The 57167-nt window shown below is 33.3% G+C and overlaps 4 protein-coding genes across 5 annotated transcripts; 2 read left to right on the top strand and 2 right to left on the bottom strand.

The window, feature by feature from the left end:
* Positions 1–2636: 2636 nt before the first annotated feature.
* On the top strand, positions 2637–16597 carry LOC112522613 (COP9 signalosome complex subunit 7-like). 2 transcript variants are annotated; one of them, XM_025131853.1, is made up of 9 exons: positions 2637–3026; positions 6479–6554; positions 8263–8351; positions 10000–10089; positions 10372–10416; positions 10748–10818; positions 13707–13845; positions 15213–15295; positions 16269–16597. In XM_025131853.1, the coding sequence occupies exons 1-9, from the start codon at positions 2862–2864 to the stop codon at positions 16288–16290; spliced, it is 780 nt and encodes a 259-aa protein (XP_024987621.1). In that variant the 5' UTR covers positions 2637–2861; the 3' UTR covers positions 16291–16597. The 2 variants fall into 2 exon arrangements, with proteins under 2 accessions (XP_024987621.1, XP_024987622.1); XM_025131854.1 differs by having other exon boundaries at positions 15193–15295; positions 16269–16461.
* Positions 16598–18122: 1525 nt separating this feature from the next.
* Positions 18123–18602, top strand: LOC112523674 (ethylene-responsive transcription factor ERF098-like). The gene has a single exon (XM_025133360.1). It carries the CDS (start codon positions 18123–18125, stop codon positions 18600–18602), a length of 480 nt encoding a protein of 159 aa, XP_024989128.1.
* Positions 18603–20251: 1649 nt separating this feature from the next.
* On the bottom strand, positions 20252–22072 carry LOC112523671 (zinc finger BED domain-containing protein RICESLEEPER 2-like). The gene is made up of 4 exons (XM_025133359.1): positions 21218–22072; positions 20979–21132; positions 20460–20927; positions 20252–20355 (listed from the first exon to the last, which is right to left on the bottom strand). The coding sequence occupies exons 1-4, from the start codon at positions 22070–22072 to the stop codon at positions 20252–20254; spliced, it is 1581 nt and encodes a 526-aa protein (XP_024989127.1).
* Positions 22073–53814: 31742 nt separating this feature from the next.
* On the bottom strand, positions 53815–54877 carry LOC112523579 (ethylene-responsive transcription factor 15-like). The gene has a single exon (XM_025133242.1). The coding sequence runs from the start codon at positions 54875–54877 to the stop codon at positions 53888–53890; it is 990 nt and encodes a 329-aa protein (XP_024989010.1). The 3' UTR covers positions 53815–53887.
* Positions 54878–57167: the final 2290 nt, after the last annotated feature.

Below are 57167 nucleotides of genomic sequence, written 5' to 3'. Positions count from 1 at the left end.
CCCCTTCTACAACCTGTTTAGTATTCTTGTAGACCCTTTTGGGACCAACAATCTACAATAGCCTTTTATGCTCCTGTTTTGTAAACGACTTAGTTCGTGGAACAACAACATTACTTTCAGTTGACACTCTACTTATACTAACATCGCCTCTTTCAATAATCTCTCTATTGAGTTGATATCTTCTAAGAATATGTTTGGATCGTTGGGGAGATCTAGGTTCCTTGGCTTCTGCTATAGCTCTAAAAGAGACAAGTATTTTACTAGTACCTTTTCCTTACTGTTATACCTAAGCAATTTTCGGAACAATGATATTCATAACCGGTCCAGGTCTTGGTCATCAAACTCGAGCTCGTTTAACTTGATCCATAACCGGTTACGTGTAACTGGTCTCGGTCCCAACCGGTCCCTACCCAACTGCGGACACGTTTTTCAGTATGTCGCTATAAAGTATAATTTCTTTCCGTCGTATGGAGAGTTTGACACATTTTGCATTGTGTCTTTCTTTTCCCGTTCGTGAGGATCACCAAGTTGTATGAATTCCAAATCTCGGGCTTTCGTCCGTGCTCAGCGAGAAATTGGGCAACTTGTTCGTTTGATGCATCATGTTGTTCACCGACCATTTTGTAAGACAAAGAGAGAAAGAAATGAAAATTGTGAAGTGGGAGTGAGAAATGAATATGAGTCGAAGTCACAAAATATAGCAAGAAACCGAGAATTGTGAACGTTTTTTTTATGTTTTTTGCGTTTTGTAAGTTGGTATCTTACACCATACACCATGACACTTGTATATATTTTTTAGAATGCCAAAAAGACAACACAAACGATCAAAAACCGCAAGTGACCATTGGAGTTATAGATCGACATAGTCATAGACATTATTTCCAAACATGGGTCGGACTTGTTATAATTCTTAAGCCAGTCTATTTACAAGTCCAGTAGGTCTAAATAAAGGTTTAATTTAATCTTGTTAGTCATAATAAAATTATATATGTAAATATATTTACACACATAACTCTGTAATTATCGTAAATACACTTTTAACATATACTTTAATTATTCTGCTAAAATAACGATTTAACAATCAACATGATATTATTCGGGTTTCTGGTTATTCACTAACCATATCAAAACATACGTATTTTCTGTTTGCGACTCTATGTATAGGTTTACGTACTCCTTGACAATATTACAGTGTGACACGTGTCGCGGGTATATAAAAACTTGCAATTTTAATTTAGAACTTGCTATTGCTTTGTCTTTTAATTATGATTTTTTGTCTTTTTGCTTGTGATTTCTTTCTAACAAAATATAATTTATTGGCTTCATGCCCTCTGATTTTTGCTAGTCATTGTTAACTTAGGGGCCGTTTACTAAACGCTTATTCGGGTAAACGTTTACCAAATCACATTAACTTACAAGATAAAAATGGTAGAGAACCAAGAATCTTACCCGGCAAGAGCAAGACAAGGACCACGAATCTTACCCGGTAAGTGAGGACGATGATTCTTACCATGGTTAGCGCTTACAGGGTAAATTGTTGCATACGATGCCATTTTTGTTGACTAAAATCTTACCCGGTCAATAAGTGATAATGTTGAATTTTACTGGTAAGCGCTTACCGGATAAGTGTTTGGCAAACGGCCCTTTATATGTTTATTAACTATTACAAATTATAATTAATCTTTCACAAGGTTTGTTACATATTGGTTTAATGTCAAGTGGCAACATGCTTTACTGGTCTTGATTATTTGTTTATTTAATGAACTAGTCGAATTTTGTATTATCGTGTAATGTGTTCATTTACGTTAAATTTAATAGTAAAAAATTAACTAAAAACCGAACATATAAAGTAATATTTATTTAGCTAACCAAACTGTTAAATCGAAATGAAAACCCAAAACCGTTTTGGTTCGGATGAATTTACTTGGTTTCGAAATTCGTTCGACGCCCCTAAATCTGCCTCCAATTATTAAAAGATTCTGGATCCGCCATTGTCCCCAACATAGGTTAGGTTGATTGGGTTGAATGCTTGTTGTTTGAAAAATCTCAACTCAACTTAACCCAAATAAAATCAGAGTACAAACCAACCCAGCCCAAGCTGTACAAGTTGGCCAGGTTGGTACTTTGGTACATCAAAATATTATTCTAACATTCGATATATTGTTTTCTCTAGTTTACTCATAGTTTGTTTTTTTCATCATCAACTATTTGATACAACTTATCAATACTTCTTAAATCTTAATTATATCACATTCAATTATATATTCATAGTTATTGAATATATATATACAAAAAATGTTTATCAACTCATGTGGTGACAAATCAAAGTTTTATAAAAAACGTTTGTATTAGCTTACGACGGTACCACATTAGATAAGTTGATAAAATAGTTGAGATACCCTTTTTTCCGTTCAAACACTAAAAACTGTTTATTACAGGTACCATACCAAAATAAATTAATAAGTTAGAAGAGAGTAATTTATCAAAACTTCCATATTATACTGTCTAAATATTATTTTTTTCACCGTCCAAACACTAAAAACTGTTTTTTATCGCTACCAAAACAAAATAAGTTAATAAGCTTTGAGCAATCCCAAGCACCCCTTACTTCACAAAGTGCTGCTTTTGCAACCTCTACATACAGTCGCGAACATACAGCGCTAAGATACAGAGGAAAATACGAATATCACTGTAAATAGAAGAGAGTGAAAAGGGCACCAAAAAGATCCTTCAAAAACCCCTAAAACCCCTTCTGATTTCGAACCCTAATTTGTGAAACTCTTTGAATTTTCCTGAATTGCCAACAATCTAATTCTGCTAAGTTTTGATCTCGCACTTTAGAGATCGTCATCGTCGTCGTGATGGATATCGAACAAAAGCAAGCAGAGCACATCGAAAACTTCGTCAAACAAGCGTCCATCATTAAGGGTTCATCATCAGCTCTCGCAAATGTCATCGTGGAGGCCACTTCACATCCTTCCCTGTTCGCTTTCTCCGAGATTCTTGCTGTCCCTAATATCATCGAGGTCTGAATTTTAGCCATCGTTTTATGTGTTTTGCTATTACCAGTATGATTAGTTTCTTGCTACCAAATTATTGTGTTTTTAACGATGCTTACATCGGTTTCTGTTTGCATAGATTTATGAGAGGAGTTTATTTTCAATAGTTGTATCAAATGTATGTCTTTCAAGAATAGGAATCAAGATACATACTACTCTTTATATGACCTTGATGGGTTGGGTTCTTAGTTTGTTGATTAACCTTTATTTAATAGTTAATATTTGAGGTTCCTCTTTTTTTTTTTTCTTAAATTTAGTTGATGCCAGATTTCCACCATTCCTCATGATCACTTCAGTGCGCTTGGTGTTGCTGAGATTTGCTATTTTTTCGTGTTTGCTGACTTCATTGAACCATGTTCTGGATCAGATTATGTTTGTTTCGGCATTGAATATTTTTTTGTTTCTAAGGTCTAGATACCCTTGATATTTCTGCGTTTTTTTAAAATTATTTTGTCACTATTTGAGGCAATTTTGTTGTTCAGTAAATTAACATTGTCTGTGTACTGAATAATACCCTTTTTGTTCAACCAAGATAAATATGTAATTCACACAGGCAACTCTCTTACTGGTTGCAATATCAGATAATAAACCTTTGAATACAAGATAATGAACCTCTATGAAATATGATCTCCTGTTCAAAAAATATTTAATCATAAAAAATATGCAAAGTATAACTCAAGCGAATCAGATTGCCATAATGTGATCACAATGTTACTGACCCAGTAGGCCCACTTGAGTTGCGAATAGCAGCTATCAAACTGTACCACAAATCAGGTAAGAATAATTTGTTCGACTCAACAGACTGTTTAACAAACTTGATAATGCAAACAATCTATGTGACTCAACTATCTCCGATCTTCTTCGCTATCAGTTGTTATAATGCAACAGAGATATATGAAGATAGACATAGAGATAGTAAGATTGAGAGTTGGAGCCAAAATCTTATACCTTATTTAATTCCTTCCCAACAATAAAATAAGCTTTTATTTTACATATATATTATATTGCTATATATTCCTTCAGGCGTTACTCTCTCTGTATGGAAATAGACTATTAATCATTTACCTAATTTAGTGGAATTATGGTAACATCATATCAAGACTCCTCAGATTGTTTAGATTCATAACACTTACAGTGCATAACACATGAATAGATCTACACACCCACATACACACCGTTACCCAGTTGACATATGGACTGTGACACCTTTCTCAAACTGAGTAGTAATAGCTACCGATATCGCGCTTCATATGGCAAATAAACCCATACCAGAACCAGGTAACTTTGCTTGAGAGTTGAGGCAAGGGTTGCCTACTTGCTATATAATAATTTAATGCATGCACAATGTATGAGTTACTTTATGCCTTGATTTGCAAGGGTTATGGATTTTTCTGAAAGAAAATTTCCGTATAGAAGCAGCTGAGCAGGGTTGAATTCAGTTAAAAAGAACCAAATGCAATATATACCCACTTGTCTTCATATGAGAAGTAGTTACCCATGGCTTGAGTGAATAATCCAGGCCCCAGGGAATCAGAAACTGTTGATATGAGTCAATGATCAGGTTCAATGCGACTCTAAGGCACTTGTTGATGCGCTACTACTATCAGTTCGACTTTAGCAGTTACGATTTAAATTGTCCAAGAATAATTCAAGGCATGTAAATAGGTGGTCTGCTACATACATCTAGATTCTAGTATCAAGCACAAAGTTTTGATGATATTTTGTTTTACTTTTAACAAGGTTGATTACAATTAATATAAGCGCTAAGCAGTTATATGCTTCTAATCTGGAAGCGTGGTCATGTGTTTGATTTGCTATGCAGGAAATATCGGTGGTAAAGCGGAAATACATAGCAGTTCTTGTTCTTGTGATACACACACACACACATATATATATATATGCAGTATCTAATATATGTAATATATATTTAATAGTAGTTATCTGCTATGTATGTTTCTGCATATTTGACCAAGATGAAAAACTCCGGGACATATATTTTGCGTTGGTGAATAGTCTAAGCTAATCATCAACTATGTCAGCGAACGGGTTTCTCTTATAAGAAAAATAATCAAGTTTGTGGTTATTGCAAAAAGATTGGGCACACTATAGATAAGTGTTTCATGTTATATAACAAAATCAAAAGGTTTGCTTCCAATATTGATTCGGCTAAAGTTCAAAGTAAGAGTCACCATTCTTCTGCTTCTTCTTCAAGTACACCTATCACTCAAAGACAATATGATAATGAGAGGAGTGGACAGAAATAACGGGAGGGATAGAAAACCAAACACCATATCAAGTCGATGACAACGACATATTGTTCTTCCTTTCACAAATCATATTCTTCTTTCTTCTAGCTCCCAGTATATCCTTCTATCAGTGACACAATTCATCCTTCTACTATTCACGAGATCATCACTTTTTGGGGCCACCAAGTTGATGTCTAATTTCACTTTTATGGGCCTCTGGCGTTCACTGGATATGCTAGGGAAAAAAGTCCAAAGTAATCAGTTTCCATGGTGCTATTTTAATTAAAAATTGTGTCGATAATAGCGGTACCGCAGTTTGTCACCGTGATACTGCAATTGCGTAGCAGTCAAGGATTGCTAACCGCTATAGTACCAACTATTGACTGCCCAGAATAGGCATCTTGTAACTATTTGTTCTGAACTTCTAATACCAATTTACCAACCTTTGATATTTACTCGACCTATCATAAGCTTTTGTAGTTGGATGGGCAGTGAGGTTTGAAAGCTTCTCATGTAATGTAAGATGTGAGATTGTGAGTTTATTTGTATAAGGAGAGCAACCTCTTAGTGGTTGACTGATTGTATAACATGTCTATCATAAATACACTCAAGAATATCATTATCTGGACTATTGACCATTAGCTACTGGCCTACTGCTATATATATTTTGCTCTTTTTGGTGACAGATGCACAATGTATCTCTGTAATGACCATCTCCTCCTATGTTTGTAGAATTAGTAGACAATCATACACTATATGGCTATCTGAATGGCTTTACATTGCTATACAAAGATGTTTTAATTTTCACAGAATTCCTGTATTTTCTGTCTTTGTGATTTGTATATGTTTCATATGGTGTAGCTTGCTGATAATTATTTTGCTGTATTAACATCTAAAGGGAAATTTACCCAGCTTTCTAGCATGGTTTTTTATCCTCACTGTTATATCTACCAAGTTTTTGTATTTATTATTTGAATCAAGGACATCTTATTTCAAATCAATGTCCCTGAAATAGCAGGCCTCGTGCAATATGACTGACAAGCCTAAAAGGGTATTAGGATAACTGTAAATGACTTGGTTTTTCCAATTCTCCCACCAATTCACTTTACTATTGCCGTTGCAAGTTCTTTGATGTTCTTCTTTTCATATTCTAATCAAGCAATTTCTGTGCAGCTTCAAGGAACGGAACATTCTATATACCTTGATTTGCTTCAGATGTTTGCTCATGGAACATGGAGTGAATACAAGAGTAGGTTCCCTACCTCGTCTTGTTACAACATTTTGCAATAGGAGTGCTTGTACATGGTTACTATATACAGTTATAAATTAACTCCAATTATTTATTAGGAATATTTATTTTAAAAAGTAAAATTAGTTTAGTAATAGTAACAGGAATATGGTAAATACATTGATGTACATATTTACGTGCACACACTTTATGTCCTTTATCATTTAAACAACTGCTTTTAATTTTTTATTGTTAGTTAATATGTATATAATACGAGTTTTTAATTTGTGCATATTGATTCCAAGATCAGTGTAACCTTATAAACATTAATAGTCAAGTTTTATACTTCTATCACATCTCATTATGCCTCTATCAAAATAAGAAGGAAGGACTTTGCATAAGAGGACAGTCAAAAGTAAAATTAAAGTATCCATATGAAATGCATTGATTGATGGAAAGGAGAGATTGAACTCTAAATCTTTCAAGGGGCTTCATGCTTTCATATGGAATGCTTTTTTTTTGTTACTCATAATTTTTTTCTATGGTTCATCTTTTGATTGGCATGCCATGTAATACATGTTAATATCAAACCGTCTTTATGCATTAAGCAACATTTTCAAATGAATTCTCATGATGCTCTTGATTTTATCCATTTATATACCCTCGTTATGTAACTGTAATTTACCTAGTACAATGTCAAAGGAGAAAAGGATAAACAGGTCACACTGAAAGGGTGGTACTTCTATGAGTTTAACGACATGACTATGTTTTTTTCAGCATGCGGTTCTTGAGTTTTTTTTTTTTTTTTGACATAACTTGTGTATGGGATTTTGTTTTTCATAGTATTTGTTCACTTTCTCAAGTCAATTTTTATAATTATTTTAGAATATTGCTTTGCTTGTTGCTGCTGAACTCTCTATGTTCTGTATTACGAGGCTTGATTTATCCTAGCATATCACTTTGTCTTGCTCCTTGCTATGGGTATTAAGATTTCAACATTTTTCTTCTTCTTGTTAGTCTCGAACTTATGTATTTGCCAGTAGTTCCATTTCAGCATGATATATGATACGATTGCTGCCGGAGACATTCTAGATATTAAAATTTAGCATAGCATTGTTGCAGTTCACTAGAGTGGAACTTTTCGTGTAGTAGCCATGAAATATCGTGAAACTGTTACAATTCCGATTGGATTGGCCCAAGATGTGCCTAACCCAAGCATATATATGGAAAGTATATTCTAGAAGGCTAAAAGGGGCAATAAGGGAAAATGGGTCTAGTTTGTTATAACAGGAAGGGATTTTGGCTCTAAATAGGAGGAGGGGCAGTTCGTCATGGGTATTGGGAACTATTTTGGTATTTTGGCTCTTAGCTTTCGCTTTGAGAGAGGGAGGTTCTTCCCTGGAACTCTTTTCTGTATGTGCTTTGAATTCTCTTAGTAATCTGATTGGCCATAATTCTTATTCTCTTACTATCAATCTGTTTGCAAGTCTCTTGATCTCATCAGAAACACCTGGATAGATCTCACATGTATCACTGCGTTTTGTTTTTCCTTGTAGCATGCGAGATTAAGGGTCTTAAATATTGAGGCTTCCTTGTTTAAGACCGTTGTGTACTTTTGGATGATTGGAAGCGTGCACATGAATTATATCCAGATTATCTACCACAATTACTTTTATTTTCATGTTATATTGGGAGTCAAAGTTTTTATCCTTTGTGTTATGATATGTAGGTAATGCTAGTAATCTTCCACAGCTGACGCGTGATCAGGTCCTCAAGCTAAAACAACTCACTATGCTCACACTAGCCGAGGCTAACAAGGTATTGTACCTTGCATGTATTGTTGCAGTGAGGGTCAATAGTCTGACGTAGTGTGATCAACCCAGCACATTATAAGCACTGGTAGAATTGATATATGAATGTTTTTGATAATCATGTTCCTTTTCATATATATATGTATATACACACTTCAATTGTGGATGAACTGAAAAAGGAAAGCATAACAAAAAGAAGTGGTACTGAGAGTGAATAAAAATGATTAGAATATGAGAAAGTAGTCAAATAGATTAATATTTAAAAAAGTTACTCAAATGAAGTTTAATTTCACCATTATTCTGACATCTTTAATAATGAATAATGTACAAATATAAGTGCATTAAATACATGTTGACTAATACAAACAAAATCATATGTACAAATAATAAATGCAACTTTTACGTACCCAATCTTACTGTCAAAGTACTAATGTATTTAATTTATTGAGAAAACAATAATTTCACTGAAATCATAAAACTAATATAAACTTTCAAATACCAAAGAAACTAATAAAACAATAAAAATGTAAGAGTGGAGATGAAGGACTAGGATAGAGGTAAGGTTTGGGTACATACTACCCTTCCCACCCTACTCGGTGTGGGATTTATTTGGTTTGGTAAATGAAAATGTAAAAGTAATAAAACACTTGGTTCAATTTAAATCATAAAAAAGGACCAAAAATCTGTTGCTTCTGTCGAATTTATATCAAGTGCCTTGTATTAAATTCCTGTGGTACTTGTATATTTAGATTAGGTTTATGATCATAGTGAAATTGTTTTTATTAATTATATTTAACACATTGGTACTCAATTGAGTTTTGTACAAGTTGCATTATCGTTGTTCGTATGATTTTTCTAGTGGTCAACATGTACTTAATGCACTTATATTTGTACATTAGTTTTTATTTATTCAATGCTTTTTTATTAAAAATTCCAAGTCAGCATGTCATCTTCGCGATTTTTTTTAAAACTGCACTAAAGTGCTACATCATTTTTCCATCCATATTCTTATCAGTTGTAAAAACATTCACCTAACTTTTAACAGTGTTCAAAACATGATCACTTATTTGCAATATTTAGTACTTTAACCACATTGTTAGAATCCTCTAGAACTCAGTTTCTTAAATGTATCTAATGCCTCTCCATTTAGCTCTTTACAGTGATCATTTAACTAACTGAGACCACCTTTACCTACGTCTTCATATGATAACATTGATGTTGGAAACGGGCAGTTATAGAAGTACTAGAAACAAGTGAAAACAATCCCACACATAATTAGTATTTACAACTAACTCTAACAGTACTCTTGGTCTTTGTATTTGTTTTGCATAGTGGTGGGGGACCAATATGTTATATGTATATTATTTTTGTAGTGGTGGAAGTCTTAGATTACTTTCCTCATCTATTACTAAAGGGCAACCTTGGAAGGAGTACTCTTTCGTTGAGGAAAGGAGTGTTGGATGATGTTAGAGAAGTGGAAGGAGGAGGGGGGGTCTTAATGTGGAGGCACATATTTATCATTTCAATGCTATTCTTTTTGCTCAATCGACCTTCGGAAGCTAGATGAAAGAACGAAGTGAACCATATTTATTATGTATTTATGTTACATTGCCTGCTTATGCTGTCCTTGGTTTCTGATGTTGGGGCACTTTCAGGTACTCCCATATGATGTGCTGATGCATGAGTTGGATGTTGTAAATGTCCGTGAGCTTGAAGATTTTCTTATCAACGAGTGCATGTATGTGGTAGGTGTTATCCTATGACTATAATTCATGCTTTAAATTATATGCTTTTGCGGACTTGAAGGAATCACTTACAAATAGTAAAATTAAAACCTTCCCGATTTTTAGGACTGATTTCTCTATTGTTAGTTCTAAGAATTGTACTCTAAAACATTTCTTTGCGGCTTTGTAACTTCTGTTTTCATTTAATTGATTTGATCATATACTCTTACTGTCTTGGATTTTGGATTTCTCCTATATGTATGCAATTACTAACTTTGTATTTCATTTGTTCCCTCTGTGTAGGGTATAGTAAGGGGCAAGCTAGATCAGTTGCGAAGATGTTTTGAGGTGTGACCTCGTATCTATCTTACATGGTTCACTCTTTAGTTTTATCTCTTTAAGTTAGTGTATGCACATTTACCTTTTCCATATAATGGCGAATGATCGTGTGAGGAGAGTTGAGGTGAGAAGCGTAAGATGGGATTTGGACCCTTGATCACTTTTAATCTCAAACCCACCCATGAATCGTGCTTGATACAGGGATTGATCCGGTGCATCTCATCCTAATGTGCATCCAAAGGGTGGAGATACCGTCTTATGCTTCTCACCTTAACTATCCTTCTCACCGGAACCCAACCCTCCATATAATTTGTTATTACTTAATATTCTGTCATTGTAGGTGCAATTTGCGGCAGGCAGGGATCTCAGGCCTGGACAATTAGGGAATATGATACATACACTATCGGATTGGTAACCTTAAATTAGATATGGCTGTTTCTTGCAATTTGGTATTGAATTTACCATATTGTTTCTTTGAGATAGTTATTGGTTTGCGAAATATTCATTTACGGTTTCAGCAGTGAAGCATCTAGATCCTTTGTTAACTGAGTGTGGAAACTAAAAGACACTCATTTCACCTGAATATCTAATGTTTCTTTACCCATAAAGCCACATTGGGGCTCAACGAGTGATGTAGGAGGTTGACAGAGATCTGGTGAGGTGAGGGGTGGCAAACAGTCATTTTAGGCTCTGAGAGGGAGAAAATTTGGTGGTGATGTGAGATAATATGTATGCAATTCTTCATCTGTAGAAAGGAAGAGAAACTATTTGTGCTTTGTTTTTCTTAAAAGCTCTCACTTTCTGGTTTCTAATGCATAGGCATGTAGTTTGAATGATATGCAAATGAATGCACAGATCAAAATAAAAGTACTAGCTCAAAAGACCTTGAAAAAGAAATTGATAAATAGGTAAGAAGTGCGAATTTACACTTGAGGACAACCTTTTTAATGTGACAGTGGGTAAGAACTAGAAGAATCAAGGGCTCCATTGCAACTTGTCTTCTTTTGAGCTTTTCCACAAAGAGACATTCTCCATGGCATTACACCACCATAACATGATGGGAAGAAAACTAGGCTTATCTACTTGTACTTGCTCCTCTTTTCATTTTCATTTCCAAAATGGTTGATTACGAAGTTTGTCTTCAATTGGTACAGTCTAGACATATATGAAGTGGATAACGCGTAATTGTATTTAACATCCTGGCATGTATGAGTGCTTATATTGTATTGAATTTACATATTTCAGGTATCACATCAAAATTGCACACCATATGACGTTACCCCATAAAACCACATACATAAAGACACGTCGACACGTACCATCACCATTCACTCTTTACCATTTCATGAACCAACTTGTACCACAAATTAAGCAACACTGATTTCAACTGCAAATTAGGTTAACACTAATGCCATACAGATAAGTAGGTAAACACACCCGTATGTCACATGTTGCAAATTTTATGTCGACCTTCCAAATCATGTGTTCGTACTCAAAACTAAGATATATCAATCACTTCTCTCCATATTTGCCCTTAGTCCCTTGCTGTATCAACTTTCTTGTTTTGAAGTTTCATGCTTGAGTTTAGAGTGGATAAAGCAAACAATCTAGCATGGTGCTTTTGACAATTTTTTGCTCATCCAGTAAACATTTGACTGCTTGCTGTCCGTCGATATTTCACTTCTTTTTTTTGTCATAATTTTGGCTTCCATTTTCCCATTACCCTAGTCTTTTTCATATAGGTTTATGTCTATCCTGAAATTTATTTGAACTAGCAAGGTAATTCGGTCAACCCACATGTAATTTTGCATTTCTGTAGCAAGTTTTTATCTTAATGTTTAAATTCTTGTCTCTGTTTGAGGTGATCAAGTAAATTAATAGAATGTGTCTTTTAGGATGTATACACTTTGTTTGGATGATTAAAGAAAATACATGGCGAAGTTCACATTAGTAAGTATAGGGGGTTAGATGGGAGATTGCTGGCATCAATAGGATGGAGTGAGAGTCGATGATTGCCATATAAAGAGTTAAAAGGGAGCAGAGTCATGCTCTGATGATTTTTCTTAAAATAATATATATAGTTCTAAGGCCCTAAAAAATGTCCACATCATTGTTTTACGAAATAGTATTATGTTATTACTTATTAGGATTTTGCCACTAGATCATGCAATTATGTATCCGATTGCGGAAATAGACGCTAATACTTCTCAAGTTCTTGAAGGTTGACAATTCACCATTTTGTAGTGTTAATTTAGAAAATTGAGGTTGCAATGATCCTCTCTCAAGAAGAATGGGATCTATATAGCTGTATACTCTCTTCCAATGAATATTGCAACATTTGACTTCACCTATACTCTGTGTTCTCTAATCTGGAGAGAAAAGAAAAGAAATGGATGGAAAAGAAAGGGAGGGAAAAGAAAGGGAGGGAAAAGAAAGGAAAGGAAAATAATTTTTTTATTTGTATTGTCGAAAGGGAAGGAAAAGGAAAGAAAGGAAAAGTAAGAAAACAATTTTCATGTTCTTGAACAGTCGAGAAAGGAAAGGAAAGATGTCATTTTTACAAATATACCTCTTAAAAATATTTTCTTTATAATGAAAGGTTGGGTAGTTTTGTAAATTTTTTAAATGTTTTAATTTCTTTTCTTTCCTTTCCTTCCCTTTCCTCCCACATTCAGAAGGAAAGTTTTGGGAGGAAACTCATCATTATTTTCCTTCCGTTTCCTTTCCTTTCTCTCCTAAAAAGGTTTCGAGAACACGAGTTTTTTACTTCCTCCCCTTTCCATCCATTTCCTTTCCTTTTCTTCGTAAAAATGGTTTCGAGGACACAATGATAGTCTTAGGAAAAAAATGTTTGAATATTTGTGGACCCATATCTACAACATCAGTCTATTTGTAATGATAGTAATAGGTAAATAGGTAATTTACCTTGGTAACTTTCCAGGATAGGGAACTTATGCAAGTTTCATGGGACATCCCAAATTGGACCCAAATGGGAAGTTGATCATGGGAGGGAGAGGGTGGTCCAAAAGTGCATACCACCTATGAAACTAAAGGTGACTTGTATACACTCCTTGCAAAGACAACCAATTAATAAAGACTTTGTTCTTGAAAATAACCTCATAAGTTTGCCTAACTTCTTCCTTATCTGTTCCATTTCTAGATTTTCATGTTTGTGATGGAGTTGAACATGCAAAAAGATTAAAAAAAATCATCTTTTGCAAATTTTCTCAATTATCCATTATAGAGCACTTATTTAGTCATTTGTGGTTCTCATCCGTAACATTTGTGGCATTCTGTAGGTTGGGTACGTCAGATAATTTACTTATTTCAATTCAAGAGAAGATAAAATGGGCAGACACCATGAGTGAACTGGACAAGAAACATAAAAAGGAAAATGAAGAAAGGCTTGAAGAAGTGAAGAATGCACTCTCCCTCAAGGTCAGCACCATTCCTTTTTTATGTTAACTTTTGTTTGTAAATGATGTGTTTCTTCTTATAAGATCATATTGACCTGCTGATACTGAGCATGTATTCCTGCAAACAGTTTTGGTAAATTTATGGGTGTTTGAGATTGGGCAAGTCTACTCGATCACCTGGTTTTGTAAGGCTTGATTATATGTTCTGTTTAGGATTGCCAAGGACCATTATTCTTATGCATATTTTAAAATAAAGTTATTGAATGTTGAGCATCAAAAGGACAAATGTACTGTCAACCAATCATGAGTTTTACAAACAACAATGACTGTTATCTATTTTGCCAAATATTCGTTTTTTAAATTGACTGGCATTCTGGTACCAGATTGCTTCTCTGTCATTCCACAATGCTTATATATACATAATACATAATGCATGATACATGATACATGATACATAATACGTAATACATAATCCATAATACGTAATACATAATCCATAATACATAATACGAAATACATAATACATACATATATACATATACCGGGACCGGGGGCGGGGGCGGGGGCAATCAAATTAGGACCTCAAAAAATGTTGCAAACCAAGTAACAATCGTCTGAAGAGTTTGATCAAGGGATATTATGCATGGTGGCAATTTTGTAATAAATAGGAAAACTCTAACCAATTGTAATTCTCAAAGGAAGTTGAGTGAAGAGGGGGGGGGGGGGGGGGATTTGACACATCCATTCTATATACATGGCACCTTCCCAAAATACATATATAAAAAATCTTTATGTTGTAAACTAAAATACAAAACCATCTTCTTTAATCTAAAATATCTCAAATACAATACAAATTTGATTTTTGCAAGTTATCCTCCAAATTTTTGAGGTTTCCATTCGATTGTGCCCCTACATATACATATATATTGTAATGATACATTAGACCGCTGTACATTTTTTTGACCTGATATTGATTGGAGAAGAGAGACAAAAACGTTTGTCAAATTAGCTAAAGATATACTACACTATTAAATCGGCAAATGGTCCATTAAGATAAATGGGTTTTTGGTAACCAACCCCCCTTTTCAGATTTCAGATGATACCCCATCTTAAAACTTGAGAGATGTATTTGTTTTTTTAGAAGAGAACTTTGGCAACATTATAACTTTGCTATTTATCCAGTCTAGTTAGTTGTAGATGCATAAATAGTTCGGTGGATGATCTTAATCTCTTCTGCCTTAAGCTGTGTGGTAGTGGATAATTCAGTGCAATTCCAAGTTGCTAACATTCATTATCTCGGAGAGAAAGTGAAGTAGGAATATTCCATACTGGATATGTTTGTCGATATGTCTTACTTACGTTGTGGCAGAAGTTACAAACTATGAGCAGGCTGACATGGACTTCCGAGGGCACGGGATTTTCTCTGAACCTGGTGGAGTAATGGATTATGATGAAGACCGCCGATCCAAGAGGTAATCTTCCACCATCTTTTTTGTCCATGCACCATGGTGCATTCCAACTTTCATGATTGCCAACTGCTACTTGTTTACACCATCTACTTGCATCTTTTATTATTCATCTTTTTGGGTCTCATCTCGGTTCTCATAGCAAATGGGATCCATTCTATGGTGTCAATGATGCCTACCTCCATTTCCTTTTGAAATTATATCTTCTTTTTTAAAATGGTCAACAAAAATGATATTATATGATGTCTCGAGGGACTTCAACTCACAACCAAAGGGTTGTAGAGACCATTGATACCACTGGGCTAGAGGTCACTTGGTCTTTTTTTAGGTGTATACTAATTAATATTATGTTCTCTTTTTATCATTCAAATACACACGTCCCATTATATTTGCAACAATTGACTTTATATATAATGTATTTGACTATTAGTCAACGTCTAAATACACACAAACAATGGCCTTTTTTGGAAGTAGCTTCTAGTAAGTAGTAACTATAGGCATAAAGGAAAGCTAGTCATTATCTTGACCAAATGGAAGATAACTTAGCGAGTTGTCAGTATTGTTGCCACCAGCACCATTTGTTTCTTCATGTAGAAAGTTGACAAAAAAATAAAAGATGGGTGTTTCCTAGAAATAAATGTCAATTTTATGGACCTAAATTAGTTCTACAAAATGATATGGGAGCAATTGGGTATATTTAGCATAGAAATTTGGCAAAAAGAACATGGTCATGATACAAGGGGCTTGTAACTCAGTTTGCCAAGGGACGGAGCAACTTTGCTCAAATACGCAACAGGTTCAAGTTTCAATCCTGTAGGGACTGGCTTGAACCCCTCCGTTAGCCTCAGCCGCTGAGTCAACTCTCAAATGCTCCTAGGGGGCGGGTTCCATGTGAGGCTGGTCAGGGTTGCTCGTAATCAACCTTTTGCTTAGATACCATTTCAGGATAAAATGGTCGATTTAACTTTTTATATTGCAGGAGACGACATCCAATGGGCTGAAGAGGGTTAGCAAAATCTTTAAAGAATGAGTATTGCCAGGCAGGCAGGCAGGCTAGCCAGTTCTCTTTTTCTTCTCTTGATGGTATTACAACCACCAATGATAGAGGTGCTGGTTTCTGAGAGGGATGAACATGTTTGTTTGCAGTAGTGAAAACTTTGGAGCTAGGCTTATGAAATTCTAATTCTAATCCTGATCCAGATTCCTCAGAATATTTGACATTGTTTTTGGCTATGTAATTAGATCAAACTCTTTGTAGCTTTTTGAGCTGCTACATTTGATGATGATCATAGCTTCGACTTGGTGTTAGTTGTCGTTTTTTTCCGCTTGTTATTTCAAGATCTAATATGCAACATGCTCGTTGGAGTTGTTTCTATGCCGATACGAATGGCACCCTTGTTTCTTAACGGTGTTGTTTGGTATGAGGATAGTATAGGATATGACTGAACAAAAACCTCGTGTATTGACCTTACGACAACTTTGAACTCTCACTTTTCTTCAGCCGATTCAGACATCGAATCATATCTCTTGGAGAAAGGCGCAAAAGCTCTCCCTCTGATCCAATTTTAGACCATCTTATAACAATTCATACTTGAAAGCTTAAAAAAGAACTAGAAAACAATGATGGTTTTGTGAATTGATTTTCACTTGTTAGAAATTTAAGGGGCTGTTTACCAAACCCTTACTCGGGTAAGTGAACATCAAGTTACATTACCTTACCGAATTAATATGGTAAGGACCAAAAATCTTACTTGGTAAGAGCGAGACAAAGATCAAGAGTCTTATCCGGTAAGCGAGGACATGATAAGCGCTTACCAGGTAAATTGTTGTATACGATACTGTTTTGGTGGACTAAAATCTTAGTCAGTAAGTAAATGATAGTGTTAAATTTACCGATAAACACTTGCCGGATAAGTGTTTGGTAAACGATCCCTTGTTTTAATTTTGAAATATAAAAAAGAATCATTTTTAATTATTATTTTACTTCAAAGGACAAAAATGGACCACGAAATGTCACTCGGAGCAACAACTATTTGACTATTTGAGCAAGATTAACATATTAAATTCAACATTTATTTAAGTAAATTTTTTAAAATATTTTAATCATTAAATGTGTAACATTTGTAAAGAATTAACAATAAATTAAACCTTATTCTTAAATTCACAATCCCTATATGTGTGAGGGGCGAATGCAATAGCGAGAAAAAAAAAAAATTAATAATAATAATAATAATAATAATAATAATAATAATAATAATAATAATAATAATAATAATAAAAAAAAAGGGAAAAGACCCCTGTCAAAAACTTAAAAAAAATAAAATAAGATAAAAATTCTTAGGTTTTACATGATTTACTTTTTAGTTCCCCCCATAACATTTTTCCACAGACCCCAACCCCAATCGAAACCGTTACTCTAACCAAAAAAATCTATAGAAATCAATCAAAAAAAAAAAAAAAAAACAAAACAAAAAAAGTTATTCGAAATCGACAAAAACACTAAAAAATCTCTCGAAATCAACCAAAAAACCTTTAAAAATTCCTCGAAACGTTGTAATTAGGTTAAAAACACATCGAACGATTTAGAGGTTTTTAGTCTACTTTAAAGATGACCTCGCTAAACAAAAATCTTGGATATGCCACTATATGTGTGTATGTGTGCGTGTGTGTAGTTAGTAGAATAAATAATCTCAATGAAGCACCCACAAATTGAATATGTTGTTGGTTAAAATAATATATCTTCTATAAACATGGATGATTAAAAACCCGAATTATTTAAGCATATGCTCGTTTTGGAAAACCCTTTATAATCCGCTAATGTATTTGAATATCAATGCAAATCGAGATGAGCCAGAGTAAGGACTTGAACGTAAGTCAAGATGGTCTCTTCTCACTTGAGAAAAAAGAACTAGGCGGTATCTGTTTGAATTTTATTGGCAAGTGTGAAACAGAATCACAGTGTTCAAAGAAAACGAAAAGGCAGGTGGCAGATAAAGACCACGGGTCAGAGGAATGGATGCAATATCGAGGAGTGAGGAGGCGGTCGTGGGGGAAGTTTTATGCAGAGATAAGGATACCCAAAAAGAAAAATACGAGATTGTGGCTTGGTACATTTGATGCACCCGAGAAAGCTGCATTAGCTTATGATAAAGCAGCTTTTAAGTTTCATGGTAGACGAGCAAAGGTTAATTTCCCCCACTTGATCGTGTCACATGACGATCAGGTAACGGTTCATGAGCCACATTCTCTGATATCCTCGTCCTTATCTGCAGAACGTAGTGTGGTGGAGCCATCATCAGGTTATACACTGTGAATAACTGATGTTGCACTATAAACCAGTTAATATTTTAAATAAAAAGTTTTATATGTAATGTTTAAGGTGTAATAAAAACTAAGTTAGAACAAGATACATCGTTTGTAAGAAACTTGATTTATATACGATCTAATTCGCAGATTCCATTTTGCAAGCGATTAACCCTTTCAGATGCAACAACATATACAAATTGATGTGGATGATAGAAACATTGATGATCAAAGTAATACAACAATAAAGGTTTCAAAAACCAACGTTTAAATATTGTTAACGATTGAAGTAGCTCGTTACCAGTAAAAAAAACGTTAACTAAGGGGGTGTTTGGGATTTCTTATTTGAAACAACTTATGCTTTTCTACGAAAACACTTGTCAACTTATTATAAGTCAGAAGAGTTTAACTTCAAGCACTTGTCCCCTCCTCCATCCTCACTGCCGTTGCCATGACCACCACGTTGTCGCCACCACCGTTGTTCCCAATAAGTATTATTATATAGTATTTATAATTTAAGTAGAAAGTATGAAAATATTATTAAGGAGGTATTTTAGTCATTTTATTATTATTATTATTATTATTATTATTATTATTATTATTATTATTATTATTATTATTATTATTATTATTATTATTATTATTATTATTATTATTATTATTATTATTATTATTATTATTATTATTATTATTATTATTTCACTCCAATTAATAAATACTTCTGTCAACCAAACATTCACATTATAACTCCTCTTTCAAATCCTGCCAACCAAATGCATGGTCAAACTTCATTGAAGTCCATTGCAATTCCTATAACGGATTCTGATTCTACCAAATTCCTTATACGCCCCTTTAATTTACGACATACTACGATATGTATTATAAGCTCATAAGTACTAAAAAACGACTAAGATTGTAGCCCTTGCACATGGTTCTGGGCCTTAGACGGTCAATAACATTATATATCTTTAACATGTTACAGATAAACTTACTATTATCAACATGAAATCACCTGTTCAGTCTTGGCCTTAGTTGATGCCTTCTTCCACTTGTTAACAAGCGTATTCTCACTTTTACGACTATGTTTAGATTTCAAAAGCATCTCCAACAGATTCTTCAAAATAGAGATTTTAATTGAATTTTTGCTTCAACAGATTCTCCAAAACTTTCTCCAAGATAGAGAAAGTATGAGAGATGATGAAATTCTCCGAGTTTGGAGTCGAATATAACTTTTTTCCGCTCATTAGGAGTGTGCAACGGTCGGGTCGGGTCGGTTCGGACCCGATATTGACAAACCCGATCGGGTTTCGGGGTGGAGACCATAAACCCGTAATACACTGTTCGGATTGCGGGCCTAATCGGATTCGGGCCTAATCGGGTTCGGGCCTAATCGGGTCGGGTTCGGGTTGAATATGGAATAACTCCTTACCATTTTTCCCCCCTTTTCATCATGATTGCTAGGTGCTACCTGCTGTTTTTTGGCAGTTTCTAAAAATGTTTATAACTAAGAAAACCAAAATGACCTCATAATCTGTGCATGTACCAACAATATGTAAAATCAAACACATTCATAGCCAAACTATATTGTATAAAGAATTAAAATACCTTTCAAAATTCAAACTTCAAAGTGACCACTTGTACAATATATCATCTAGCTAACTAGCTGTCTAGCTCTAGATCATCCACATCAACAGCTGGAACCGGAAGAGAATCCTCTTGATCATTGACAGAACTTGAACTTCCTAGTCTCATATTCATCATTTCTGTGTTTAAAGAAACAAATTAAAAGAAGTATATAATTATATAAATATACAAATTAAAGTTGAAAAGGAATATGAAAATACTGAATACACAACTAATGTCGTACCTTTCTCAAACTTTTCAATATCAGCTATGTTTTCTTCAACTGCAATTGGCTGACTAGGGCCTCTTAGCCAGTCTTGTGTACATATCAGGGCTTCTACCATTTTAGGCGATAAAGAACTCCTAAAATTATCTAAGACCCGGCCACTAGTACTAAAAGTAGACTCAGATGCCACAGTTGAAATTGGAACAGCAAGCACATCTCTAGCCAATTTTGAAAGAACAGGAAACCTTTCACTATTAACCTTCCACCATCTTAAAATATCAAAATCATTTGTCTCATCTATGGTCGACTCACTTAGATAAAGTTCAAGTTCACTCTTTTTGTTGAGTGAAGCCCCACTTTCCATCTTTTGTTTCTTAAGTTGGCTCTTTAATCTAGACTGTACCCTTCCAACGGGAACATTCTCACACTTAGTGGGTGGAGGAGGCATCATAGTGGTAGACGGTTCGGAATATGTTGATACATACTCTTGAAACAACATATCCAATTTAGACTTTACCTTTTCAAGGCATGACTTACCTTGATCCTCACCATACATTTGATTGAGCTGGACTTGCATGTACTCAACCTTGTCTCTGGGGTCCAATATATTGCCAAAAAATATGATGAAGTTCATCTTATCTGGATCACCCCAATATTTACTGAACTTTTCTTTCATTTTAACACCCATTTCCTGTTCATAAATCAAAAACAGAAAGTTAGTAAGCAACCAAATATAAGTAAATAGTAAAGGAAATATTAAAGGAAGATAAACATACCTCTTCAACTTTTGACGTAGATTGTAACATATCGGCAATAATGCAACTCAAATCTGAAATCTCGGTTAAGAAAGAATTTGAGGTGACATAAAGTGAGCCAGAAATTCTAATTGTCATCTCATAAAATGTCTTCAAAAATACGACCAAGCTGTCAACAGATAACCAATCAAGATATGAAGGCAGCGAATCTCCCAAATCCATATGTAACGCGCTGTCACTACTCTCATACGTTTCAAAAACTTGTATGTAACCAATTGCGGTTCGAAGCATCATATACGTGGAGTTCCATCTAGTTGGAACGTCAAGACATAAGGAACTTTTCTCTTTCACTTCAAGCAATTCTGCAAGTTCTCTAAACTTCTTCAACCTAGATGGAGAACCCCTCACCCACCTAATGYAATCCCTAATYTTCTTRACTRATGAATCTGCTAATTTCAATCCATCTTGTACAACCAAATTAAGAATATGAGCAATGCATCTCATATGTATGTACTCTGCCCTAATAGAAGAACCACCCCAATTCACCACCTTGTTTTTCATGAACCCAACGGCAATGTCATTGCTTGATGCATGTGGATTCTTTAAACAAGCTTTCATGTGGCTATTTAAAGAGGAAGTACCATGCTTTTTAGCCTCAGCTGCATATATTTTTGAACAATATAAGCACTTACCTTTAATGACTACCCCATCCTCGTTTAAAATCTTCTCAAAATGGTCCCATACTTGAGATCTGGATTCTAACGTTTTCCTTTTCCTTGTACTTTCCGGAACAGATTGACTTACGGTAGGATTAGATTGTGTCGGAGGAGCTTGATGACTGTTACTTCCGGATTGAGACGTGCTAATTTTTTCCATCTACAATACAATTCTAAACAATATAACAATATATCACCACCTCGAAGAAAACAAAACAAGGGTTAAAATTTAACAGTTAATAAGAACTAAAAAGGAAAAGAACTATTCTAGTTGTACTTTAAACAACAAGAAGTCTAGCTTGAAAAGGAAAAGAACCATTTATGGTAAATGACTGTTTACTTTGAGGAAATTTGAGCACATTGATTGTCAATGACTGTTTACTTTGAGGAAATTTGTCATTACTCTCAATTACTACTATATAGGCAACAACTTGATGCAAATACCATAAGAATCAGATTTACTCATAAGAAACAGATCTACAAACTGTTTAAATGGATACCTAGTCACCACCAAGTTTTGTGTTAAGCTAAACATAAGGTAATTCATGTTCTTCATTGTTCAAGGTTTAGATATTTAAGCCACTAATTGCAAAGTTACCATTTTTTACAACAAAAACTATAAAAGATCGTATATAAAGAAGAAAACAAAGAGCAAATTCTTGAGTATACAAATTAAGTTGTAAGTCCATTAAACACGTAAATAGACAACCTTTAAGACTAAGCTGAAATACACATACATATATAGTGAAATACACAGAGTCATACATACTGTTATAATACTGTTTTGCACAGAGATTTAATACACTGTTTTGCAGAGTTTTAGAGCAATATTAATACACTGTTTTGCACAGCCCTAGGTATAATACACTGTTTTGCAAAGATTTAGAGCAATATTACCAATAACCCGTATTACCAATACACAGAGTCATACATACTGTTATAATACTGTTTTACACAGAGATTTAATATACAAAACAGTATATTACCTAATCGATTTAGAGCAATTACCAATTCGATACGATGTCGATGTCGATGTTCCTTACTGTTGTCTGTTAATGGCCAACAGTCAATACGCTCTTCTCTTCAATGGCCAAGCCGATGTCGGACAGTCGGAGTCGGACGGTTAATGGCCAAGCCGATGTCGATGCTCCTTACTGTTAATGGCCAAGCCGATGTCGGAGTCGGACGGTTGTGTAGCCTAGTCGGAGTCGTACGCTCTACTCTCCAATTTTGACATAAGACGCTTTCGAATTTTGACCTAACATACAAGTCGAATTTTGACCTAACTTGAAGTCGCGTCCTTAGGTATAAGCCTAATCGGGTTTCGGGCGGGTTCGGGGCGTGGGTCGTGAGACCCTACCCGATCCGCTATACCCGATTTAAAACTCGGATTCGGGTGTCGGGTTGGTTCGGGGCAGTTTTTAGAGGTTCGGGTCGGATTGCATCGGGCGGGTAATTCGGGTAATTCGGGTTGGTTCGGGTTTTGCACAGCCCTACCGCTCATCGTGTCGTGGATAAACCAATTTGAATGAAAACGTTTTTGTAAATAAAATTGTAACAAAATAAAAAACCCCATTTCATTGTTTCATTGTGTGAACTTTCCCTGGGCCTTGGGCTACAAAAGATTATTTGTATTCTATTGGAATTTGGTATTTTGGGCCTCTTGTTAGTTTAAGTGGTATTGGGTTGACCTTTTTGTGTTAAGGTTAGTGATGGCCAAACCGGTCCGGTTCGGTCCGGAACCGCCGAAGGATCGGGACTGATTATAAGACTGAAATCTAGGATCGGTTATGTATTTGGGGTGTTTCGTGGGACCGGCACCGGTTATGGCCCGGCCCGGACCGACCCAGACCGATTTTTAAAAAATGTAGCCGTTATTTTTTTAAAAAACTAGCCCTTTTTTTGGGCTTTTTTTGTATCTTTTGCTTTATAAACACTATATATAAGTGTATTGGTTGAGAGATTTACATATCAAGTTCTCGATTCGCAAAAAATGCAAAAAAAACGTTCATAATTATCGGTTTCTCGCTATATTTTGTAAGACAATGTAATTTTAATTATAATAAAACGCATTTTTAAAATATATTTGAGTGACCTAATTACAAATTTTATTATGTATTAAAAATATATATCATTAAAAAAAAATAAAAAAATTAATTTTTAAATGACCGGGACCGGCGGCCCATTACCAGTTATAGTAAAGTTTGACTGGGCTCTACTTTTTCGAACGGGAGCCAAGCCACTGGCTATGAGTCGCCGACTCTCGCAATGGGCGAAAGCCTGACGGAGCAATGCCGCATGGTGTTTCTCTGAAGCAGTTGAGAGATAGTATATTATACTCTTGAGGATTCAACCCATAAGGAATCATTATAAATCGAATGTATCGTCAAATATTCAATAACCGGGACCGGTTACGGCCGGTTATGAGAAATTTTGGGACCGGTTTTTGTCCAGTTATGGTGGGTATCTATTTCTTTAATTTTGTAATTCTTTAGTTTTTTAATGTAATTTTTTCCCTAAAGTACAATTTATTTGAGGAAAAAGTTACGAGAATATGTGAAACCTTAAAATTTCTTTCTGAAAAACCGTTGATAAGAGAAGGGAGGTTTCAAAATACTGCAGAGGAGAAATATTCAAAGTCTAGTCAATGTAGGATTATAACATGCCCCCTCCAACATAAGGTAACGGATTGTTCCAAAATGTTGAGAGAGGGCTAGACGACGAGTTCAGACTGCCTCAGAGTGTCGAGTCTTTAGAATGGTGAATCTTAACTTTGATACCATTCTGATACCATGTGAGAATATGTGGAACCTCTAGAATATTACTCTTTAAAAGAGTTTTTGAGCAGAAAAGATACGGAGAAAAAAATATCGAAAACTTAAATGCTATTATTTTCAAAGTTGCTTTCATTTTTTATGTCTTAATCTGTTACTATCATGTGGAATCTTTTTTGTAATGGTGTAGGGGCACCCATATACTCATGGTCATTCTTTTTCGGGGCCAATATTCATGGGTGATAGATACCAAACATCATCTTATATGCACATGTGAATATAAACTATTCATTATGATTATATAGGTGTATGCCACACCTAAAAAGCCTATGAGAATATGCTAAAATAAAACTATTTTTTGTTGTTTTAAAAAAGGTAAATTGTACTTGTATAATATTAAAACTTACTTTATCTTAATTTTCTTAAAATATATTTTAGAAAGGGAAATTGATTAAAATAATTATTTTATAAATTTATTTTTAACCTGATAGCTATGTTCTCTCAAATTACGAAGCTGTAGATCTTTTTCCTTTCTCTATGTATAATAATACGTTGTGGGGACCAAAATCTTTACCCAAATATCTGTCTTCGCAAAAAAAAAAAAAAAAATGCACGTGCACGTGACTATTCCTGCAAACCTACTTTCCACGTCAGTAATTTTGCAACCCTTGCTAATGGCTCGTGAAGTAAGTTTTTCGTAACCATTTGTGAACATAAAACATTTTTGTACTTTTTGTTGTCGTTTGATTTTGTAGTTTGAAGTTTTCTTGTTTTCTAGCGTATGATTTTGTAGTTTGAATGCATGTGTTAGTTTACTGATTTCTTTATAAGACGAGATCTAACAAAGAAAAAAGTCGAAAAAAATTTCCGGGGTGACCAAGAACAGGTCCACAATTGTGTAACCCAGTTCTTGGTCCACCTTGGAAAAACATTTCGACTTTTTTTTCCGTATTTTGATAAATGCGTATCTAGACCTATAACTCAATATTTGATCCCTTATTCATGCAATGCCTTTATAGTATTTTTAATATTTACAGATTAGGTCCCTGTATTTTTCATATTTACACATTTGATCCCTCTACTTTCTATAATTACAAATTAGGTCCCTAGACTTAGATTAGTTACAAATTTGGTCTCTACATTAAATTACTTACAAATTAGGTCTCTGTACTTAGAATAGTTACAGATTTGGTCTCTACACCTAGAGTATTTACAAATTTTGTCTCTATACATAGAATAATTATAAATTTTGGTCCTTGTATGTACCATATATACTAATTAGGTCCTTGCACTTACAATACTTTCATATTAGGTCCCTATATATCATAATTATAAATTAAGTTCCTTTACTTACCATAATTACAAAGTAGGTTCATTTACTCACCATAAGTACAAATGCGGTCCCTATACTTACCATATTTACAAATTATGTCCCTATACTAAGAATAGTTATAGATTTTGTCCCTACAATTAGATTACTTACAAATTAGGTCTCTACACCTATAGTATTTATAGATTGTGTCTCTATACATAAAATAGTTACAGATTTGGTTCTTGTATTTACCATATATACTAATTAGGTCCTTACACTTACAATATTTACATACTAGGTCCTTGTACTTATCGTAATTTGAAATTAAGTCTCTTTACTTACCATAATTACAAATTAGGTCCTTTTACTTACCATAATTACAAATTAGGTCCTTATACTTTGAATAGTTACATATTTGGTTCTTTTAATTATATTAGTTACACATTAGGACCCTATACTTACCATGATACATATTATGTCTATATATTTACCATAATTATAGATTAGGTGCATGTATATACAATAATTATAGATTTGGTTCTTATAATTATATTAGTTACACATTAGGACCCTGTACTTACCATGATACATAGTATGTCTATATATTTACCATAATTATAGATTAGGTGCATGTATATACAATAATTATAGATTTGATCCTTGTAATTAGATTAGTTACATATTAGGTCCCTGTATTTAAATTAGTTATATATTAGGTCCGTATAATTAGAGTACTTACATTAGATCCCTGTACTTATGTACTAATTTATTTGGTTGCTAAAATCATAACAACTGGTTGAATTACTATGTAGGAGGATTTCACTAGGTGTCTTTGACATTCAAGTGCCAGGTAGCTCTCTCATCATCTATTAGGGAGGCATTGACTCCTGCCTGAGAGGCCCTTTATAGGGAGACTTATTTCAGTCCATGGTTGGACGTGATGATGCATGGTGGAGACCCCATGCTGATTCACAGGTTCCTGCAGAGTCGGCTAGACCTCGCTTGGGAGGGGAAAAGGAGTTGTGGTATGATATTTCTGGGCACGTGGTCCACTTCGGGAGATAGGACTTTTGTCTTATCACATGACTAGGAGAGTAACCCACCATCTGTCCCCTACGATGAAACTGTTTCCTTCTTAGGGTGTTTCCAGATGCAACGAGACCTAGTGTGAAGGATCCCACACATCTGAAGATCCCAGACACGCTCGAGTGGTTTGGGGACATGAGCAAAATTATTGACGAGGATGTTGTTCGAGTTTGTTCCATGTTGATGATGGAGTTGGTTTTTCTAGGCCGTCAGCCATAACAGTTTGTTACTAACGTGCTGATCAGGGTTGTTGAGGATTTTCGAGTATGGAACCAGTTTCCATGGGGATCCTTCATCTGGACACCCACCTTCAAGCAAATGGATGATGCCATCAGAAAAAGCATAGACAAAAAAAGGAAGTTGACGATGGCGGGTTTCTTATCCGCCTTCAATGTTATATAACTACTATAAATTTAATATTTATTCATTTGAATTTGGTTTCCTTTTTTAATTCCACATACTTGTTTGTGTTTTGTAGATATGGATCTTGGAGATGTTTCCCATCGCTCACCAGTACTTTACCGTCACAAACATGTGGCACAAGGGAGTTCGTTGGAACGGAGTGTGGTCCTGATTAAGCCTATGTGCCTTGAGTTCTTTGATTTTCTGGATGTATGTTTTTTCACTATGTTTCAAATTTGATTTCTTACAAATTATTTACTAAGTTAATCGTGCAACTTTAATGTGATATGTTTTCAATACACTAGGAGGGGAGGCACCCATACGACAACCTTGTAGCGAAAGCTTTTGAGAAGCAACAACTTTGGTATAAGGAGAGACAACTATACTTAGAGAGCGAGGAGGGTAGACGACCGTTGAAGAGGCCTCGATGGCAGGGCCTTTCTTGGGGTAGGACGGGCCGGGCATATGCCCAGGGCCCACAAGAAAATAGAGGCCTATATATATATATATATATATATATATTATATTGTATATAGTAGTAGTTCAAAAAATTAATAAATAAAAGAGACAATTTTTTTTAGTATCTAATATGATCCAAAAAGAATTTTCCATTATAATAAGGGCCCAAACATGTATTAATTCAATCACATTGGAAAAGAAACTATGTAAAAAAAATTAATTGGATGTTCATTTTATAGTATTGTTTATTGTTTCTCTAAGTTATTTTATCTACTACTAAAATCTAAAACTACTTTGTTTAGAAAAAAATGATGTATCCTCCATCATTCATCTCCAGTGACTTTTGATTATTCCATACACATGAATATTATTTTGCATTACAATAAGGTAGATTTCTTATTATTAAATAAGAAAACTCCAACCTTTTGAAAAAAAAATCCAACTTATATCTATATTTATGTTTTCAAAACTACTATGCTTTTTCATATATTCACTACAACAAAATTGGGTTTATAGGACACCCCAATCTCTAAGCGTCCCAATAGACCATTTTGTAGAACTTAATTTATAGGACCAAAATATAAAACCAAAATATAAAGCGTCATATCTAAAGGTGCTGTAATAAGTGTATATGACGCTTTTGGACGTCTTAACAAGTTTTTTAGGACATTTTTAATATAAAGTGTCGCATTAGCATCTTTATAGGACACTTTTGGGAAAGTGTCCTATAAACTCAATTTTTTTATAGGACATTTTTTCAAATAGTGTCGTATAAAGTTGATAATGAGACGCTTTATATTAAAAGTGTCGTAAAAAACTTATTACAACGTCAAAAAATGTCATATAAACTTATTACAACACCTTTAGATAGGACACTTTATTTTTTTGGTCCTATAAACTAAGTCCTATAAAGAGGTATATTAGGACACTTAGAATTTGGGAGTGTCCTATAAACCTGATTTTGTTTTAGTGATTATTGACTCATTGTTACCTAATATTAAGTGCATGGATTTTATGTACCCTCCTATTGCTAAAACAAGAATAAGATCTCAAATTATAACCAAGATAGACTTTTGATTCTAAGATTGATGTTTTTAATAAGTTTGTTTGAACCCTAAAACTTTAAAATGGTGATGAAAACATTAACATAATTTGACATGGAAACCCAAATGATTTATACTGATTTACATAAACTGTTACTCTGAACAGTCAACATTGTAGCCGGTTGGCCCCAAATGATGTCAATCTATATACTAAAGGTACATCATAGAATGTAGTTGGGTGTGGAATGGATTTATGATTCTATGTAAAAATGATATGATATATAATATTAATTTAAAGTAATTATTGATTGATTTTGTTTACGAATACTCGAAAAAACGGTTTAATATGAATTATTATTACATTTTTTCTGGCTTGGCTAGGCGGAATAGCCGAGCTGTCTCACGACGTTCTAAACCCAACACACGTACCACTTGAATCAACACAAAGTATTCGCCACCGCACTGGCTAGCTGGTGCATTACCGAGGGCTTTCGTGGATCATTCCCCGGTGGAATTGTTTTTTTTTTTAAATTCAATGTTATTCTGATGATGAAAACAATATATTGAACTTTCTTTCATACTTATCAAGGGCCCTTTTTTTTAGCTAGCCCATGACCTATAAAATGTCAGAACGGGTCCGCCTGATGGCCTCAGGTCCAGTCAAATTTCTATGGCTACAAAGAGAACCACAGACCTGAGCATGAGGACTTAAAGTGACAAATACATAAAGTGTAGTACTCTTTGTACCAAATACAAAGAGAACCACAGGCTGTAAGTTATTAGTACTCTTTGTTGTTTTCAATGTTCAAAACACCACCGACATCACCTCCATCGCACATCGAAAAATCGACAAATACATGAAGTGTAGGCGGTTTATTTGACTCGGCTGCGAGTTCCATGAAACCACCAAGATCTTTATCGTCAGCTAACTCAAAAATTGAAGCATCATACTTGTACATTAACCTGGTTACACCAACAAAACTATCGATTCCACATTTCCTTTGAACATAAGCGACGAAGCTTTGATGTGTAATGTTTGCGCAAAATTGTAGATCATGGTGCATCGTATAACAAGAACAAACATAATCCCACCCGTCGTTTGCTTGCACCCATTGACCACCGACACGAATATGTAACTTAATTTTTTCGACACCGGAACTCATTTTCAAATGAAGCGAAGAAACAAAAGTATATGATGAACAAAGAAAAAAATTAAGCTGTTATCGTTTTTCTGTATATATTCATCTTCTATCGTTGCTATTTCATAGACCAGATGAATTACATTCATCCAACTAACCATCAACCAGCTACTGGAAAATAGTATAGTTATTGAACAATTTTACATCAATTTTCATGCTTCGTTAAAAGAAATAATGCAGGTCTGCAATTAAACATCTATAAAACACATGAAAATTGACTATTTTTTGAAAAATTGAGGAGGTCAAAGGTCAAAATTGCGGATTTGGATATGGTCAACATATAGGGTTGGATTAGAGTTTCACTTGGGCGCGACACTTGTAGGTCCGCGAAAAAGCAGGTTCACAATTAGAAAGTATAAATTTTCAAACTTTTCCAACCAGGTGTCACCCCAGATCGACACGTGGTAGATCCACAATATCCTAGTTTCGCAATTACGAACCTGGGTAGAAATTGTAATTTTCAAACTTCACGGGCCAGGTTCATAATTTCAAGCTTAGGATATTGTGGACAGGGGCCAAAAGTGAATTTTTTTTTTGTCATTTAACTTGGTCCGCAATTGCGAACCTAATATATTGCGGACCTATGGCCATTTTTGTAAAATTTGAGAAAACAAGAATAAGAGGTTATACCATACTTTAAAAAAATGCTATTTTAATTAAGTTTCCTTTCAAAAATTTGTTTTAAAGATACTAAAAAAAGTCTAATAAATTCCTTTCCAAATTCTTTTTATTTACAAGGTTATAATATATTATTTTTAATTATTGTCCATAGAATTATAATATGTCTCTTTTAATACACACACCAATACATAGTATGTTATTTTGATTTATCAAAGATCACTACAACAAAATTGGATTTATAAGACACTCCTAAATTCTAAGTGTTCTAATAGACCTCGTTATAGGACCAAAAAAATAAAATGTCCTATCTACAGGTGTTGTAATAAGTTTATGTGACGTTTTTTGATGTCGTAATAAGTTTTTTAGGACATTTTTAATATAAAGCGTCCCATTATCAACTTTATAGGACACTATGTGAAAAAACTGTCATATAAAAACAAATGTCCTATAAAAAATTGAGTTTGTAGGACACTTTCTCAAAAGTGTCATATAAAGTTGCTAATGCAACACTTTGTATTAATAATGTTCTAAAAAACTTGTTAAGATGCCCAAAAGCATCATATAAACTTATTACAACACCTTTAGGACGCTTAATATTTTGATCCTATAAATTAAGTCTTATAAAACGATCTATTGAGACACTTAGAGATTGTAGGAGTCCTATAAACCCAATTTTATTGTAGTGGATATAATATCTACTCCAAAACAAAGCTTCTAAAGTAGATTCTACTGAATAGAAAAATATGTTTTATTTTCATTCAATTTACAAATTAATGGTTATTAATAGTATACATGAATATCAATATCTATAATAGTAGTGAAATAAATGAGAGCTCCATAATGATCCCATTGGAAAATGTCAAAGATAGTTGCTATGGAGGGTTCTTTATTATTTAATATAGTGACGGAACTGGAATTTTTTTTCAAACGGTAGCATCGTTTGAATATAAAAAACAAATATCGGGATATTTTTCACAACATGATAGTTGATCTGTTGGTTAGTTAATTACTTTTTATATGTCAGGTCTTGTGTTCAAGTATTTTATTATAATTTTCTTTCAGATACATATTAAATTTGAAATTAAAAACTAAGAAAATGACACCAACGGATTTGAACTCAGGTCTGGGGTGGAATAAAAGGTTTGCAAACCAACTCTAGCAAGAAAAAAATTGTTCTTATTGTAGTTTCAAAATATATATGATGACACACAACAAATTGATACGGTTGCATCTTTGAGAAACCTAATATTTTTTACACTATAACGAAGGAATGAAATGGTGGCACGTGCCATCATAACCATTGAAGTAGGTCCGTCCTTGATCTAATGTTTGATAAATTTCACTTCTTTTAATGAATATGACCTGCAAAATTTCCATCAACCATCTTATATTTAGATTAGAGCTGTTTATTGGCAATATCTTTGGTTCATTAGAAAGCGGGTTTAAATAGTCATCTTTGTAAAAATGAGCAGACATGGGTTGGACCGTTAAAACCGATGGGTGGATTTGGACGAAGAAAAAAGCTATCGGAGAGGCCTGACCAACTCATTATACTATTATAATTGATTAAATGTTACATATGATTAAATTCCGATCTGGGTTCAACCAAAACCTGTAAACAATCACCTCTACTTTTATTTAACAAGTATCACTCTAATTTGTTATACATACAAAAAATAATATCTTACTTCTTAAATCAACACAGTTTCAATAAACACTATCTCGTGATACTCTACTTTATCTCGAGAAAGTAAAGTTTAGAGTAAATTACGTTTTTTTGTCCCTATAGTTTTCTTTAAATTGTGATTTTCGTGCATATGATTTGTAATTCTGTTTTTTTTTTCATCTTTATGAGTTACAATTTATTTCTATTTTGGTCCCTATGATTTACAATTCTTTACTTTTTGGTCCCTTGTACTTAAGGATAGAAATTAGCCCAAAAACGAAAAATAACAATAAATTACAAACAATATGAACGAATATCAGAATTATTAACAAACAACAAGGATAAAGTATCAGCTTTTAACTTGTGTGACTGTATCTCGACCTCCAGTGAGTGTGTGTGTGTGTGTCTGTTTGCTTCAATGAAGACTTACAAATTGTGAGCTTTTAACTTGCAAAACGATACTGATGCTCTAACTATGTTCTCAGATTGAAGAGGGAGGAAAGGGAGAAGCAACGACACGACAAAGGGAATCGAGAGATAAAAAGGAAGAAGAAATGGGTTGGGGTTAGGAGTCAAGATTCTTTAAGGAAAATTGAAGGGGATATGCAAAATCAAAGCTCAATCCATCTTATTCATGGCATTAATGGGGTCAAATAAGGTTTCAATTCTTTTGGGTTTGTGTTTGTTTTGTTGGAGAAGATGATCAAATGGAGGGGTGAGGTGTGGGGTGGATGCAACTGTTTGACAGTTGTTGAAATGATTTGGTGTAGAATAATTAAGTGATCAGATAGATTGTCTAAGCATCCTAATAGAATAGTTATAAAACTAACGAAAACTGGTTTTGTAAGACACCTAGAGTTTTATGCAATCACTACAACAAAAGAAAACTGGTTTTGTAAGACACATAGATTGTCTAAGCATCATAATAGAATAGTTATAGAACTAAACTATAAAGTTTCATATTTAAAAGTGTTACAATAGGTTATAGGTCGCTTTTAAGCGTTTTAACAAGTTCATGTGCCGCATTTAAAATGAAGTGTTTTATTAACTATTTTATAGGACATTTTTGAGAAGTGTTTTACAACTCCATCTTTTTATAGGACATTTTTTTTTCAAATAGTGTCGTATAAAAGAGTTAATACGAGACTTCATTTTAAAAGTTCTCTAAAAAAACTTGTTAAAATGCCTAAAACCGTCCGATAATCCATTGTAACACTTTTAGATAAGACGCATTTTGTTTTGATCCTATAAACTTAAAGTCCTATAAAGTATTTTTTTAGGACGATTTTAAGTTTTAAGCATCCTGTAAAATCAATTTTAGTGAGAAAACCAATTTTTTTTCCCAAACATGTGTCTCTCCGAATTAAACAATTTGTTTATTTCATCTATGAAAAAACTTTCCAAACATAACTAATACATGAGTGGTGTCTGATTGGTTTGAGTTTGTCTCCAAAGGTAAAAAATGCCTGGAGGTCCCAAGTTCAAATCCAAAAGGGTGTGTTGGGTACACTGGACAGGGACAAAACATAACAGGACAAGGATCCCTGTCCCATGTTTGGCATGAATTTTATGTGGAACAGACAAAAACAGAGTGAAACAAAGTGGAACAGACTTATATTTACCAATATAACCTCAAAATAAAACTTAATTCTCTTCTAAAACATCAAATAGGTCTCTTTTTCACATTTTATTCATTCTTTAAATTTTATTTATTGTATTATATGTTTCTTAAATTTTCATTTTACTGTCATCAAAATATTACTTTTATACGGTTTCTATATTTTTTATTAACTTATATAATTTATTATATATTAATAATAATAAATAATGTAGAAAAGAGATAAAAATAAAAATAGAAATCTACATAAACTTTTTATTTTGTGTCATTTTAATTGTTTTGACAAAAACTTCAAATGATATATTTTGTTATAAAGAATAGTTATTCTATTATAATTACATAAATTAATTAAAATAAACAACTCATCAGGGGTAAATTGGTCATTTTACTTGTTCTGTTCTGTCCAGTTCTATCTTACCAAACGTTGAACAATTATTCTACCATGTCCTGTCCAGTACTGTCCTGTCCTGACACCAAACACACCCAAAAGGAACAAAAATCCTCTTGTGGCCACGGAGGTTCAAATGCGGTGACTCCGGACTACCTGTAAAACACGTGATCGCTCTGATATTAGTCGGCTCACATAGCGGGTTGGATATCCAGGTTAATAAAAAAAAATAGAGACAGATTATTCAGGGGCTAAACTATTCCATGGGCGGTGGTCCATTTGAAACTCAATAAATACATTGTTATAACACTAATCTATGGGTGGTCCATTTAAACTCAATTAATAGTTGAGCGACCCCCAAAGACTAGGTTGCTTTCAGGGTTGCTATCTCTTAATGTCTATTTTTGCTACAGAAATAGAATGATGGTTATAAATCTCAACCACATATATCGTTTTTTCATTTGATTTGTTGGATTTTTTTATCTGAGTTTAAAGGAAAAGGTTATAAATGCATATACTGTAATAAAACTGGGTTTCTAGGACGTTTAAAATGTCAAAGTGTCATAACATCATAGTTTATAAGACCAAACTATAAGATGTCATATATAAAAGTGTTACAATATGTTTAAAAGACGTTTTTCTGTGTTTTAATAAGTTTATTTTAAGAGACTTCTAAAATAAAATGTCATATTAGTTATTTTGTATAACAATTTGAGATGTGTGATATAAACCCATTTTTCGGATAGCGTTGTATGAATAACTAATATGGTATTTTATTTTTAGAACGTCCTAAAAAGAATGTTTTATAGGACCAAACTGAAAAACGTCATATCTAAAAGCGTTAGCATAAGTTTATAGGATGTTTTTAGGCGTTTTTACAAGTTTTTATGACACTTTTAAATAAAGTCTTATATTAACAATTTTATAGATTACTTTTGAGAAGTGTCTTATAAACCCATCTTTTCATATGACACTTTTGCTTATAGGACACTTTTTCAAATAGTGTCGTATAAAATAGTTAATACGATATTTTTTTAATTTAAAAGCGTCTTAATAAATATGTTAAAAATGCGTCTTATAAACTTATCGTAACACTTTTAGATGGTATGCCTTTTGGTTTAGTCATATAAACTTGTGTCCTATAAAGTATTTTCTTAGGACGCTTTTTCATTTTATTCGTCTTATAAAATCAAATTTGTTGTAGTATCGGCACAAATGTAATTAGATTTTATTTAATATGATACAACAAAATTGAGTTTATAGGACGACTTAAGTCCTTAAGTGTCCTAATAAAATGTTTTATAGGACCAAAAATAAAGTGTCGTATCTAAAAGTGTTACGATAAGTTTATAAGACGCTTTTAAACGTCAAATTTTTTAGATTTTCTTAAATAAATTATCATATTAACTATTTTATATGACACTATTTGAAAAATTGTTCTATACACGTAAATGTTTTATAAAACGATTAATTTATAGAACACTTTTTAAAAGTGTCATACAAAATAGCTAATACTACACTTTATTTTTTAAAAGTTTATAAAACTTATTACGACGTTAAAAAACGTCATATAAACTTATTGTAAAACTTTTCAATAGAACAATTATTCTTTGATCCAATAAACTTTTTTTTATTAACCTAGATATCCAACCCGCTATGCGAGCCGACTAATCCCAGGATGACCACCTGCTTTGCAGATAGCCCGAAGTCACCACATTTGAACCTCCGTGGCCACAAAGGGATTTTTATTCCTCATTGGATTTGAACCTAAGACCTCCTGGTATCTTTGACCTTTGGAGCCAAGCTCAAACCAATCAGACACCACCCTTGTGGTTTGATCCAATAAACTTAAGCTCTATAAATCACTCTATTAAGACACTTAAACATTTTAGGTGTCGTATAAACTCAATTTATAAACTATTTGCTAATACGGTACAACAGGGGCAACTGTTAATATGACGTCACAGATTTAAACACTGTAATAAAATTTTACGATATCGATTAATTGCTTAACAAATAAAATTTGTTAGAAAACCAAAAATTGAAAGATGAAACAATAATTGCAAAGAACAAACTTTACGTTTCTGGTTTTCCATAAGGGTGTCCCCTACCACCCCAATCATCATTACAACATATAACTTTCAATTCATTATTTGTTTTGGTTCAAAAGTTGTACCGAAAGCGTAAAAATAAATTTATATCGAAATTTAATAAATTTTATGTTTGTTTTTATTTTGAAAAACTAATTGAATTTCAAACGTTCATCTTAAGGACTAGGTATAAATTTTACAGGTCTGAATTACAAAAAAAAGCTGCAAATATGACGTGTTGTCGATCATCATTTCCTCTGAAACCCTCCATTTTTTCAAGGTCTCTCGACCAAATCATTGAATACCTACCTTAAATTAGACTCCAGAAAGAAAGAAATGAAAAGGGTTGCGAAGGTTTCGTTCAATAACATGATCTTGAACCATTGATACAGGTATTGGTACAAACAGTAGCAACTCATATCGAGTGAAAATGAGGAGCTTTGTGAAAAATAATTTTAAAGCATTTTCGACATATAAGCTATAATTTTTCGAAAATACAATATTAAAAGTTGAAATATTAAAAAATTATATCGAACTCCAACAGTTACTCTTTATATTAACATGTAGGGAACATGATTGTGGATGCTTTTAAAGAATCTGCAATAGTTATGCTAAAATGTAGAAAAATATGATTTTAGCATTTTTTTTTTGCTCCAACAGCTACGCTATGCGCTTACTGCTAAAATAGAGAATAGAAATGATAGATTGTAAAAAAAAAATCTAAATTTAGAGAAATCTCTAAAACTATATAAAAGAGAGAGAAATAATATTTAATTACATCAAACCAATTAAACTTATTGAAGTTAAATGCGTAAGAGGGAGAAATAATATTTTATTAAAATGCATTGAATATTTTATTAATATAGTTAGGGGTGGGCTAAATGCACCCCTAATGCATTGCTTAATGCACACCTATCCATGAATTTCTTCCTCACACACATCAACATCAATACATGCTTTTTACATTCACAATGCTTGAATGACCTGATTCTGACATGAAAGGGGGTGCCATTAGCACTCCCCTATAGTTAATGCTAGAATTGCTAAAATAGAGTAGTTGTTAGAGTTGCATATAGTTTTTTTAGAGATTTTGATTTTTCATACTCTATTATAGAAAAATTATAACATAACTATTGAAGATGGTCTTAAGATTTTATGCTATAATAGAAATTTTGAAAATTTAACCATTTTTTTCTCCAACAACTATCTAAAATGTATGCTAAAATAGAGAAAAAAAAGGAGAGAAGTTGAAAATATCCAAATTTGGAGAAATCTCTAAGGTCTCGTTTGGTTTGCAAGAATGAAATGAATTCGGAGGATTTAGATTCTAATCCATTCGAATCCCATGTTTAGTTTGTTGAATTGTTTGTATTTGAAATCATAGGATTTAATTGAAATCCTTTAAACATAGGATTTTAAAATCCTTACGGAGTGCTCGGGATTTCACGGGATTTCTTAGCATTGTATAAAATAAGTTTTTAAAAAATGTTAAAAATATTTGTTTTGTAATAATCGATTAATAAAAATATAATTTCATTATTTTTAATATTATTTATAATTTGTTTGACAAATTATTTATAAATAATGGAATCCAATTTCATTCCAAATCCTACAAATCAAACACATCAATGATTTCCAATCCACTTCGATCCAAATCCCTCTATGAAATCCAAATCACTCAAAACAATCCTGTAAACCAAACGGATCCTTGGGGTTGTTTGGTTTGTAGGAATAGGTAGAATTGGAGGAATTTGGATTTGAAATGCATTCAAATCCCGTGTTTGGTTTACAAGTTTGTTAGAATTTGAAATCCAAAGATTCCTTTGAAATCCCATGACTGATGGATTTGGAAATCCTATGGAAGGGCTGGTAATTCAAATCCAATTCATGTCAGATTTCATATACAACGTTCAAAAATTGAATATAATTTAAACCGATACCTTCTTGTACACAAGGCTGGTGCTCGGAATTTGTATATGTGCATGGTAGTTAAGGATGACTAAAATTTAAATATCAATGCAAATCCTACAAACCCCACATGGTTTATAAAGAAATTGAATTCAAATTCATTCCGAATCCTACAAACCTAACACATAAAAGGATTTTAAATCAATTTTTGATCCAAATTCCTCTGAATCCAAATCCAAATCTCTCAAAAACAATCATGCAAACCAAATGCACCTTAAGGGTCCGTTTGGTTTATAGGAATGAAAAGGATTTGGAATTAAAATACATTTTAATCCCGTGTTGGCTTTGAAGGATTGCTCAAATTTGAAATTTTAAGATTTCTTTCAAATCCCTTAAAAAAATAAGATTTTAGAATTCCATGGAATTGGTTGGGATTTCATGGGATTTATATATAATAATGTTTAAAATATGTTAAAACCCGTTGTTATCTAATAATCAGTTAATAAAACCTAATAATTTAATTATTGAGTAAAGTTAACTTTTGGTCCCTAAGGTTTGTCATTTGCAACAATTTTCGTCCCTCAACTTTGTTTTAACAAATTTGTATCCCATGTTGGACACCTCACAACGGTTTACGTCCCTTCTCTTAACGGTCGTTAACATTTTCAGTTAAGTCCAATTAAATGAGGGGTTAGGACTTAACGCAAAAAGTTAATGGTCGCTAGGGGACGAAAATAGTTGCTAGGTGTCAATTTTTTCCCCGAAATTCAAATCTCTTAAAACCATTCAACCAAACCAAACGTCCCGTTAAAACTTTATTATATAGAAGAGAGTCAGAGAGAAACAATATTTTAATCTTTTTTAATCAATAAGAGGTATTAAAAATCAATGTTATTAAGAGAGAAATAATATTTTATAAGATGTATTGAATATTTTAATTATACAGTTAATCCTAAAACTGATAAAGATAAAGCATTTATTGAAGTTAAATGTATTTTTTTTAGAGATTTTGACTTTTAATACTCTATTTTAGAAAAAAAATGTATAACATAGCTGTAGAGTTGCTTTTAGAAATTTCTCTAAATTTAGGGATTTTCACATCTCTATTATTTTCTTTATTTTAGCATACATTATAACATAGTTATTGGAGCATAAAATATCTTCTAAATCTCTAAAATCACTATTTTAGCATAAAACAACAATGTTAAAATACATATTTTAGAGATTTAAAAATATTTTTACTTCGATAGCTATGTTAAAATGTATATTAAAATAAAGAAAATAATAAGAGGAGTGAAAATCTTCAAATTTAAAGAATTACTTACAATTGTATATAAAAATATATTTTGATTAACTATTTCTCATCAATAAAAAGTACTAAAATTAAATATTTAGAAAAATAAATAAATATCCGTTAAACATATTAAGTATTTTAATAATATTATTAATGATAAAATCTCTAAAAATAAAGTCATGAGATCATAAATCTCCATTTTAAAACAACTAGAAGGGCGTTCGAGCAATGCAGCGAGATAATCTCGATTTTAATTTTAGTTTTTATTATTTTCTATCAACATTTTACGATTTTATGTGGTTTTGAGAAAATGATAATATTTTTATTTTTGGATGAAATCTAAATATGAAGACAACATAAAATTTTGAAAAAATTAAATAAATCGATATTAATATGAAATTAACTATTTAAAAGCTCTTTTTTTGGTGTAACTTTTTTAATTAAATTTTTATTATAATTTAATTTAGATTTAATAACAAAGTAATTTATTTTTTGTTTAATAATTTTTTATAAAGATAATAATTTAAAACTCAACAATTATCTTAATTATATTTTAGATTTTCTATATTTAACATAGATGTTTCTCTTGTATTTGATTATGTTTATCTGTAGTTAGTAACACAAATTTATAAATGAATCTTTAATAAGTTGTATTCATGTACAATTTACTTGTAATCTTGAATTTTAAGTAATATGCATCAACAAACAATACTTTATGTATAAAAAATAGTTTTTAAGAGTTTTTGTCAAATGCTTTATAATATAGTATAGATTATAACATTAAGTTAGAGATCCTCTTAAATGTAGTAACTACAACGCACTAAAAAGGATTTACCAAATTACCATCATTCGTACAAATATATTAATTAAGTATTTTTTTTGGATAAACACCATTTATTTTGTCTTAAAAATGGGTTCTCCAAATTAAAACGAACTCAAAATTAATTCCATTTCTTCATGGTAATAAGTACCTTGAAATTAATTCGAAGAATTTTGTGTTAGTTTTTAGGTAAATTAAAGAATGATCTCGCAATTATATCTAGTTTACTTTTTAAATCTCAAAATTTGAAAATCATCATTTACCAAAGTTTTAGGATTAAACGTTGTAGGAATGACCCGTTTACCAAACGCTTACTTGGATAAGCTCTTATCAAGTCATACTACCTCACTGGATGAGTATGGTAAAGACCAAGAATTTTATTCGGTAAGAGCGAGACAAAGACCAAGAATCCTATCCGGTAAGTGAGGGCGACGACTCTTACCACGGTAAGCGTTTACAGGGTAAATTGTTGTATACGATGTCGTTTTGGTGGACTAAAATCTTACCCAATAGTGTTAGATTTACCGGTAAACATTTACCGGGTAAGTGTTTGGTAAACGACCTATAAATAATCATGGATTCTTTTATAAATTTTATCATCAAAGTATAATGATTGTAAAATATTTGTTTTTTTGCTAAATGGAATATATACCAACAAAAATAACAAGTTGTTAAAAAATAATTAAAAAATAGTGATATTTGCTAGCAACAGCATAATGGAGGCAGTCAATCAATACCGCCTCGTCCTGGGCCATCGCACGAAAAATTATAACCGAGATCCTTCAAAAATTTCCCCCAATTGAGCGCGTCAGCATATTTTTTCACAGTAACAGGATCACTATAACTGACTCCGTAGTGGAGTCCTGAGCTAAACCTTGGAAATCTTATTGACATAAAAAAGTAGCTATCATCCCCTTTTCTGACGGACCCACATTGAATGCCAGGTCATTCGTTGATCATAACTGCAGCATTGTCATCATATCGTATTATTACACATTTTCAAAGTATCAAGTAGATGAATAAGAATCAACTCACTAGAGGCCCAGAAAACAAAGAGAAGACGTGTTCTAGCTTTTCCTAGGACTATGGCATGGGTTACTTCAACGGATGATTTGATCGACCCCGCCCCTACTACGACATTTGCACATTTAGATGGGCACTGTCTCGGAGAGAGGCTCGGTGAAATGGACATGTCTGTGAAGATGCGGGAACTGATGAGATTGGCTTTGTCTAGAAAAAGGAAGTGAGTTAGACAAAAAAAGAAGATGAAATGCAAATTGGATTCATGGAATCAAAATCTGCCGTATAGAACTTTTCAATGAGATAGTGCTTATTCAATTCTCTTAAAATGGAAGAGAAGTTAATGGGAAATTCACCCTCAAAAGGCTTAGCAGTTCTAGAACCATTAATGATTGGTGAACCAATAGACTATTTGAATATTCATTTGAAATTCTTTTATAGGACTCTAGGGCTATAATTGATTTCTCGGCTCATTTCTTAATATACTTCAATTGGTACATGTAAGAAATAGGCCAATTCAATAGCTTTTTGTTTTTTCTAAATATAGCATATAGTAAATGTAATATGTTACCAACGAAATTTCTCTTGCTAGATACCTTTGATTCCATAAATGTCGGTTTGGCTACTGATATGGTTAGAGGGTTGGTCAATGGCTGCTGATTCGGTCATAGATATATAAAAAGGGTTTGGTAGATGTTAATAATTACCCAATAGGAGACAAGAAGTGGTATATATCTACGACAATGATCAGTAGTCATATTAGATAAAGCAAGAACATCTAAGAAGACAAAGATCAATATTATCATTAAACTCAAGGGGAGGTTGAATACAAACACACAAGTTTTTCACTTTTAAATTCGTTTATTGATATTGAGAAAACAATACAGAATTTACAGATTGTTACAGAATAAGCAAATGTTAAAAACCTAATCTAAACAATTTAAGAAGCACTAAGTAGATACACAAGAATATAGAAGTAATAAGTAAAGAGGTTTAGAGGAGGAAGAAGTCTTCTAAGGATAGAAGTATGAGAGATGGTATTCTAAGATGAAGGCTCTTTTTAGCTATTTATACCAATGCACTTAATGCAAGTCAGAAGGTACAATCCACATGACAAACATCTATTGGAGAGTTTGTCCTTTGTCTTCAAGTATGTAGGCTTTTGGCTGCATATGAATAGTTGATTTTACAAAGTTGGTGAGCACGTTTGAAGACAATAAAGTAACTCCGTATGTACCTTTCTGAGTAAGGCATGAGGTTATCTTTTTGCGCAAGATAAAGACTAATCTTGTAGAGTGAAATTCATTTGATCACTGATGATCCTTCAGTTATCACTAAGGGGCCGTTTACTAAACGCTTACTTGGTAAGTGCTTACCGAATAAATTTCCTTATCAGATGAACATGACAAGGGCCAAGAATCTTACCGGGTAAGAATGATGAGAAAGATGGAGAGTATTACCCGGTAAGTGAAAATTACAACTCTTACCCAAGTAAGCGCTTACCCGGTAAATTTTTGCATTCAATATGTTTTGATGTACTAAAATCTTACTCATCAAAATAAATTATAGTGTTAACTCCTATAAATAAGCACTTACCGAGTAAGCATTTGTGTAAACGGCCCCTAAGTCTTGGTCAGATTTCACACTTTGATGTACACAATCTTCTTTTATCATTGAATCCACTTCAGATCATGAACTGACTTGTCTTTGTCTTCAACTACTTCTTTGACATTGCTTAAGCTTTATTTGGTTTGAGTTTTGTCTTTGGGAAATTGAACAAAATTAAACCTAAGTAAATTAAACCTAAGTAAATTTTCACCAAGTATAGAGGGTTATCATTAAATCATTGAGAGGGTTGTGATAAACACAATGCCATGCCATAGATGACACATTGCAGTTAAAGCCATTCTGGCAAAAAAAAAAAACAGTGAGATTTACATATGATTGTTTGCTTATAAAACATGCATGTCAAATTGTCAATTGAAACCTAGATGAAACTCTAAACTTTCTAAAATTCTTACACCAACCTTTTGATTCAACTATTTCAAAATTTTGTAGGTTAAACTTTGTATGGGTTCAATTATATTTTAGAAGTAACCGTAACATAACAATCAACATACTGTAAAATGAAATAGCGAAATAAAGCATGGTTGAATGCATATACAAGTTTACCCGAACACAAATATGTCTTCTATAAGATAAATCACATAATACCTAGATAAATTCAAGTACCAAAAAACCCAACTTAACCGTAACAAAAAGATGGTTGGTTCAGTCAACTCTAAACCCGAACTGCATGTAACTAAAAAACATAAATTGACCATGAACCTATGTGATAACCGGGTCTTGGTTATCACTTGAGGTAATCAATATGTGATTATTTGATTACGCGAATGTATGATAAATTGTTATATTTGATCATGTGAGTATGTGTATTTTATTCATAGAAAATATATGCATAATATGATTATATGCATGCATGAAAAGGTGAATGTATTTTATGTATGCATGCATATGTCTTTAATGCATGCATAAAGTTATAAAGTATGCATGGAATGAGGGTATGCATGTGTATGCTTGTGCCGCCTTTCCATAAATGGAAAGGGGTATATATACGGGGTAAGGATTGTAAGGAAAGGTTTTTCTGGTCTCTTTGAAACTTGAGAGAGAGTTGAGAGAAAGTATTCTACGGATTGCTTGTTTTGACTTGGAACCAAAGCTGATTCATATTTTGCTAATTAAGGTGAGTGGTTTTAACATTTTAAAGCATATGAATTCTCATTTTCAGTATGTTGAATTCTGTTTTTGCTCTTAAAAACATGTTGATCGAATTAGATGAATGACCGGTCATAGTGTTGACCGGATGGAATGTTAGAATGATTTTTGAAGTTTTGAATCCGGTCACAGTGTTGACCGGAGAAGTGTGTGTCCGGCTAACATGCCTTCCGGATACGGTCTAGTCCGGTTAACATGCCATCCGGATACGGTCCCTGTCCGGCTAACGTGCCATCCAGACTTGTTCTAATCCGGCTACAAGGCCGTCCGGGTTCCTTGACCGGACTTACGTTATAAAGTATTTTTAATTCAAGTGTTGACCGGATTTGATCAATGATTTTGGAAAAGTATTGTCCGGATAAGTAATCCGGCTAAGGCATGACCGGATATGAAGTCAAGCTAAGTTTATTGTGTTGACCGGATTGTTGGGGGTTGACCGGATATGTAATCCGGCTAAAACTATTTTGATGGCCAGATAAACTAATGAATATTTTATTCAAAGGTGGATTATATTAATGGCATTTTGATCTTTCTAAAATGATAAAGAAAGAGTATTCAATGTTTGTTTTTGAAGCTGATTCTGGTTAAAACTATAGATGATGTTCCATCAGGACGTTTATGACTTCAGTCTGTCCTGATTGGGAATAATCTGTAGATTTTGATGAGGAAATAAGGGTGACATATCAAGGAGAGGTGTACCTTTGGATATAAGAGTGACATTTGTGTATGTATTATTAATATAACTCTTACTATTATATCCTTTAAGATTATGATGGCTCTGAGTCCTTATTTCTTTGTGATTTAAAGATTCAGGAACATGGTTCTTATTGGAAATGGTAGTAAATATGTTATTGAGGAGAAGATAACTGACTTTTGGCCAGAGGCTTTGAATAACCGTGTTTCTGATAAAAATGTTTAGAGATGAGTTATGTGGAACCTGAAAGGTTCTAGCCTGTGTTGCTTAATATGTTATTTATAAAGTCAGAAATTGGCTTTGGGAATCAGCGGGGTACTGGTAGATATGAATTACATGATTATGTATCTGTTTACATGAAAAGTTGATTTTAAATACAAATTTTGATGCTCTTCACCCCGCAATTACATGGAAAAAGGGATCTCACTAGACCTTCTGGTCTAACCCTCATTTTGTATTTCTAGATATGTATTGCTGGAACTGCCGGGTTACACGATGGTAAGGGAAAAAAGAAAATGTGATATTTTCCTATATGCATATCTGTGTGAAGATCAATTATGATGAATCTAGTTTTGGTAGATAATGTTGATCAGTACAAGAATTTGTATTTTGGAATTTCTGGATTATGTATTTTGTACGATAATTTCTTGTACTTTGGTACCTAAGTGGTGTAATACATGTATTTCTGTTGAATGAAGTATGTGTTACATGCAATGTATGATGTGGGGTGTTACAACCTAAATCCACAATTATCTCAAGATGATTATGAAATCTTGGTGTTCAGTTGCATTGTATGACAATGGTAGAGATATGTGAAAGTTTCAAAAACAAGGTTGTAAATGTAAACATCAAGTTAATTTAAATTGAGAAGTGACGAGGTCTTCATTTAAGCTAGCTAGCTAGGCCCCCAACAACAAACATATCTACCATGATAGTGAAGACTTCAGACGATTCCATGACTTCGAGAGAAGATAAACCATTGGAAGAAGATTTGTCAAATTTGTATTACATCATGCCTTCTATACCGATTTGTGTGATTTTAAGGAAACTCCAACTAAAAGAGGAAAGGACTACTATATATATATATATATATATATCATTTATAGATGATTACATAAAATTATGTTATGTTTACTTGATACATACCAAGGACAAGACTCTCAATATGTTCAAAACATACAAAGTCGAAGTTGAGAACCAACTCAATAAGATGATCAAAATTCTAAGGTTTAATAGAGGAGGGGAGTATGAATCCCATGCCTTTGCTGGATTTTGCTCTTCTCATGATATAGTACATCAACACTTTATACTCCTCAACAAAACGTGGTAGCCACGAAAAAAAAAAACATAACTTTGAAAAATATGTTTAACTCAATGTTGATCACTTTTGGGCTCTACACAACTTATTGGGCAATCCTGTCTTGCTGCAAATATGATACTAAACAGAATTCCTCACAAAAAGAGTAACCAATCTCCACATGAATTATGGAAAGGTAGGTTACTTACTTTCAAAAGGATGAAAATGTATGGGGTTGAAAAGGATGAAAATGTATGGGGTTGACTAGCCAAAGTCCAAGTCCCTTTATCAGAAAGGACTAAATTTAGACCAAAAACCATAGACTGCATATATCTTGGTCCAACCAAAGATAGTGTTTCCTATAGGTTCTTGTAATAGAATATGTGGAAACAGAGTTCTTTGAAAATTCATTTTCTTATAAAGATAAAAAGAAAGCAATATTCCAAAGAAAAGAGGAATTGAGCATGACACATCACAATTTGAAATAGACCTAAGTACAAAGCCGAGTGGGGAAGGGACTTCTCAGGTTTAAAAAGACATAGAACCTAGAAAAAGTGAATATGAGAAAGTAGCCACATGAATTTTAATGTCGAAGAAGAATTTCTAACATATAAGGCAACTATAGACTCCTCTAAAACTCCTTATTCTAAAGAATCCAAACAAAGTGTGATATATTCCATTATACAAAATAATACTTGGAAATTGGTTGATGTACCTCCAGGACACAAAGTAATAGACCATAAATGGATCTTCAAAAAGAAACTTAGACCTGACGGTACAATAAAGAAGTATAAGGCTTGCTTAGTAGCCAAGGGATATCATCAAAAACAAGGTCAAGATTTCTTTGACACGTATTCTCTGGTTACTAGAATAACCTCCACAAGAACTTTGATGGCTATTGTAGCAATTCCCAATTAGGTGATGTACCAGATGGATGTGAAAACTACATTTTTAAACGGTGAATTGGATATATGTGCAACAATCCAAGAGGTTTGTTGTTAAAGGTCCAGATAATAAGGTTTGTAAATTGGTTAAGTCCCTATATGGACTGAAAAAAGCTCCAAAGCGATGGCACAAGAAGTTTGACTACAGACTCTTGTCTCAAGGATTTCATATAAATAAATGTGATAAATGTGTGTATGTTAAACAATATAAGAATGCTATGTAATCATATGCCTATATATGGATAACATTCTCATCATGGGGACTAATTATATGGACGTAATTAACCGGACCAAGAAGATGTTGCACTCCTCATTTGATATGAAAGATAGGGAGTGGTTGATGTGATTCTTGGTATCAAGATCCATATAAACTCTATAGCATAAATCCTCCTTGAGAAGGTCCTTAGAAAGTTCGGACACTACAATGTTAAACCTGTTGTTACTCCGTTGACCCTTCAACCCATCTCAAGAAGAATCAAGGAGATAATGTATCACAATTAGAATATACCCAAGTTGTTGGAAGCTTGATATATATCATGAACTACACAAGGCTGGATCTAGCATATAATATGAGTAGACTAAGTCGTTAGTTACACAATCTTGGTAAAGATAATTGGTATGCACTAGTACGAATGCTTTGATATCTTAACATACAATATACTATGGATTAGACTATACAAAATATCCTCCCGTATTAGAAGGATATTGTGATGCAAATTGAATTTCCAACAATTTGGAAAGAAAATCGACCAGTAAAAATGTGTTTACACTAGGTGGAACATCAATATCATGGAAGTCATCTAAACAAATAGTGAATACCCATTCAACTATGGAAGCTGGGTTCATCGTTCTAGATAAAGCTACTGAAGGAGTCGAATGCCTCAAAAGCTTTCTTGAAGGTATCCCGTCATGGCCAAAGCCTGTCACCTCCATTTGTATACATTATGATAGCATGACTGCTCTTAGCCGAGCAAAGAACCATATTTAGAATGGCAAATCAAGATAAATAAGGCGTTGCCACAACTCGATAACTGACTTGTTGAAGAATAGAATAATTTCCATAGATTACATAAAGTCAAAGGAAAATATTGCAGATCATTTGACAAAAGGCCTAACTAGAGAATAAGTAATATCTACATCGAGAGAAGTGAGCTTAAAGCCAAAACAAGAGTCATTATGTGGTGGAAACCTAACCAATCAACATTAGAGATCCCATGGTGTAGGTTCAATAGGCAAACTAGTTCCAAAGACTCAAGCGATTTAAACACCAGGTATGCTTATTCCTATGATAACCTCAATTGCATTTTCCATTGACAATTAAGGGCTGAATACTTATTCTTAATAATGTCAATAGCTCTTACATTATAATAGTACTGAATGTTCCTGATTGACATTACCTATATGAGATTGATGTGGGGTCGCATCTCTGAGAACCCAGATTACTACGTTCTCTAAAAGTCTCATGAAGAAGGATCTTGTTTACATCCGAAATGAAAACAACGTAATAACAGATATATGTATATATATGATGTATGTGATACTTATTGTCTAGATTTACCATACAAAGTGGTTAGTTCAAGACTAATGTTCACTACCACAAAGTAGATCCGATTTGTATTTACTTTGGATGGTTCAAGTCTAAAAGACATCTTTCCCGATGTTTATCATATTTAGCTTCATGAAATAGAAAAAATAAGTTCCTATGCTTATTATCTTATTTTCTATTTGAATCTAGGGTATTATTGGAATTTGAATAGAAAATATGGGGTATTGTTGGGTATTAGACTAACAATTAGTTTGAGATAGGAAAGACTTGGAAACTATTATGGGTTTATAAAGCTAAATCCACATTAGCAATTATCAAAAGAGAAGAAAGCCCAAATAATGAGTAAGTATTATCACACTTCTATGATGACAAATCAATACTGTTATAATTACGTACTATCATACTTGTAATTGTGAATTAACACTATAGAACTTTCACTTGCTATGCAAGAGCACCATTTTTCTCCCACTGTCACTCTGCCAATGATCAGAAAATACATATGATGCAAAACGGAATCACAAATCACACACATTGAATACACATAATAGAGAAACCTCGAGTATATTATTCGATGATCAAACAAATTCACAATGGGACCTTTTTATAGACAAATCTATATTTGGGAGGTAGGCCAATTAGTTCTCTTCGGGACCGACTCTCGATTAAACATATATTTACTACAATGATGCAACTTTTATCAACATAACCTTCATGATCAATTGGTATAGAATGAAGATATGGGTTTTATGTTAGTCAAACATTAATCCATATATTTATCGGTTTTTGAATAATACATTACTATATCTAGTTAAGTGGAGTTCCCAAGTAGATGTCCTTGGAATCTTGGTGATCAAATAATGGAAGTATAAAACTTGATACGATAGAAAAAGACAATTGAAGAATGTAGATTCAACTACAACTACTACAAAACGAATTTTCAGTATATATATATATATATATATATATATATATATATATATATATATATATATATATATATATATAACTTCATGTGGGTTATGCAAAGATTCTTTTTGTCGGATTTTTTTAAATTCATGATGTTTTCACATACTTTAAGCAATTCTTGTGTTAGGAAGATGTATCCCCAAATATGTTGGAAGGTAATGTCCTAAAAAATCTATCTTATTAATTGCTAATTAGAGAGTGATTTGAACTTCGTTAAGTCTAGTTGGCAACTGAACCGTAAAGGAAACCATCCTGTAAAGAGCCTCACTTCGTTTTAGATAGCTTAAAGACTCTTTCTCTTAACCCTAAACCTTAAAACCATGTAGCTAATTAAGTATCCAAAATCACTAGAAATTTTTTTACTTTATTTTTATTGTTATTTTCATGTACATATTATTAAAAATTATTTTTTTTAATAAGCTATATGTACAACGAAAGTTCCATTCCGTTCATTACGGGTTTTTTAAAACTAATTTTCATTCCGTTCATTACGGGTTTTTTTAAAGGGAAAACTGCATCAAAATGGAACCAACTTTCACATGATTCTATTTTGGGGAACCAACTTTCAAAATCGTCATTTACGGGTCTCTATCAAACTTTTTGTTTATTTAAGGGTCTGGTTGATCAGTTGAACAATGTAATAGGTAATTTAAGGGTCTCTATCAAACTTTTGGTTTGATTTGCCAAATTTGATTTAAACTTTAATATTGATACGGATTGGTTAGATACAAAAATCTTGAATGTGATATTTAATATTTATTTTTTATTGCATCAATTAATTTTTTTCTATTAAATTGATTTTTTATTACATTAGTAAAAAACATTTTCATTGTGGCAATTAGGATTTCTTTTGAAAAAATCTTCAATATGATATCTGAATTAAAAAAAAGCGAGATTTAAAATGAAAAATATATTTTATTGCATTAACTTTTGAAAAAAACGAATTTTAGTTATTTTTCTATAATTTTTTTGCAAGTTGGTTCCCCAAAATAGGAATCAGGTGCAAGTTTGTTCCCCAAAATGACGATTTTTAAAGTTGATTCCCCAAAATAAGAATAAGGTGAAAGTTGGTTCCATTTTGATGCAATTTTCCCTTTTTTAAACTAATTTCATTAACATATTTCATAGTGATCAAATATCAATTAATATACTTAGGTGCCGTTCATCAAACGCTTACCCGGGTAAGCGCTTACCCGGGTAAGCGCTTACCATTTCACTTTACTTTACCGCATGAATATGGCAAGACTAATAATCTTACCCGGTAAGAGCGAATGGAAGAATCGAGTCTTACGCAATAAGTGAGGACAAAGACTCTTACCATGGTTGGCGCTTACCGGGATAAATTATTGCATACGATGCGTTTTAGTGAATAAAATCTTATCCGGTAAGTATTTATAGTGTTGAATTTTACCGGGCAGGTAAACTGCCTTTTAGTCAAGTTAATTATAACTTTGAAGTTACTAAATAAGATATTTACTTTTATGAAGTCAAGTATGCTATTTTTGAATCCAATAAAACAGTGCCAATTTTCTTGCGGCTCCTAACCATCCCTACACGTACCCGACCCCAGAAGGTAGCATAGAGTTAGTGTTATAACTCAAAATTCATGCCACTTATTTACAGCATATATATATAGAATGCTACACCTCTCTTGTGGCTGGCTACCTCTACTTAATTATGTTTACTGTCTTCTTAATTAAGGGCTATACAAGAGACTACTTAACTTTGTAATGGAACACTTAATTCTTCCTTTAATTAATTTTTACCTAAAAAAATAAGTGAACTTTATAAATGCTCTTATTATTTTCTTTATTTTGAAGTAACCGTTTTCATCGGCGTAAAATTGTTACTAAGAGGGTGTTTGGTAGTTGTTGAATGGTTTAGTGCAAAATGATTACGTGATCGGAATGATTAAGAGGCTTTCATGATATATAGTGCAAAATAAATTATAATTGTTTACAATGAATTTAGAGCGTTGAATGGTTAAGGGATGCAAAATCATTCAAAGGATTCTAGAACCATTAAGAGGTAAACTTTTCTTTTGCCAAACAAGATTCATGACCTCTTAACGGTTCAGATGCTACCTCTTCATGGAACTATTAGGAGGTAAACAAACAACCCCTATGATCTGGGTATCTACTGATTTCTTGTGTCCAACAAATAAGTTCAAGAATGGAACATGTTATTTCATTGTAAGAATATATATGTTGGTTTTCTTATTCGTGAAACACTTGCAAGATCCTAACAACATGTATATGGTGTTGTGAAAACTCCAGAAGGAAATGAGCTTCCTTTTGATCTTCTAGGATTTGAGCTTTCAGACTAGTATTCACCTGACACTACGTTGGGATCCTCTTTGGCTTCCCTGGCTCAAATGATGGCAGCCGCCAACCATCAGAATCAAGAGATTTTGAGTGGGTTTAACACCCTCCTCTGGTGTCACAAGGTGTAGCACCATGTTTGCCAATTCTTGAAACCTCTTATTGGATTTTTAAGTTCTAAAGTATTTTTATTTGGGGGCGGGTTTAGATTCGTTTGTTAGTTCTCTTTGGAAATTTTGAACTCTTGTTGCGATCATTGAGTCAAGGAAGTGCAAATGTAAGGTATAACAAATCAATAGGCAGTTGGTACAAGACGTTGTTGTTCTCTCGACGTTTGAAATGTAGTACCATTGGTCCCCTTGATTTGGTCACGTTACTTGTATCTAATGTTATTGTTTTCGGAATTCCGATTAATTCAGTAAATAAGAAGAAAAATGCTTAAATGAAATAAATAAACAAAAAAATGAAACATAGTTGTGGGATATACACCTTAACAACTAAAACTAAAATAAAGCAACTACTAATAATATAATAAATAATTATTTACAAATCTTTTTCACTTAAATTGTTATGTCGTCAGAAAATATAGCAATAAAATACAACTTTGTGAATAACTTGGTTCATTAACTTCTTTTAAATGATTACAAAAAAAGAGATCTTAATTTCTCTTAAAAAACCACTTGAATTCATAATCTATCACACTAATGCCATTAATTAGTTTTAACCACAAAGGTGGTGTCTGATTGGTTTGAGCTTGACTTCAAAGGTCAAAAGTACCAGGAGGTCTCAGATTCAAATCCAAGGAGGGATAAAAATGCCCTTATAGCCACGGAGGTTCAAATACGGTGACTCCGGACTATCTGTAAAGCAGGTGGTTGTCTTGTGATTAATCGGCTCGCATAGCGGGTTGGATACACAAGTTAATAAAAAAAATGTCTTTAGTTTAAATTCCATTTTATGGTTCATTTAATTTATTGATATTTTTGGCAAATATAATAAATTAATTACTATTTTACTGATTTTTATAATTTAATAATTGAATATTCAAAACTCCGTAAAAACCATGCATGTATTTTATTGTTTCTATTTGCGTTCTTTATTAGGAATATATCTTTTGTATCATTCAACGTAATATTTTAAATTTTACAAATAAAAGTAGAATATTAATTTATTGGATGAATTGGGGAAAATATTTTCTCCAAAAAAAAGTTTCTTCTGGATATCCAATCTGCTATACGAGCCGACTAATCCAGGGCGATCACCTGTTTTGTAAATAGTCCGGAGTCACTGTATTTGAACCTCCGTGGCCACAAGGGGATTTTTATTCCTCCTTGGATTTGAACCTGGAACCTCCCGGTATTTTTGACTTTTGGAGCCAAGCTCAAAACAATCATGCATCACCCTTATAGTTTAGCTTCTTGTATTTTTTATATGAATGATTAAATTTTTTAGAAGACTAGGAAAGCGTATATGAAAGGAGAAACTTTAATATGAGTTAATTTATTCAGTAATAATATCAGATAATTTCTGTATGCATTAAAACTTCGTACTTCTAGAAATGATGCGTAGAGTACTTTCCGACCATTCGAGCGACCAACTGTAATCCGGCCATAGAAATTTACCGGTTGGAAATCGAAAATGGTGATAAGAAATTAGGAGTAGTATTATGTCATGGGTGGAATCTTGAAAAGGTTCTTGACGTTCAAAGAAATAATTTACTAAATCGTAAACCCTAAAGGAAAAGAAAGTCATCATCTGTCAATGTATCCATCTGAAAGTCCCAGAATGGGTCATGATCAGTTCCCACATCCGATGCTCTAACTGCGGTGGTGGTTGCTGATGGTGGCTCTACCACAGGTAGCATTTGGAAATCCCACATTGAGTCATGGTCACCACCACCCACTTCATCCACTCCAGAAGTAACAGTGGCTGTTGGAGATTGCACCGTGCTTTGAAAGAAAATAGACCACAAGGTGTCATTATCCTTTCTCCCCTCCTCCATGTTACCGGTGGTGATGGTAGTAGCAGGCGCTTCCATGGAGTTTTTCAAGGAAAAATCATAAGGTGTTGATGTGTACAAGTGAAGATCATGTAGAGAGTCATGCTCACTTCCCACCTTGGTGGCGGTGGTCGTTGGGTGGTCGACCATACAGTTCTTTCTCTGTTGTCCGTTCTCCATAGAAGACGAAGAGGAGGACATTGAAGATGATGGGTGATGCAGTTCGTGAGTCATTTTTTGCATTGGAGTTAGCACAACAGACCGGTCATCGCACCCAATCAAGAGAGGGAAATTAACCTTAGCTCGTGAACCATGGAACTTGAAAGCAGCTCTATCATAAGCCAATGCAGCTTGTTCTGGTGTATCAAATGTACCAAGCCACAATCTTGCCTTTTTCTTCTCTGGATTCCTTATCTCCGCCGTGAATTTCCCCCACGGTCGCCGCCTAACTCCTCTGTACCGCCTCCACTCTACCTCTTGGATTTCCCTTTCCGGCGACGGCCTTTTCTTCTTCTTACCTCCTTCGTCTGCTTGATTTCCGTCCAAGAATCTTGAACAGAAAAGTGGTTCATGACTCTTTTCTTGAGAGTGATCATGATCATGATCATGATCATCTTGATTCAGCATCGGGAACATTTTCATGTAAGATGAATCATTGAGATGTGCCCGACTATTTTCGAGACCAGGGTATTCGAAAGACGAAAGGGTTTGAAGGGTAAACATATTTCGAGTTCGAAGTTTTGTATTTCAACAAGTATGGCTGTAGGGAGGTGATAATCTGTAAACAACAAGAAGCCTTTATAGGAATAGGTATACACTCCATTCATAGGAAAAAAGAAAAGAAAAGAGTTTCAAACATGACAATTAATTGCTAAAACCGGCAATCGTATAGGAGCATTAATGACCATCAGTCGATTTGATGATATTGTACAATACAACCCAATCTCAACCGTGCATTCAATTTGATGAATATGTGATTTCATAGAAGTTTTGATTGTTTTCATAATATAAAGTATTGATCATAATTAATGAATCATATTCATCTTTCATAAATATTCAAATCATAATAAATAAACTCTCATCATTTTCATAAATATCTCAATTTATTTGCATCGCCTTCTAATGTAATTGAAGGCTGTAGCCTGTAGGACTCGGAAATGAATACAACGATCTAACAGCCCCAATACAAGAAGTGATCATATCAAAATGCAAATAGGACCCAATCAACGAATGTAGATAAATGGCATCTAAAATGATGCTAGCTAAACAATGATCTATCAACATATAACAATCCACAACACTGAGAAATGAATCTACGGGCATAAAACAAGTGAACACAATATATATGACACGCAAACTGAGACGGATGAATTTAACGTGATGTTACAACCGAGGTGATATTGTATGTCCATAGGGAGACAGATATCAATTGTGTCACTCAACGTAACAACATAGTTACTAGCTAGTGATCAAACGATTCAAATCTAATAAGGAATAAAAATTCCCTTGTGGCCACGGAGGTTCAAATGCGGTGACTCCGCGCTATGTACAAAGCAGATGGTCGTCGTGGGATTAGTCGGCTCGCATAGCGGGTTGGATATCCAGTTTAATCAAAAAAAAGAAAAGTGAGAGGCCCCTGTCTTAATAAAGCTTTATATTCTAGAAAGGTAACATATCTTAGTTCTTCAAATGAACAAATACAAAATAAAAGACCTAACTCATTGTTTTGTTCGATTTCAACGTACATGACCCGGCAACGTGACCGGAAGTCGCGTGCTAAGGTCGCCTGATTCCAACTTAGCCTTCCAGCAATCTCCAAACACGATCTAGCTAGGTGGCGTACAGGTTTGGCTTGGTCGCCAAAATTGTATCGTAGCCTCAATGGGTGGTTGTTCTTCACGGTCCATGAGATTATGTAGGGTGCATGAAAGTTTTTGCATTATTAATTCAATGATAGTTCGTAAGTGATTGTCGTGGCCCTTCCATTTGCTTTACATCATTGTGGGTTGGCTCATAAAATAAACTATTATGTAATATGATTGTAAAAATATATTTATACGATTCATAAATATTTATAATTTACAACCACAAGAATGGTGCCTGATTGGTTTGAGCTTGGCTCCAAAGGTCAAAATTATCAGAAAGTTACAGGTTCAAATCCAAGGAGGAATAAAAATCTCTTTGTGGCCACGGAAGTTCAAATACAGTGACTTCGGGCTATCTGCAAAGCAAAGCAGGTGGTCGCTCTGGGATTAGTCGGCTCGAATAACGGGTTGGATATCCAGGTTAATAAAAAAAAAATATTTATAATTTACGTGGGTAATTAAAAAAAGTATAAACAAGTAGTGACCACCTTATCTATATTTTACGGTCACTAATTAATAAAAACAAGGATGACAGTTAAAAAGAAGGGACCACAATAATTAATTATCCTCCGTCATTATAGAAATATTATGTGAATTCATGAATTTTTGCAATAACTTATTATTTAGGGTTCTAACTCAATTTAGGAATAACTTAACGACTTCTAATTAAACTTTATGTGTTATTAATTATTTAAAAAAAAATACATGCTTAAGCTTTGTTTGTTTAATATTTTCGTGCTAGATACCAAAAGTACATGTGTTTTAACGTATAAAATGGATGTAAAGGTCGTTAAAAAGTATTGTATATTTTATCAGTTTATTATATAAAAATATAATTTGATGACTGTTTAATAATTTGCTTATGATCGTAACTTACTTTAAGGGAAGGAATAAAAAACACGTTGAAGAACAATCGTATTTATTAGAAAAAAACCCCACTAATTATTTTCAGGTATAGGAAAAAATAGGGCGTTCGTTTTCGTGTATGTGTATATATATATATATATATATATATATATATATATATAGGGGAACGATCAAATGCAAACCACTCAATTTGTACAAACCGTGCAAACCGCATTCAACCAATCATAATTTTTTATTTTGTTCATTTTTTTGTAATTATGAGAGGTTGATTAATCATTTTT

The sequence above is a fragment of the Cynara cardunculus genome, assembly GCF_001531365.2.
Source record: "Cynara cardunculus var. scolymus isolate 2C chromosome LG 12, CcrdV1, whole genome shotgun sequence".
NCBI lineage: Eukaryota > Viridiplantae > Streptophyta > Magnoliopsida > Asterales > Asteraceae > Cynara > Cynara cardunculus.
The sequence above is the reverse complement of the archived record's forward strand: the minus strand, read 5'-3'. Positions and strand labels throughout refer to the sequence as shown.

Excerpts from the sequence above, each read along its gene's own strand:
- LOC112523674 (XM_025133360.1), top strand. The coding sequence starts at position 18,123 with ATGCAAATCGAGATGAGCCAGAGTAAGGACTTGAACGTAAGTCAAGAT.
- LOC112522613 (XM_025131853.1), top strand. The coding sequence starts at position 2,862 with ATGGATATCGAACAAAAGCAAGCAGAGCACATCGAAAACTTCGTCAAA. Across the intron at positions 10,819-13,706 it reads ATACATACACTATCGGATTG|GTTGGGTACGTCAGATAATT; the intron begins GTAACCTTAAAT and ends GGCATTCTGTAG. Across the intron at positions 15,296-16,268 it reads GAAGACCGCCGATCCAAGAG|GAGACGACATCCAATGGGCT; the intron begins GTAATCTTCCAC and ends TTTATATTGCAG.
- LOC112523579 (XM_025133242.1), bottom strand. The coding sequence starts at position 54,877 with ATGTTTACCCTTCAAACCCTTTCGTCTTTCGAATACCCTGGTCTCGAA.